The sequence below is a fragment of the Henckelia pumila genome, chromosome 3 (assembly GCF_033568475.1).
Source record: "Henckelia pumila isolate YLH828 chromosome 3, ASM3356847v2, whole genome shotgun sequence".
In the NCBI taxonomy this organism is placed as follows: Eukaryota; Viridiplantae; Streptophyta; class Magnoliopsida; order Lamiales; family Gesneriaceae; genus Henckelia; species Henckelia pumila.
In genome coordinates this window covers 17,622,418-17,694,506 of record NC_133122.1, presented here as the reverse complement: position 1 = coordinate 17,694,506, position 72,089 = coordinate 17,622,418, and the positions used below count along the sequence as shown (strand labels likewise).

The following is a 72,089-nucleotide window of genomic DNA, read 5'->3' as shown; positions in this document are numbered from 1 at the left end:
ATTAGTAATCATGAGCATGTGGATTATTAATTTAATGTTCGAAGAAGATTGAGATTTTTAGTTATGGAATTTAGCAAATTCGTAATGTCTATTAATTTTGAATAAAATAGGAGAAAGTGAATATTAGAGTCGGAAATTAATTAAGTGTGTCTTTATATCGTAGATAGATGATATCTCTAGAAAGATATCTTATCTAAATTAATGTTTCCTTCTCTGGATAGAAGTTATAAACTATATCCATCTTTAAAGAGTCGTGTCTGAAAAAGTAAAATGAAATTATCCTAAATAATTCATAGTTCTAAAATATACCTTCTTGAGACGCAAAATCCTTTCGAAGGAGTGGAAATCTTTGATATCCAGTAAATATTTTAAGCACCTACACAAAGAAAAATCTCTCAAAACCCCAACTTGATCCTACTAGCTCAACACTGCACCAATGGCAGAGATCAGAAACGTCCTTCTATTTGTGCGGGGAAAAATTCTTCTACTCCCTAACGCCGGATCCGTGTACAATATTCAAACATAGTAAAATAGTAAAAGAAAAGGTTTCAAATTTATGATCCATGTACAATATTCAAAAATGGGGGAAAAAAAAGCTTTAAATTTTACGATACTAGAAAATTGTGGACAACTTGATATTAAAGCAATGCCACTTTCACTATGTAATATTTTAAATTTAATTTACCATATAAAACTGTAACTATTTTTCTAATTATTATTTTATTGTTATTATATATAATTTAATATATATTATTGTCACTCAAATAAAATTAATTAAAATACATTCACATTGATAGTAAAATGAAGTCAACCTTTACAAATATTTAAAAATTTTAATCCAATAATTATTAAAACTTCAAAAATAATAATTATGAGAACATTAAAATTAACAAAGGTCGAGTTGTAATAATTTAAGTTAATAAAAAGGTAAATTTGGAATGTTATAGAAATCTTTGACCAAAGATAACTTTTTATTATATTGTTTAATGGAAGGGGCAATTAATGAATTATCATAAACCACAATGGTGATCAACATAATTAACCCTATTAATATAAAAATGCAGTTGGGTGTAATAAAAATAAAAAAAATTAAAATAAAATGGGCTACTTGTATTTTACATGAGCAATATTTCAGATTAGTTAATATATAAAATAAATTGCTCGCCAATATATCATTAAAAAAAATAGTGGGCTAGCCCACTAAATGTTTCGTTAAAAGCAAAAAATAACCTGAACGAATGGAAAAATGCATCATTAGGATTATAATGCCAAATAAATCGATCGATGCTTGACAAAGTTTATATAAATTATTTATTTATTTATGATTCAATATTATAAATTAGATTAATAAAATGTTTTACCCCAAACCATGCATATGGGAGAGATTTTATGTTATGTTGGGAGAAACAAATTTTTTTTTATGAGATGATCACCTGATCATTTTACTTAAAAACAAAAATGTATGGTTTATCGGTATTTTTTTTAAAATGAAATGATGGACTGATCATCTGGTACAAATATACTGAAACTATTTTTCTCGATGTAATATAGAATCTCTAGACATATGAGGATGTTTTGATCATATATATGTCTTGAATTATTTTATGTACAACTAACATCAGTAAGCTAGCATGCCTGAGTATGAAAGAAGGATCGCATTTTCTACCAACTCACACCTCCATTTTATTTATTTATTTTTTATTTTTAAATAGTATTCAATGAGAATAATTTTAAAAAAAAACTTTTCGTATAATAAATTATGACATTTTGTTCCATGAACTATCAAATATACAATTTATTCAGGTAATATATTTTAGAAATTTATTACAGTTCTAAAGTATAATCTCATGATCAAAAAATTATGATCATGAAATCAAGCCATTCATTTAAATCGAAGCATATATCGGACAACATTTTTCGTAGAATCAGAATAATATCAGCATAATTAATATGATAATATCTATTAAAGTTAATTTAGATGTGACTTCACAATAAATTTTATTTAAATGAAAATTGCAATCACGGGATAGTAATAATAATTATCATACTAAAGTAGTGTTTGATAGAGTTTTTAAGAAGCATTTCTCAGTTTTTTCTCAACAAAATTTTGAAATTTTGTGAACTTTTATTAAGAAAAAACTGAAAAATATTTCCTAAAAGCTCTCAAATACTACATAATTACTAAATCATGTGAAATCGTGCAATTGATGATTCGACCGTTGAAGTCGAGCAAATACGATAATTTACATTATATATTGAAATTAATCCTACTACTAATAAAATATGAATGTGTTTTTTTTGAAACGATTTTACAAATTTTTATCCAATAAACTGTAAATCCTGCCAATTTCTCATATAAGTTTTTGTGTAAAATTATATATAAAGAAGTGGAAAAAAATAATTAAAAAAGAAAAAGAAAAAGAAAAAGCACAGGCAACAGAAAGAGCGATTCTCTCTGTTTCTCTCTGCACCTCTCCTCCATTCTTCATGCTCTCATCCCCTCTGTTTATTTTTCTTTCTCCAATGATTTACCACCATTTCCATTAAATCTCCATTGTTATGCACATTAATCAAAAGTGCAGAAAACCTCTGTTTTCTTGCCTCTTTTTGGCGACACAACAATAATTGATCAGCCTGTTTTGTATTGATCCTTGGGTTTTGTGGGTTTTACGTTTAATTCTTATTCCTTTTTCTCGGATTCTCGCATGTGATATTTTTCTGAAAATTGGAGTGCGAGGTTTGAGCCAGAGATTTCTTGCATTCCACCGCTGCCAAATTGAGGAAACATCCCCTGTTTTCCTCTGGTTTTTTCCATCAAAAAACTGGGGGTAAAATTTTCATAAATGGATCCATTTTCGACGACGACCCTTTTGCCGGATTCATTTTCGGTTGCGAAAAACGACATCTTGGACCAATTTGTGATAATCTGGGGACGGATTAGGGAGCCATTGATAGTTCATTCGCTCGAAATCTTAGTCTCTTTGTGCTTGGTGATGTCATTCATGTTGTTTATTGAGAGAGTTTACATGGGGATCGTCATTAGTTTGGTGAAGATATTTGGTAAAAAACCAGAAAAGCTATATAAATGGGAGCCATTAAAGGACGATTTGGAGCTCGGAAACTCGGCTTATCCAATGGTTCTTGTTCAAATTCCAATGTTCAACGAAAAAGAGGTCTCTTTTTTTCTTGTGTTGTCCTTTAAATTCAATTCAAGGTCACATGTTTTGCTGGATTATTTCTGTTTTTTTTCTTCACACATTTTGATTGAATCATACGCAGGTGTATCAGCTCTCAATTGGAGCTGCATGTGGGCTTTCTTGGCCGTCCGATCGTATAATTGTTCAAGTTCTTGATGATTCCACAGACCCCATTGTTAAGGTTTTCCCAAAAAATGAACTATCTTAAAATCAAACTTAAACCTTTGATTACATATTAAACTTAAAATTAACAAACTATCTTAAATGAACTTCTGAAAGAATTTTTTCCATATTAATTAATTTTGTTGGTCTTTTGTGTGTGCCTTGAAATAGAATATGGTGTCAATTGAATGCCAAAGATGGGCAGGCAAAGGTATAAATATCAAGTACGAGATTCGAGACAATAGGAAAGGTTACAAATCTGGAGCATTAAAGGAAGGACTGAGGCACTCCTATGCGAAGCAGTGTGATTTCGTAGCCATCTTCGACGCGGATTTCCAGCCCGAACCCGACTTTCTTTGGCGAACGATCCCTTTTTTCGTCCACAATCCAGAACTTGCCCTCGTTCAAGCCCGCTGGAAGTTTGGTAATATATAATTTATATTGTGATACATACTTTTGCTATAAATAATCATTATTTCTTGCTAAATAAATGTGTGATAGCTCTTTATTGAAGTGGGATTTTTGCAGTGAATGCGAACGAATGCTTGATGACAAGAATGCAAGAAATGTCATTGGACTATCATTTTAGTGTGGAGCAAGAAGTAGGCTCATCCACGTATGCTTTCTTTGGCTTCAATGGTACGTACGTAGTAATTTGTCCTAAAACCATTTTTATTCCTAATGATGATCGTAACGTGTGATTCTTCGTGTGATGCTTAAAAACACAAAAACTAGGAACGGCTGGTGTCTGGAGAATCACAGCCATTGACGAAGCCGGCGGATGGAAAGATCGAACGACGGTGGAGGACATGGACTTAGCTGTTCGAGCCAGTCTTAAGGGATGGAAGTTCTTATATCTTGGCTCCCTAAAGGTAAAAACTATATAATATTATATATATATATATTCTTGTTACGAGATGTTCGTGAACATCTCAGTTTTTTTTTTAAACATCAAGCCGGCGACCATGGTTCACTATATGGGTTTTAAAAAAAATGAATTGCCCAACCAAGAAATATTTGTTTTCTGTATTTTTACTTATTTCAGGTGAAAAATGAACTGCCGAGCACTTTCAAGGCGTATCGTTACCAACAACACCGTTGGTCGTGTGGCCCTGCCAATCTTTTCAAAAAAATGTTCATGGAAATCATTAGAAACAAGGTTATTTTATTAATTGGCATCTCGATTTCATTCAAATGTTTGCATGTTATCTTCGAGAATCTAAAAAAAAATTTAAGTTATTTAAAGCATTTAATAAAATATTTACAAACTTAAAGTACACATACCTGCGTTAATATATATTAATAGTTTTAATATCTTATAATATTTAAAACAAGGTTATTAATTAAGTTCAAAAAGTTTTTCATCAAACCAAGTTACTTTTTAAAATTGTATTTTTTTATTTAAAAATAAGAAAAATGATTTTTTTTTTTTTTTAATCATCTTCTAGTCCATCCACGCAGTACTGTATTTTTTTCTTTCTATAACAACATAATATTATATCCACATATGAAGAATATAATGTCATATTAAATGCAAAATATTCAAAATCACGAGTTTAGCAAATCATCGGTGCTTGTATATTTACCTAGATTTCAATTCAATATATCTAAAAATCAATGCATGCATGCATATTTGTTGCAGAAAGTGAGCTTGTGGAAGAAGGTTCATGTAATATACAGTTTCTTCTTCGTCAGAAAGATCGTAGCACATCTTGTGACCTTCATATTCTACTGCGTCGTCTTACCCGCGACCGTATTAGTACCCGAAGTTCGGATTCCTAGATGGGGGGCCGTTTACATCCCCTTCATTATCACAATCCTCAATGCAGTCGGGACTCCTAGGTTGGTCTTCAATTTTTAAATTTTATTTTCGTACGTTTTCAAATCGTTGGATATTATATATACGATGGACGGATAAGAAGTAGTTGTTAGCGGATGATATATCATGCAGAATCTCGTCCGAAAGCACTCACTGCTTAATCAGAACATTAAATGATGGGATTTAAATTTGTAACATAGATAGGTCACTGCATTTGCTGGTGTTTTGGATCCTTTTCGAGAATGTGTTGTCCCTGCACCGTACAAAAGCAGCGATGATCGGGTTGTTGGAGGCTGGGAGAGTAAACGAATGGATCGTCACCGAGAAACTTGGCGATGCTCACAAGTTAAAATCAGGGATCAAAGCTTCCCGGCGACCAAAATTCAAGATTGATGAAAGGTATACATGGATTAATCTTGATATATATAAATTTGAAGTGGTTTTGTAATTTCAAAAATAACGTGTATAACTTTTCATGGTACACATGCATGCATAACATTTTTTAGATTAAATAGAACTTTGAAGCTAAAGTTATCATTAAGTCCATAATATAATTAATCTCATTTCCTTGACACGTTTTTTTGTTCACAGACTCCATTTTCTAGAGCTGGCCGTGGGGGCATACCTCTTGTTCTGCGGTTGCTACGACTTTGTGTTGGGGGAAAATCGCTACTACATCTACCTGTTCGCGCAATCCTTGGCCTTCTTTATCATTGGATTCGGCTATGTTGGCACCTTCGTCCCCCAAACATTATAAGTATATATAACATGAACATGTTTCATGTTGATCGTGAACCTTGATTTCTTCACAACTCCGACTCCGCCGTTAGGAACTGGCAGTATAATTTCATTTTTTTGTTTATTTATGTGAATTTTTCTTACTTTTAGAAATTAAAGACTGTTAGGTTAAATATATATAAGAAGAGTTCGAGCTTGGGCTTGAATGAAAATTTCAGTGTAGATATTATTATGGAAGAATGTTACAAATTTCTTGTGTCTCGCTATTCGCTAAAGTATTATTAAATTAATGGAGAAAAACTTCCTCAATCGTCTTTGTAATTTATGTTTGCCTCCCCAAAAATTAAAAGTCGAATATTGTTATAGTCAAAATCAAGAATAAGGAAGAAAGATAATTTTTTTTTCACTCTTCAAACCTAGATTGCTGGTTAATAGTATAGAGATTTGAATGATAATTTATTGTTTAAATAATAATAATAATTTATGTGTCCAATTTTTTTGACCAATTTTTATGTGTACAATTTTTAAAAAACTACATAGAGCCTGGTTACGGTTGTGGACTCAATTATATCTTTTTTTTTGTTTTGACACGTGTCATAATATTTGAAAGGCTTCTTCTTTGTCATATTATAGTATTTTTTTTGTATATTCAACAATTTCGACAGAATTGAGATATTTTGATAAAAAAATCGAACTAATATAACTACAATATAAAAGTTAAAGGATCAATATAAAAATTTGACCCGTTAAAGAACTAAAAATAAAAAATAAATATGTAGATTCTGAATAAACATGTCAATTCAGGCCGGCCCGCCCTGCCATCAGGCGGGTGGGGCGGGCCAGCCCAAATTGACGGCGGGTTGGGAATATCCCAGCCTAGCCTAGCCTAGCCCAACCCGTTATGGGTTGTGGGTTGGGGTAGGCGGGCCAACCCGTCAAAAAATATTTTAAAAATAAAAATAATTTAAAAAAATTAAACATAAACAATTATAAATGATATACATATTTAAAAAAATCATTCAAAATAAATAAATCATTATAAATTTTTATAATTAATCAATTAAACATTATAATAAATTATATAAATAATTTAGAACTTATAATCATATATAAAAATTTCAAACAATATAAATTATTCAAAACTTATCAATCATACATAAAATATTTAAAATATTAATTATAATAAAAACTTTAAAAAAATTGATGGGCCGGCCCGCCTCGACCCGTCTTGGCCCGTGGCTCAAACGGGCCACCCATTTCGGTCCGCCCCTAAATGGGCTGCCAATTCTTCAATCCAATCTGCCATTTTTTAATGGTGGGGCGGGTGTGGGGCGGGTGACCCGACGGGCTCAACCCAAATTGACATAATGAATGAGGCGTCTTTAAATTTTCAAAATAATAAATGGAATTACGGAATGTATTAAATCCAAATATTTTTTTCAAATTTGTGGTGTAATTTTAATAAACCCAAACTTAGAGGGCCAAAGGGGAGTTCACCTCATTGTTACGTCCGCCGAAATCCCAAAATCCATCTGTCGAAGCCAACAACCCCCCATTTCCCAACACAACATTTTCTCCTTCCCACCGAAAACCGCCTCAATTCCTCCGCAGCAAATGGCCGCCGCCGCCGCAACGACAGCGTCTTTCGCCGCCGCAAAGCTCTTCACTTCATCCTCATCCAAGTTCAAACAACCCCTTTGCGCCTTCTCCCAGTTGAAGACTCCCACCTCCCTCATTTCCTCACCTTTCGCCGCTCTGCCTCTCCGCCCCCACCGCCGCACCTTCCCTCAGCATTTGAGATTCTCTACTGCTCCTAAGATCTCCGCCACCATCTCCGTCGGGGACAAGCTCCCGGACGCCACACTCTCCTACTTCGACTCCTCCGACGAGCTCCAAACCATCTCCATTTCCGACCTCACCTCCAAAAAGAAAGCCATCCTCATCGCCGTTCCGGGGGCTTTCACCCCCACCTGCTCGCAGAAACATCTTCCGGGATTTGTCGAAAAAGCTGCCGAGTTCAAGGCGAAAGGCGTGGACACAATCGCTTGCATTTCGGTCAACGATGCATTCGTGATGAAGGCGTGGAAGAAGGATTTGAAAGTGGGTGATGAAGTGCTGTTACTGAGCGACGGAAATGGGGATTTCACGAAGGCAATCGGCTGTGAACTGGATTTGAGTGATAAGCCAGTGGGGCTGGGTGTGAGGTCGAGGAGGTATGCTATCTATTTGGAAGATGGGGTCGTGAAAATCTTGAATTTGGAGGAGGGTGGTGCTTTCAACGTGAGCAGTGCAGAGGATTTGCTCAAGGCTCTGTAATTTGATGGTTTAGGCTCCCTTTCTTGACTTTTGAAACTTTGAGTGCTCTTTTGTTCATCACAGTTGTTTCCTGCTGTTAATGGTGAAGTGAAATCTTACTTTCTTTTAGTGTACTAATAAAATGGGAAATTATCATCAAGAGAAATAAATTGTTGTTTTAGGTGTTATCATGAATCATGATGGCTTAGCTTGGTGTGCATGATTCTTTCATGGTTTATTTGGTTATGTGTTTATCTGTTTAAGTTTCTGTAGGCTTGGATTGATTTGTTCTTGTTTCTATCTTTGAATCGAGAAAAGCATGTAGAACGAGAATATGCATTAATTTTTTAAACTTGTTTTTTAGTAATTCTTTTAACAAGCAGAAATAGATTTTGTGTTTAGAATTGTATTTTTTTTAAAAAGGATTCAGCAAAGTGCTTTTGTTGGAATAGCTTGTCTATTTAAATCCACTTTTATATGTAGAATTGGCTTATTCGAAAATGTTTGCTGTAAAATGAGTTTGTTGTGCCCGGAAGCCGGTGCTTTGGAGTGCCCAAAATTTGAGATATTGGTTTTCAAAGGACATGGAAACCTTTCTGCGGCAAATTCTGTATTCATTGGGTTTTCTAATATCTTGCCTGTTTGTTTACAGTGCTATTCTGTGTTTTTTGGGTTTATTATCATAATTTTGGTTACATTTGAAGTTTATGGAAATTGTAAAAAGTTGAAACAATAGCATCAAGCCATCAATAGCTTCTTTGATGTTAGGAAAAATCGTTTTTTGTCTATGCTATCAGAGAATACATTTGTATCCTGTCCTATATGTATTTAAGCACATGTTTGAAAGAGCTGATAATGTACTTGGCACATTCGATCATATATTGTGGTCTTGTGTGTGGCTTGAAACAGATACAAATGACGGTTTAGTACATGCTACCCGCAGGATACTACCCTGCGGGTAACGTGGCGAATCATGATTGGTTAAAATCAATGGGTCCAACGTGGGGTCCACTGATTTTACCCAATCATTATCCGCCACGTTACCCGCATCGACCTTACCACAAATGACATGAGCAGTGATTGTGTGTCTTAAAGATGTTGTAATGGTTTTATTTCATGAAATATGCTAGTGATTTTGTAAATTGGTTGGAACTAATGAAATATGAGTTACTACCTGAAATTTTGAACATGATATTGTTAGCTTCTAGTTCAAATTGCAGATACAGCTGCATTAGTTGATTCCTGGTCTTGAAGTCAGTTTGTTAGCTAATAAGCCACTTCTTAATGGGTGTGGAATGCTCGGATTTGGTGATTCGTCTCATGACCGCCTTTGCGCCATAGGTAGATAGATATTCATGGGAATTTCTTAGCATGACTTGAGATGATTATTGAATCTGTAGTCTAACTTATGTGATATGCAGCAGAACTAAGTTGTTTTTGTCCTCAATTTTTCGAAACTCCGGGTAATTTACGGGTCTGATTGACTAACATTTTGTAGTATGCGTAGAACCTGTGAACTGGTGTCTATGAAACTGAAAATACATGCACAACCTATTCCATGCGCAGACTATGGTTTCATCATTTTGGTACCTTCAAGTTCTTATCAGAAAGTGTATTTTTAATTGTATGGTATTGAATATCTCTACTCTAATTATGTACTAGAGTTGAATATGAAAGAAAGGAATGGAGGTATGGATTAATAGTATTGAGAACATGAATTAATTTATAAAAGTATTAATTAATCGATAAATTAATAAATTTTTATTTAACATAATGTATTTTCGATCTAACTGATATGTAATAATTAATCTGACGTAGCACTGAAAGTTCTGTTTTATTTGCTACAAAAATGGTTCGACATTTATCCAGGTGAAAATGGACGATGCACAAATGCAAATGTTAGAAGAAATAATAGCCAACGCAAATGAAAATCCAATTAACTATGAAGTTGAAGATGATATAATATCTTTGGAATTCGTTACCCGAAAGGAAACGTTCACATAGAAAAATAATTTTTCACAATTTTTTAGCGCAGTTCGAGAATAAAACACCATATCTTTTGGATGTATTGACAAAAATTAGAGATGAAATTCAACTAGAATTACATCTCAATTATATTTGAATTTCAAGAAAAAAAAAAACAATAAAATCACATTTTATTAACTTGTTTTAGTTATATTTTGTAATTTTAGGGGTTTATTAATTTATGATATTGATGGACCATATATCTATATAAAATCTTCCGAAAATTTGTTATCTTATTAATTTATCGGAATTATTGATTTAAGTAACTAACTCAATTCGGAACGAAAATCTATACAATATTCTAATGCAAGAGGGTTAGTGATAGGTTACACCTAAAAGTTCAACTGGGCCTGAGCCCAATCAGGAAGGTTCACTTCAAATATTTTTTAGGCTCAAGCTTATTTAAATATTATATGTATTTAATTCAAGCAGACCCTGAATTCAACAAAAACCCATAGAGGCTCAAGCCCGTGAAACTCTCCGAATATCTATAAATAGCTCAAGTCACCTCATTATTAAGGTACGCACATTCTTTATACTATATTGTTCTACTCTCGATTATTATTCCTTGAGTAATAACTGATTTGAGTGTCGGAGTGTCTTCGCCGGAAACCCTCCCGGCTTCTCTGACTTTGTTTTGTGACGTAGGAACAACCCACTGAAGATCTCCACATGGAACATATAAGGATTTGTTGATACTCCGGACTTTGCGAAAGCAACGTGTCATATACAAGTGATTTTTGGCTACATCAGTTACATAAAAACAGTTTTGGTAATTTTAATGATTGTACAAAAATAATCCCACTGTTTTCACTAAAATTAAAAATACATAAAGAGGAAAATTTAAAAATTACTACCCCACTTTCTCAACTATTTTATCATGTTTTTTTAACCACTCATGTTGCAGCAGTGAAAAACAAATTGTCTTAATTAAAAAAAACTCTATAAATTAATATACTATTTTTGTATTGTATCACACACGCAATGCGTGTGCTTTTCTGCTAGTAGTTATTATTTTAGAGAATAATTTATCGAATATTAATTTAAATGTGTTTTACTATATATTAATAATTAGTAACATATTAAAGTTCATAAGCAGCTATGAGCAAATAATTCGGGCCAGTTTGTCTGATTTTAGGCTGAATTTGATAATTTCCAATATTTTTCAAACCGACTTGGAAGACTATGGAGTCGAACCCATTCGTTTATTCCTCTGAACTTATGATTTGGGTTTTGAAATTGCCAATTTTCTTTGTTTATTATGTATATTTTATTATTCAACTTTGTACACATAAATTGAAATATGAATCTCAAAATATAAAGTTGAAATATGAAAACGTGGTTAATTACATCACATATGACCTAACCTTCCATGCGCAGAGTACCCAATTATTGGAATCACAATATTCTCCAAGTTATTATTATTTTTTTTTTGAAATAAACACAATCACATAATTATACTAAAATGATCAAGACGATTACAAACGATTGAGAGAAAGGCCACCACAGATGTTGGTGATATTGGGTGATATTTTATTTGAATATTTTTATATTGTTTATAGAAATGGGTTTATTTTCGTAACAAAAATTTTAAAAATTAGATTTATATAAAACACTAACCTTGTGTCCTGCCTTTTTCACCACTGCTCAACCACTTTAGCATGTGAAATGAAGGCGACAGACTCATGGTTCATGATGTTTCCTTCATTTGACATTCAATTTTTTTTAAACCTTTATTTTGTGTTAAATAAATATATACTTGAATATTTTTTAAGTTTTACTCATTTTTTAGTGTGGAATATTCTGGAGATATTTCCACTCTTGGACTTGTTTGGAGGCTGCTGTGAGTTGGACTTTTGGAAAATGAATTTGTGAAGTAATCTAACTAATTATACTTTGTTTATTTGAATATTTATATAACAAAATACTATAATATTTAAATATTCCATTAAGATGTTTAAGAGGTTATAAACTAGATTGTCCATTCACCCAACTTGAGACATGATCCCACGTTCGAGACCTTAATGTCAGATGAGTTACATGTTATCGATTGTTATATTTTTTGTTTTGCAGAGAATTTTATTTCAGTTTCGAGATTCAAATTCATGGTTTGATAAGAATCATGATCATATATATCAATAAACTTTGATACAAAATTTTATTTCCCCACTATCGGTTACAAATGGCTAGTTATATGGACTCAATGTTTGTTTTATTACGTTAGCAGCAAAGTAGATGGGTGACGCATCCAAAAGAGTGTTGTTATGAAAATTGAATTCAAGAACATTGATAAACGTTCAACTATTTCATCAACTCTAACATCTTGGTTCGATGCATTTTTTTAAAAATGATAAGAAAAGAGGGTTATCATGTGGTTATTTTTCTTGAAATTTCCCATAAAATAATTCGAAATAATAATAAGAAGAAGACGACAGTGGCCAGGTTAGAATTGGGACAGGGGGTCCGAGGCCAAGTACTCAGAATCACCGGTCTCATGTTAAACAGCACAATCACTTCTTCTTTGATCAGATCAAAACCGACGGCTGTGATTAAGCTTAATCTCTTCTATAAATTAGTGTCCCATCTCACCTAACTTCTTCAATCTTCATACAAAGCCCTTTGTGTTCTCTTCTACCTAGATCCAATCTCTCTCTAATGGCCACCATCAAGTTCGTTAAGGCCCGTCAGATCTTCGACAGCCGTGGTAATCCTACGGTCGAGGTTCGTCCTCCACCCCTCCGCCCAAGTTTTCCTAGTCTAGCCTAACCTTTTGTCCAGTGTTTCATGTTTCATGAGATTGTTTATTTGATGGCGTGGATTTACACATTTCTTGATTGTCAGCAGTTTATGTGGTCCGATTTTGTGCGAAGAAATTGTTGGGTTTGGTGTAATAATGATGTTTAGTGGGTTCTTGCGACTGCAGGTTGATATTCATCTATCGAATGGAACTTATTCTAGAGCAGCTGTCCCCAGTGGTGCATCCACTGGTAAGTTCTATTGGCATGCACTTCATGTTTTTTTTTTTCATTTCTATTATGTTAGCAATTCCTTGTGCGTGATTATATTCGTTTGCATGATGCGTTATTCCTTGATTATTCGTAGTGGCTTAAAGTTACAAAATGTAGGGACCATGAATCCGAGGTGAAACTGACTTGCAAATTTGGTTTAAGTGGTGTTGTTTTCTCATTTATTTAGATTCTATATCATGTTATATGTCTCACTTAATTGATTACTGATGTCTCGAGCTTTTAGTAACCATTGGTGAAGTGGATTTTTGGTGCACGCATCTTAAGGGTCTCGCATTTAAAATTTTAGTTCAGATATTGTGTTTATTATTTTCAACTGTTATAAATAAATAATATACTTGGGAGCATCAACAGTCAACACCAATGATTAATTGATTTTCTTGATATATTTGTTATAATCGAGATCAAAGATGTGTAATCATTAGTCCAATGATTGTTTTTGATTGAGCTTCTGTAAAATTCTTCAGGAATTTATGAGGCTCTTGAACTGAGAGATGGAGGTTCTGATTACCTTGGAAAGGGTGTCTCCAAGGTCAGAATTAGATATCGATTATTTATTACTGGCCTTTTATATTTTGCCCGCAAATTGCTATTGTTTTGATGCTTTGGATATGGTTATGCAGGCTGTTAACAATGTCAATTCAATAATTGGCCCAGCCCTAGTTGGCAAGGTTTGTTTTGTCTAATTTTTACATTATTAATGTTAATTGAATTTGAATATCATCTGTACTTGCTGAAACTGAGCCAATTATGCATTCTTTACAGGATCCAACTGATCAGACTGGCATTGATAATTTCATGGTTCAACAACTCGATGGAACTCAAAATGAATGGGGTTGGTGCAAGCAGAAGGTATTTTTAAGGCATTTACAACAATCCAAGTGAGGTTCTCGTTTTCTGTAATAATATATTAATCAACATTTGTGCTTTCCAATTTTTAAGCTTGGAGCAAACGCCATTCTGGCTGTGTCTCTTGCTGTGTGCAAAGCTGGAGCTGATGTCCTCAAGATCCCCCTGTATAAGGTAGATTGAGGTTTATTCGTTTTCGCAATAATTTGTGATCAATTTCTAATTTGGTATTACAAATTTGTAACACTATTTTATCGATTTTTGGTTGTGTTGTGAAATCAGCACATTGCCAACTTGGCTGGCAACAAGAAGCTGGTGTTGCCTGTTCCTGCATTCAATGTCATCAATGGTGGATCACATGCCGGAAACAAACTTGCCATGCAGGCATGTTTTTCTCACCTATGAGCATTTGTGATGTGTATCAAGAGATTAAATTTGAACTTTGTGAACTTTTTGTTTACAGGAATTCATGATTCTTCCTGTTGGAGCTGCATCATTCAAGGAGGCCATGAAGATGGGAGTGGAAGTATATCATCACTTGAAAGTAAGTGATATCATTTAGACATAATCGAAGCTCATGATGGTTAATTTCTGGCTACATTTCATGTTTTCACTTAAATGTTTATGTTTGTGTTTGGTTTTTAATGGAAATTATGGTTCTCCTGCGGCTGTCTAATTTTAAGGATGTAAATAAACTAAATTTTATGTTCCGATTCGTAGTGACTTTGATGTTCTTCCTATTTTCTCATCTTTTTCGATACCATGTTATGATTTTCTTCCACCCGCCAAATGCTGGGTAATTCATAATTGTATACTCAGATCCGTGCTGTGTTCCTGACGTGAAGCAAGTGGGTGAAATTTGATTATTTTGTCAGTCAACGTGAAGATACCATGTGACTGTGTATCAATCTTGCATATGACAATAGCTCAATGTGTATTCCATGGTTGCTTGACTAGCTTCATTTTCATCAATCTTTGATCTTAGAAAATTTTCTGGAACACGTGGAAAGTGTTTTTCCCTTTTCAGTGTATCCTTAGATAATTTTATCAGTTTAAAACTTTAAATTGTATGCATCATTCAATTTCTAAAATTTTGTTGTGAGTGCACTCCTGGCTACGCCCTTATATTTCAATTTTAAGCTCCGGTGTCCTGATTATGCATTTTTAAAATTTATTTCAGTCTGTTATTAAGAAGAAATACGGCCAAGATGCCACCAATGTTGGTGATGAGGGTGGCTTTGCTCCAAACATTCAGGTAACTCTCTTTAATGGTTAAATTAGACTTCCGTTATGCTTCCATAGTATGATATTTAACGAGTTTCATGATTACTACTTCAGGAAAACGAGGAAGGTCTCGAACTTTTGAAGACAGCTATTGCTAAAGCTGGTTACACAGATAAAGTGGGCCCTTTTTTCTGCGACCATTTTCTCTCATGTAGTTTTCCTTTGTTTGAGTAGCTGATTAAATGTTTATTGAATGTGTAGGTTGTTATTGGGATGGATGTTGCGGCATCTGAATTTTATGGATCAGATCAGACTTATGATCTGAACTTCAAAGAAGAGGCAAGTCCCAAATCTGAATTCTTGAATGATGTGGAATTTGTCATGAGGTGGATGAGCATTTTTGCTCATGCGATTAAACAATTAAAAATTGCTCAAGTTGTAATATTTACATATTTGTTATTTTTCTTGCCAGGGCAACGATGGTTCACAGAAGATCTCGGGTGACCAACTCAAAGACTTATATAAGTCATTTGTAGCCAAATACCCAATTGTATCAATTGAGGATCCATTTGACCAGGATGACTGGGAGACCTATGCAAAACTTACCGGAGAAATTGGTGCTCAAGTACAGATTGTGGGAGATGATCTCCTCGTCACCAATCCTAAGGTGATTTTTTTTTTGCCTTCATGGCTCATACTTCTGCATTTGTGGAAGATATTTGTTACTCATTCATCGTAGTTGGTATGGATTTGTGCTAGTGTTATTTAACCTTTTGGTTGTATTCATGGCTGCAGAGAGTGGAGAAGGCTATCAAGGAGAAGACATGCAATGCTCTTCTTCTCAAGGTATCATTGTAGCTATATGATATTTAATTTTCCTAAAAGTGATCTGTGTATCGTGTTGGATACTCTCGGCCAGGCAGATTCTTGAAAATTATATCTACACATAAAATGGTGTAGATATGCATGTAAAATCGAGGCTGTAACCAACATCATCAATCATGCCAAATATTGGCTATTTTGCTATTTTTAGAACGTTGGAAACAATTGTGAGTGAGAAAAAATAAGAGGTAGGCACTGGGTAATGAGGTCTTGGAAAAAGTGATTTTGGGGTTTTTTTCATACGTGGTATTGGATTGTTTGCTTTCATTTTATCGTATCATATATTGAACTTATAATAGCATAATTGTTACAAATTTTGCTTTAATTATGTGCATGATATTTTCTTGTTATCACACACACCTGTGGTGCACACACATCTACCTTTTCACGTGCAATGAAGTCTTACTTTACTCTCACTTGAAGTAATTTTAAATCTTAGAAAATAACCATATCTAATATCCGCATCCATATTTCTATATCCGTGTCACGTACTCTCAGCACCTGGAAATTTTACTTTGTTTCGACTTGTCTGACTACCAGGTTAATCAAATTGGATCGGTGACTGAAAGTATTGAAGCTGTAAAAATGTCCAAGCACGCTGGTTGGGGTGTGATGGCCAGTCATCGCAGGTACCAGACTTTAAATTATGTATTATGGCAGATCTTTAATATGAGAAGATGATAACACGATCGATATTTGTGGATACAGTGGAGAAACAGAGGACACTTTCATTGCTGATCTCTCTGTTGGTTTGGCTACGGTAAGCTCCATTCCTACGTCTTAGTGCCGTTTATTACGTCCAATGAACACGCTGTTGTAGTCAGCGAACTCCACTGGGTATGCCGAAGCTGTAAGATTGACATCTCCTTCTTGGACAGGGCCAAATCAAGACTGGAGCCCCATGCAGATCAGAACGGCTTGCGAAGTACAACCAGGTAAAGCTTCACACGTCCTCAGTATTTTACACAGAGCGAAACATGGTTGTCTCCTATTTTTTAAATTTCGACGCTGTAGAATAATCTTTTCCTAACATAATAAATGCAGCTGTTGAGAATTGAAGAGGAACTTGGCTCAGAAGCAGTATATGCCGGAGCTAGCTTTCGTGCACCCGTTGAGCCGTACTAGACATGGTGTTGTTGAGTAGTGTCGTAGTGAGACGGAGTTGAATGAATAATGTCTGTGAATGAATCATCCTCATAGATAACCGAGACTTTTTTTTAATATCCAAAAAATTTTGTGACACCTTCATCGAGATTTGGACAGATATTACATCTGAATTTCAACTTTTTATTTCTTTTTCTTCTCTTTTATGTTGTGGCATTTGCTTTGTTAACTTGAGCTTTCCCGGGGGGATAGATGCCAAATATGATGCACTTACGAGAAGAGATCCACACCTTATTTATTGGTACTTTGCAAAAAGTTTAATCGTCAAAGAATAAAAATGCAGATTGCGAAATTGTATAATTATCATATTAACTAGATTTAATGATTAATCAGTCTTATAATATCATGATATTTTGATTAATAACAATAAAATCGAATGTTACCGTAAACTTTCAAGGATTTGAGTTACTTAGGCCTTCTTCAATGCAACACCAAATTGGTGTATTACACCAAATTGGTGTTGCAATATCTACTCCAACCCAGCGCTATTTTCAGCGCCAGGTTGGAGTAGAGGAACAATATGGTGCAACACTGTTCATCTACGCTATTTTTTTTATTTTTTTTATTTTTTTTCTTTTTTTTTTCTTTTTGTTTGTAATTAATTCTTTAAGTATTTAAATAAATAAAATTAAATTCGTAAATTAAATAATAATTTTAAATTTTTTAATAAATAAAATAAAATATTTTAAAATTTTTAACATAACTCTTAAAATATATGTAATTAAAAATTTTAATTCAATAATATTTTTATATATAAATTATTATTTTAGATAATACTGATATTTTAATTATTGTGTTTAAAAATATTTTATGGAATAAATTAATTGTTGTAAATAAAATAATAAAGAATATTTCGAGAATATTCTTTTTAGTGTAGAGTTTAGAGTTAATGGGTTGGAGATAAGTATTGTATTTGGTGTAGAAATTACACTATTTTGAAGTTAGTGTTACACTAAGATAGCGTAATGGGTTGGAGATAGTCTTAGACCTGAAATTCCGTGTTGCCGTTTCTAGTCTTTGTAGTAAAAATAAAGAAATGGCAGCATCCAAATTGTTCGAATTTACTGATATTCATTTATTTATATCATACATATAATAGTAATTTTGTTCTTATTTCTTTATTTCTAGTATCAACTAAATATCAAAAATCATATAATCATTTTTTCTTACCATTTTACCTTTAGTAAATGAGTCGAAAGTCCTTAAATTATTTGAATAAATTAAATTGATAAAATAAAATAAATTACTTTTGCTTGCATTTCCAGTGGTTTCCTAATGTTTTTTAGCGCGTAAAAAAACAAATATACACAATTAAGTAAGATGTGGGAGTATTAAACCATCAAACCAGTGATACAAATTTAGACTTCCCCGGCTTCTTAACTCACAGGCTCAAATATTTTTAACAGAATCATAATGATATAAGGTTATAATCCAAAATCCACCAAATAAAACCAAAAAATATTTCTAGATTGATATCCATACCCACAAAATGATAGAGATAATTTCCGCATTCAAATGACATCACGCATAATAGTTAAAATCTCAAAATGGACACATCCTGCCTTATTTTAATATATTTCTAGGCACCGTGCTTGGCCTTCGAGTGTGATTCCAAAGCTTTATCCGAACCAAATGTCCTGCAGGTGAAATTTTTTGGAGTTTCAGTCCGTAAGCGTTGTTCATGAGATTGTTTTACAATTGAGAGAAAATGTACCTGTTGCAGGTCTTGCAGGAATGTGAGCTACTTCCAGCGCCTTTAGGTGTCTGCTGATTTGGCTTGTTGGCAGGAGTCTTATTAGCCTGCTTTGGGTAAGGAGTGGCTACATGAACACCACCTTTCTTCTCATCTGACCAATAAAAAAAAAAATTATCAAGTCAGTTTATGGGGATTGGAATTTAGACACTCAAAAATTATTCCATAAGTAGAAAATATTCTACAAAATTAGTTTTATATAACAGTGGGTGTCGATAAAATTGGTTATATTATCCAAGTCGCCTAAATGACACCAGATGGAAGCCACCATAACAAGACTGGTAACATAACATGGTAGTGATTAGTGGAGAACGAGAAATCACCAGTTTTCTGTGGAGTCACTTTTGCCCTTTTATCAGAAACAGGGGTCTTGGATTCTGCAGCACGTTTCTTGCTTGGTTCAACCTAAAACATGTATTATCTATTGTCAGTGGCCAAACGTCACATGACACCACCCAAGGATAATTCAAGACAAAGAGTGGACGTGTTGCTCTCTACCTTCTTCGGTGTTTCTTCATCACTCTCATCAGATTCATCACCAGAGTCATCTTCGTCGTCCTCTTCCTAAAAATATACAATAATTAGCTGCTGTTACTCTGATACTCCAGTAGAATCCATAATTCAAAATTTTATGGATCATAAAACTACAGTGTGAGTAAATGCAAACTAATTATAAAATATCAACATTCAAGCTACACTGAGCCACTACCACCACAATAACTCATCGAAATCTATAACGTAGAGTTTATTTTACCATATAATGTCGAAGAAAACTGAGAAATATTTTAGCCACTTCAATGGCACTGACAGACCATAAAACCAGATTTTCAAATACTCTGGGTGTTGTTACAGTTGAAACCTTAGACAGCAGAAAACATTTATATTACACCAAACTAAGGTGGAAAAATTTGAATATTCAGGAACAAGTAGCAGCATTGGTTTCTTTACTCACCATGTCACAGTTTCTACCAATGAAGAATCAGCTTATAGTTTCAACAAAATGAAAATTGTATCGTGAAAACCAGATGAAAAATTATTTGCTAGCAAATGCCTACTTCTGACAAGCACAGTAGTGACAGTTCATGTGAAGGAAGACAAGGAGTGAATGTTTACAGCGGTAAGGCAGCCATTCAACTAACAATAATTTTATTCTCAAACTGAAAATAGCCCCCAATCAGGAGAGTAAACAATTAAAAGAAGTATCAGCAGTCAGTACACTCGAAAGTCAATAAGAATTACCTCAGATTCATCTTCCTCAGACATCATACCATCATCACCACTACTGTCATCATCATCATCTTGGGGTTTGACACCTTTGGGTGGCTCAACAATTTGCACCTTCTGCTTTCCCGAGTTGGAATCCTTACCTTTGGCAGCAACAGCTTTACCAGTTTCTGCTGGTTTCTCTGGCTTAGCTTTCGACAAAGGTTTCCCTGCAGATTTGCAAGCCACGACCGAGACTTAGATAGTATAACAGAAACATTTTAAATAAAAACATAAGCACCCAAAAAAAAAATCAGTACCATTAGTTGCAAGAGTGTTTGGGATATCTTCCTCGGAGTCAGATGATTCATCTGATAACAGTTACAAATTTTACTCAGTAAAAAAATAACATAGAATACAGATACATGAAGGGGTCTACAACTGGAAAATAGCAAAAGAACTGAGTATGAAAGGAAAAACACACACCTAACACTCCCCCTGGCAACTCAGTGGCAACCAAAGAAATCCCAAAGAGTCAAGGAATAAAAAATAAGAAAATTGTCCAACCCATAGGAATGAAAAATAAATAACCAACTTCCACTGGTAATTAATACAAAGGATATTCCTCATCTAAAGGGTTAGTAGCCTTGTAACCAAAGAAATAGACACTTCCACTTTTCCAGTTGTGCGATAGCTCGAAATTGTTGTCAAATACCAAGTCGAACTGTTGTTGAGGTAACTTGTCACTGAAAAGTGTTCCAAGAACGAGTTTCTTCCCCTCGACACTCACAAACAAGCACACTGACTCATTTCCTTTCTCCTTTTTCATCTCACCCAGAGAAGCCTGCCAAGGAATAGCGCTTTACCAAAAGACAGAAACAAAACAACAGAATATGAGGTTCCTAAAACAAAAAATTATCATACCTGAGAAAGATGCAAAACCATGCCATCACCAGGCACAACCTTGAAAGTCTCTCCACTTTTCACCTCAGCACCTAAACAACCGTGTACAGTGAGTGAGAAAGTAATCTCCAAAACCCAAAACATCAAGCAGCGTTGACAAGCAAACATTAAAACAACTAAATAAAAACACAGACAAGGTAGAATAACGCGAGCTCTGCCCTTCACTCAGAATCAGTGGGAACTCGAAGCATGAATTTGCTTATTACACTGTTTCCAGTACCAACACATTTCTAAACTCCACATAAAACGGAGATATCTACATCAAAAGAATCGCAACAAGGGAAATGCAGCTACGAGAGAGATAAAAATCATAAAAATGATAAATAATGAAAAAAATGTAACAGATAACAAATCAACAGGAAAGAACAGCCAACAAACCCCGTAAAACACCTATAAAACCAATAATAAGAACGATCAAACATCGCAGCAAGTAAAAAAATAAAGTAGAAATGAGGAAGAAAGTGATTACTCCAAAACTCCATGGCCGAATGCTTGAATGACTGAAGGGCGGGATACAGAGAAACTAGGGTTTTGGAGAGGAGACTCGAAAATGATAACTGCCACTAGGGTTGAGTGGAGTTTCATTCGAATACATAAAGCCCCGTTGTCTGGGTTTTGGTACTCTGTATCGCGGACCGGGGTAATTTGTTAATCCATGGATTGTTGGGCTTGGGCCGTCATGGAACACGGCCTATTAATTTCAGCAAAGCCCAGACATGAAACCGTTGATGGGCCAATCATGAGCTTTGTGAAAAAACCAAAAGCATTGATTGAAATAAAAGGGAAAAGAATCAACTCAAATTTAGTAAATACCGAAATTGGAGGTTAAAAAATAAATGGTAAAAAGGAGAGGTCGAAAAATAGAAATTTGGTGATAAAAAAGAAAGAAGAAGAGATGCCAGAACAGACGTACCGATTTGGTCGGTTTAGTAGCCCCAAACTTAATATATACTAGAATAATCGTATACGTGTTGCGTGTGTATAAAATCATACAATATATAAAATAATATTAAAAAAATTTAAATTTATTTTTTAACATTTATAAAATAATATAAAAAAAATTTAAATTTTTTTTATCAATTTATCTTATCTACAATGTTTAGTTGAGAAAAATATGAAAATTTGAAATATCAAAATTTCAAAAAAAAAAAACAAATAAAAATAAAATTGTAATATTTATATTACATAAGGGTAATTTCGGCAATTTAAAAGATGGTGTCTAAGGGAGAGATTTTTTATATATAGAGAGACTAGCAACCATAGCATATTTTCCCTTACTAAGAAGTTTAACTATTTGGTAAAAAAAAATGTAAAAAAAATTATACATAGGAAAAACCCGTGAGATTTGTGATAAAATAGAGAGATTTATAAAAAAATATGTTGATAATTTAATAAGAATTGATAAATGAGAAATTTTGAAAAATAAGATAGAGTGAAAATGAAATAAGGATGCTAGAAAAAACTGACAATGATTATTTAAGATCTAACATAAAAAAAAATGTGTTAAATTCAGGGATAAAATAGAAATAGTATTATTTGACACACAAAAAACGGTTAATATAAGAATTGGAACTATACTATAGATAATATATATATATATATATATATATATATATATATAGATTATATATATATATATATAGTTCTTTTATGGTGCCCAACACTATATGTTCATCCCTTTAATAGGAAACTAGTACTGTCATGTACGAATTGCGTATAATCAATTTGATAAAAAAAATTCCTTTTTTTAATAAAAAAAACATAAAATAGATGCCATACCAAAGAGATAAAATGTCGGTCTAAGGCCCTGACCAGAAATATGAAATATATAAATAATAGGAGATTATCGTTCACAAATATCATTGCTCCCGAATTTGAAATTAATATTAGACATTTGTATTATATATAAACTAAAACGAGGTTTATATTAGTCAGTAGAATACATTAAAATTTAAAGTTCTTTGCGCATCTTTACAAAGTCCAATTAATAAGCACAAATCACAATAAATTCAATATAATATTTACCACGATTTTATAAGACTCATCATAAATCATAACCATGCAATATGCATGGTAATATAAAATACTGCGTTACTTATTTCAACACACCGACCCAACAATCGAGGATCTTTTCAGTTTATAATTTAGCAAGAATTAGCGAATAAGCTGTATTTTACCTCTTTTGATATAATACGAATTCAATGTTTAAAAAAAAGATATAATACGAATTCACAACTATCACGGCATATTTTTAACAAGGATAAAAACAATGAAACAATAATCAACCTTTGATTTTTTTTAAATAAAAAATTATTTATTACAACTGGTATTACGTTCTCTTGTATACAATAACATAGACGATATCAATATATATATATATATATATATATATATATAGACACAACTTAAAATAAATTACAATATTCTAATTTACACTCGTAACGTGGAATTAAAAAGAAGATATTACAATTTATTCCACACAAAAAAAGATAAAAAGATGATACTACAAAAGTGTTTAAAGCACCGATTTTTAAGGATTGTCTGCAACCGTTTTTTTGTTTTAAAGAATTCATTATTTACTCGTAAAAATTATTTTGATACATAAAAATTTGATAAAATATCAAATCATTACATGAATTATTGAAAATTATTAAATTGGTATATGATCAACTCAAAAAAAATTTTATAATTTACTTAAATTGCTTTTAAGTTCAATATTGTTATTAAATTTAACTATATACATATTTTACCATTTAAATAATTTTATTAATTAAAATTGTAAAAATAAATTTATATTTACTAATTACTATACTATAAAAATAAAATTGTATTTCATGTATGTGAAAAAATATTCAACGTTGAATCTGTAAATAATAAATGAAAAGACACACACATATATATCATTTTTTTATTTTTTAATATATATTATTTTTGAATATATAATTTATCAATTGTTTATATACACGTGTGTATGTGTATGCTTGTATCAACTAATATTATAATATTTTCGAACAATGAGTACGATTTTTTTTTATAACATAAAATAAAAATAAAAAATTTAAGCTTATAAATCTTTTTTATTTAAGCTTATAATTGTATCAATAAATTAATTTTGAGAAATAAAATGTGTATTCATTTGAATTTTAAAAAAAATGCTGGACTTTAAAATAATTTAACTAAAGGAAAAAATTGACTTTATACCTTTACATGATCGTGTACCATTGTACCAATAAAACTATTTTTAATAATTCATATATCAATTTGATATTTTACCAATTTTATGTACCAAATAAATTTTACTCTGGAATTTATATAATATAAAGAAGTAAGAAAAAAACTTGAGGGAGTGTTTGAAGAAAATTAAACTTAATGATGTTTGATGTGATTTTTTTAATATTATTTTTTTATCATAACAATTTTTACAGAAGCAGAATCAGAGATCACACCAATTTATTGATTTCAACTAAACGAAACAAAAATTAACACATAATCAAGTTTAAAAAACACATCAAACTGATTTTTAAAATAAAAAAACCAATAATAATTTTTTTAGTGATTGCAAATGCTATCTTAATTTTTTTAAAAAAAATTCTTAAGAAATATATATGCCCTTTGACATGAAATTATATATACACTTTTGTCATTTTATGTAAAGTTTTGATAAAAGAAATATAAAATCATATCTCAAAGAATACAATAATGATTCACAAAGACATGATAAAATGGCATAACATTTGGCACATAATTGTATGTGAGGAAATTAAAGCACCTTTGGTTCAAAAAAAAATAAAAATAAAGCACTCACCCGTAAATGCCACTCAACTAATGAATTAAATGAGGATTTTGAGCCAACAGGGGCATAGGCGAGTTGGTAAGGCCTGAGGTGACGTGAGAAGAAATTTCCCAGCGTTGCGGGTTCGATCCTCGTGTGGAGCATATTTGTAACACCCGAAAATTTTTATACGTAAATTCGCATGCATAATTAGGGAAAATAATTATTTAAAATTTATATTTGGGTTAAATGACATTTATGTGTTATTATGTGAATTATATGCATGATTTAAATTTATTTTAGCATTTAACCCGCAATTATTGTATTTTTAGATTTTTGATTAAATAAGTTATTTGATCACGTAGACGGGACCGAGGACGGACGAGATATCAACTTTTGAGCTAAAAATATTTTATGAGATTTTATGAGCCTTAAAAATAATATTTTATGATATTTTGGTCAAGAAAATTTTAGTATTTAATTATATATTTATTTAAGGGTTGATTTTTAGCCAAAATTAGTCCCTTTATTGACTTTTATTAATTTTTAAAATTAGCATATTTATTAATTTCGGGATTTAAGTATTTTATCAACATGGTAATTTTATATTGAGTTTTATTAAGTATTATTTATATATATTATGCAATTATCTCCTAATTAACATATTATCAATCTAAAAATCTATTTTTTTCACTAAACCTAAAACTCCAAACTCATGTTAATCCCCTAGCCGCCTCCCCCACATCATTCATCAGATTTATCATCATCTTCTTCAGCCCCTTAGCCGTGCCCTTCAGGATTTTTGTGGAGTTCTTCGCTGTCTCGTCGTCCCGGAGCCATATACGCGATATTATTCGATAATAATTAGCAAGGCATGTTGAATTCTCTCCTTTCAACATCATATAAGCTATGTATTTCGTTTTTATGTTTGTAATCATCATTTTTTAAGGTTATATATGGATTATGTACAGAATTTTCGTTCATGGCATGAACAGTCCACAAATTTGGTTGCTTTCATGATTCATGCTCACGTTTTTTATGCATGGGATGGTCCAAGCTGATGTCCAACGTCTGGGTGCATGTGTGAGGGTCCTTATGGCCGAGTGGTGTGGTCGGTTTGGGGCTGGAAGGGTCTGAAACGAAGCACTTCTTCTCTGGTGCACCAGATCGCGCATATTTGGGTTCTGAGGGAGAAGGCTTCGGTCTACCTCCTCAGGCCATGGTTTGGGGTGAGGTCTGAAGGGTTTGAACCCCCTAGATGTTGGCTAGTATTGAGAAGTGATTTCACGGAAAAATATGGCCAAAGTAGGGAGAACGATCGGATTTACGGCAGCCGCTCAGGGCTAGACGCGAGCTTGGAGAACAGCATGTTGCAAGGCTTTGTTCTCCTTCCTCAAACCACCGTTTGGGCTGATTTTTAGCTTGATGAAAACGTCTTGATGTTGGCTAAGTTCTAGAAGTGGTTTCATGGTCAAATATTGTCTGATCAGAGAGAACGAAAGGAATTAGTACAGCTGCACAGAGTTGGTTGTGAGCAAAAATATGTTTGGGTTAAGTTTTGAACTTTTGGGTTTTATTTCGGGCTGGGCTTGGGCTGGGTGGTTCGGTCGGGTCTGGGGTGTCATGGATCGGGTCAGTAGGGTCCGGGTCCGGGTCCGGGTTAGGTGGGCCGGGCTCGGTATTTTAATTTTTAAGTATTTAATAGTTTAATTGTATTTTGGGCTTTAATAAATAGTAAAAAAATTATTTGGGCCTCCAAATAATTTTATTTGGACCTTAAATAATTTATTTAAGTTAGCCCAATGATTTTTATGGGCTTGGGAGCCCATGAGAATTTTTGGGCCAGTCAGTGGATTTTTGGGCCAATCTAGAGTTTTATTGGGCTTAATTAAGTTAATGGGCTTAAATATTTTTATTTAGGCTCAGTTAAGTTTAATTAAGTTATTTGGGCTAAAAATATGATTATTGAGTTTTATTTAAGTTTAATGGGCTTAGCGTGAGTGATCAGCAGTCTGGACCAACCCATGAAAAATTAACTAAGTCCGGAATATATATTTAATTATTTTTTTTATGCATAAAGTCTATTTTAAGTATAAGCATATTATATTATGAAAAATTAATTAAATATATATTACGGACATATTTTTCAGTGCATGCATTCATGAAATTTCTTATGTATATAATTATGTAAATGATGAGTAATAAAATATTTTGGTGGAAATTGAAGTATGTGTGACATAGGGGTGGTTTTCCACCATATGATTCGGTAGTATTACTACCATAGGGGTGGTTATCCACCATATGATTCGGTAGTTTACTACCATAGGAGGTGATTTATCACCGCCATCGTACGTTGGTTCAGGAGACTGATCAGTCGACACATGAGCGTCAAACTTATGGATAGGACCATCTTCAGGTTTCAAAAGCATTGCTCAATTATGTTATATATGATGAAGAAATAATATGTTTATGATTATGGTTATGATTCAGTTTATAATTCAGCAGTTTTATTATGTGATGAAAATATTTTCATGCATGCTCATGTACATGTATATGTATTAATAATCATGTGATGCATTATTTTTAACTTTGTTATAAAGGATTAGACATGTTGAGCCCCTAAGCTCACTACGCTTGTATGGTGCAGGTGAGCATGATGACGTTTATGTAGCTCCTACCGGTGGTGAGGACTTATGAGCTCACGGAGCAGTGGACCCCGTGACCGTCGCAGCTATTTAGTTTATTATGTTGAATTTTGAAACATGTTTTATTTTATTATTGTTTCCGCATATGAGATTTTTCAGCAGCATTGTTTATTATTTTAAATTGATGCATGAAACATTTTTAATGATTTATTTATTTAATATTTTTCAGGTTATTTAAGAAAAAGTATGTTATTTTTATATACATATATGCATGGGCATGTATGTATAGTAGTATTATTTTAAAAAAAAAAAAATCCGCATTTATTAGTAGTAGGTGTTTCATTTGGTATCAGAGCGCTATCCTTGGAGGGTGTCTACTGTCACGTGAAGCTCAAAAATCTCACTATCGGTCTGTAAGTTTTAAATGTTTTATTATGATTTATCAGGAGCATATGTTATGACTTAAGACTTTATGTTAGCAAAGTTTTAAAATACTTAGTTATGCATTGCGATTTACGTGAAAAATATGTGGTGATGCAGTATGCCCCAAGACATGTTATACGACTGATTGACCACAAGGAATTTTGAATTTTGGAATTCGATTTTATTTTGTTGAAACTAATTTTGATATTTATGATATATGGGTTGTCATTTGAATTTTTATAGTAACTTATTGATTTTAAGTTAGAATGATTTCATTGGTAAATTATTGGGTTTGTGATGGTAAGAGGTAGCGGACCCTATCTAGGAAATTTTTATGAAGAGCGAAAGACAGAACAATAAAGGTAAATTCCGATAAGAGGTATTAAGTTAATGTGATCGCAATAGAATTATTGCTTGAGGCAAGAGTAGGATTCCTCGCAAGATCGATTAATCGAGGGTTATATCATTTTCTTCTTTGGTGAATTTAAAATGTTACTTTATAGAGGCTAGTATATATTTTTGGGAATTAAGTCCGCTTGTGTCAAATTAGGTTAGTCGGGTTCACATATATCATATTGTCATTCATTTAACTATTAAGGTTTTTCATTTGACGAAGAAGTCATGATTTTCTTGGAGATGACACTTGTACCGTAAGATTATAGTTGGTGGTTTGTGGTTTTAAGTTTGTACTATTAATTATATGAGGTATAAATTGATGATAAGTATGTTTTGTATTAGGTTTTTGAATCTTTGAGAATAAGAATAATTGTGGAGTTAGTTTGATAAAGAATTTGATAATCTTTGATAATACTTAAGGGTTCGCATGGTTGGTGTTACCATGTAAGCTTTATTGGGTTTGACGTTCAAGTCACTACGTTTAAATAAATAGATTTGGGAACTTGTCAGCCTGACTTATAAATATTGTGATGACTGAATGATGAAGACCTAAATTTTTATAGGCTCGTGTAATTGGTCAGGTGTGGCATAACACTTGTTATAAATTTTGGTTTCGATGTCAAGTATAATATAAGCTTTAGATATGGCCTAAGAGTTGACGATATATATATATATATATTTGGAGTGAGTTCTTTTGTTAAGAGTTGAGTCGTTTGAGAATTTGGGTTGTTGGTCCGACAAACGTATGGGTATTTGAAGCACTTGGAATAATCACGAGTCAGCTTAATGACTTGATATTATAACTGTTATCTCGATACTTTCGTTTTACGTTGGGATTATTCAGTTTATTAGGTAATTGACTTAGTATTTTGATTTTGAGGAGTTTAGATTCCATGGACTGTAAGTAGAGGCAACTAGGAAATGATATGGAATTAACTACTGAATGTTATATGATTACGCTATTTAGAGACGATGACATGTAAATACTGTTAGGGGAATTTCAATCCTCCAATAGGAGAATCTGAGTGTCTTAAGCCTAAACTAACCACAAAATTAGAATTCATATATTTTAAGCATATTCCTGACGTTAGGAGAATTTATGTTGTACATGACATTTGACACTAAATTCACTTTTTGGGTTTCATGGATTTATAGCACTCGAGATTTAAGACTTTAAAGTGTTCAATAGTTGGAAGCGTAGTGATAAATGGATAAGTTGAAGAAAATTGCGATGAATGGCAGATGTTAAACTCAAAGATGTTTAACTTGTTATAGAAGGCTAGTGTGTGGATAAGCTTTACAAGTTGAATTTATTGGAGTTGATATTGTAATCCTATGTTTTAATAAATAAATTTGGGAACAAAAGTGCGGCTCACAAATGTTGGGAGATTGATGAGTAGAGTGTATAAGCATATGAAATCAGTCAAGTTTTGGCATAGTGCGATTGTTGTGTTTAGGAAGATGAATATTAGAGTTAATATTTGAGTTTTACGTATAAGTTGAGGTAAGTATGTGAGTGTACTTTCATTATAGTACTAAGATTTGTATAAAATGTCAGATTTTGTTTACAGTGGAATGTAAGTAAATTTTAATGATTCTCTTTACGAGGTGTTTCAGCAGCGGAAGTTTATAAATGTAGGTTTGATGGAGATAAAGAGGACACATAGGAAGGATAAAATATTTTGTTTATCAGAGTGCGCAGCAGAAGCATGACGTTTAGGATACTGAAACTTGGGAACTAGATAGGTAATCGTGGATTTAGTAAATTGGATTTTTGAGAGACTCCGTTATTAGATTTTGATCAGTCGAATTTCGAGGACGAAATTCAATTTAAGGGGGGAGAATTGTAACACCCGAAAATTTTTATACGTAAATTCGCATGCATAATTAGGGAAAATAATTATTTAAAATTTATATTTGGGTTAAATGACATTTATGTGTTATTATGTGAATTATATGCATGATTTAAATTTATTTTAGCATTTAACCCGCAATTATTGTATTTTTAGATTTTTGATTAAATAAGTTATTTGATCGCGTAGACGGGACCGAGGACGGACGAGATATCAACTTTTGAACCAAAAATATTTTATGAGATTTTACGAGCCTTAAAAATAATATTTTATGATATTTTTGTCAAGAAAATTTTAGTATTTAATTATATGTTTATTTAAGGGTTGATTTTTAGCCAAAATTAGTCCCTTTATTGACTTTTATTAATTTTTAAAATTAGCATATTTATTAATTTCGGGATTTAAGTATTTTATCAACATGGTAATTTTATATTGAGTTTTATTAAGTATTATTTATATATATTATGCAATTATCTCCTAATTAACATATTATCAATCTAAAAATCTATTTTTTTCACTAAACCTAAAACTCCAAACTCATGTTAATCCCCTAGCCGCCTCCCCCACATCATTCATCAGATTTATCATCATCTTCTTCAGCCCCTTAGCCGTGCCCTTCAGGATTTTTGTGGAGTTCTTCGCCGTCTCGTCGTTCCGGAGCCATATACGCGATATTATTCGATAATAATTAGCAAGACATGTTGAATTCTCTCCTTTCAACACCATATAAGTTATGTATTTCGTTTTTATGTTTGTAATCATCATTTTTTAAGGTTATATATGGATTATGTACAGAATTTTCGTTCATGGCATGAACAGTCCACAAATTTGGTTGCTTTCATGATTCATGCTCACGTTTTTTATGCATGAGATGGTCCAAGCTGATGTCCAACGTCTGGGTGCATGTGTGAGGGTCCTTATGGCCGAGTGGTGTGGTCGGTTTGGGGCTGGAAGGGTCTGAAACGAAGCACTTCTTCTCTGGTGCACCAGATCGCGCATATTTGGGTTCTGAGGGAGAAGGCTTCGGTCTACCTCCTCAGGCCATGGTTTGGGGTGAGGTCTGAAGGGTTTGAACCCCCTAGATGTTGGCTAGTATTGAGAAGTGATTTCACGGAAAAATATGGCCAAAGTAGGGAGAACGATCGGATTTACGGCAGCCGCTCAGGGCTAGACGCGAGCTTGGAGAACAGCATGTTGCAAGGCTTTGTTCTCCTTCCTCAAACCACCGTTTGGGCTGATTTTTAGCTTGATGAAAACGTCTTGATGTTGGCTAAGTTCTAGAAGTGGTTTCATGGTCAAATATTGTCTGATCAGAGAGAACGAAAGGAATTAGTACAGCTGCACAGAGTTGGTTGTGAGCAAAAATATGTTTGGGTTAAGTTTTGAACTTTTGGGTTTTATTTCGGGCTGGGCTTGGGCTGGGTGGTCCGGGTCGGATCTGGGGTGTCATGGATCGGGTCAGTAGGGTCCGGGTCCGGGTCCGAGTTAGGTGGGCCGGGCTCGGGTATTTTAATTTTTAAGTATTTAATAGTTTAATTGTATTTTGGGCTTTAATAAATAGTAAAAAAATTATTTGGGCCTCCAAATAATTTTATTTGGACCTTAAATAATTTATTTAAGTTAGCCCAATAATTTTTATGGGCTTGAGAGCCCATGAGAATTTTTGGGCTAGTCAGTGGATTTTTGGGTCAATCTAGAGTTTTATTGGGCTTAATTAAGTTAATGAGCTTAAATATTTTTATTTAGGCTCAGTTAAGTTTAATTAAGTTATTTGGGCTAAAAATATGATTATTGAGTTTTATTTAAGTTTAATGGGCTTAGCGTGAGTGATCAGCAGTCTGGACCAACCCATGAAAAATTAACTAAGTCCGGAATATATATTTAATTATTTTTTTATGCATAAAGTCTATTTTAAGTATAAGCATATTATATTATGAAAAATTAATTAAATATATATTACGGACATATTTTTCAGTGCATGCATTCATGAAATTTCTTATGTATATAATTATGTAAATGATGAGTAATAAAATATTTTGGTGGAAATTGAAGTATGTGTGACATATGGGTGGTTTTCCACCATATGATTCGGTAGTATTACTACCATAGGGGTGGTTATCCACCATATGATTCGGTAGTTTACTACCATAGGAGGTGATTTATCACCGCCATCGTACGTTGGTTCAGGAGACTGATCAGTCGACACATGAGCGTCACACTTATGGATAGGACCATCTTCAGGTTTCAAAAGCATTGCTCAATTATGTTATATATGATGAAGAAATAATATGTTTATGATTATGGTTATGATTCAGTTTATAATTCAGCAGTTTTATTATGTGATGAAAATATTTTCATGCATGCTCATGTACATGTATATGTATTAATAATCATGTGATGCATTATTTTTAACCTTGTTATAAAGGATTAGACATGTTGAGCCCCTAAGCTCACTACGCTTGTATGGTGCAGGTGAGCATGATGACGTTTATGTAGCTCCTACCGGTGGTGAGGACTTATGAGCTCACGGAGCAGTGGACCCCGTGACCGTCACAGCTATTTAGTTTATTATGTTGAATTTTGAAACATGTTTTATTTTATTATTGTTTCCGCATATGAGATTTTTCAGCAGCATTGTTTATTATTTTAAATTGATGCATGAAACATTTTTAATGATTTATTTATTTAATATTTTTCAGGTTATTTAAGAAAAAGTATGTTATTTTTATATACATATATGTATGGGCATGTATGTATAGTAGTATTATTTAAAAAAAAAAAATAAAATTTCCGCATTTATTAGTAGTAGGCGTTTCAATATTCCTCATTGAAATATTTGGGAGTATGCTCTGGGGGTTGGACCATGTTGTTTCCTCCCTCAGGTCCCTGTCTACTCGTGCACATCCCTCGATTTAACCCCCGCATGAGCCAATGGACCTCTGACTCATGTGAGATGGGATCCCCTTCGAGGTCAACCATTTTTATTTTTATTTTTTTTAAATGAGGATTTTGAAGCCAACACTCACATTAGAAACGCGTGCATTACATTGTCCTCGAGTGAAGGACCACCAAACGGAGTATGGGCACCGTCTCTCCTCACAAATCGAGGGAATCAAAGACAAAAGTTTTGTTCAACTTGAAAATGTGCATGTATTTACCCCTAAGGTGATGTAAGGTGATGTTTAACCCGTGTTCGATAAGTTGGAATGAGATACGATAATTGTAGAAAGAATTCTAGAGTTCAATAAAATAGGAATGAGATTATATTTCTAATCATGGGCGTTTCAATGTAGGGGCAGCCTGCCCCCTTGAATATTTTTGTGAAAATATACTTGTTTTTTAAAAATTTGTAAACATAAATTATCGGTAATAAAATATTGTTCAAGCTGTTCTATCATTAACAATCCATGTTCGAAGAATGATGATAAATTGTATGTCTTCCTTATTATTTTAATTAATCTCTATTGCTATTTATTTGTATTCGAACTAAAGTTTCCGTCAATTAATCGAGTAAAAATGTCACAACAAAGTTAGTTTTAGTTTTAGACCGATATAATATTTTTTTTATTTAATTTTGATTGTGTGAACTTGTCGGTAATTTTCATATATCTCTAAATTTTTTCCCATTTTTCACAAACTTCTCCATATTTTATCTAAAACCTCTCATGTTTTTCTTCCTCTATCATCGTTTTTTTTAAAAAAATAACAATTTTTTTTAAAATAGTTAAATTATATGAGTATCTAAAAATCATATGGGATGACTACTTGTTTTAGTTATAGCCGTTACTAAATAATCATTATTTTATTTAGTATTATCATTATTATATTTTTCATCAAAAAAGTTTTGATTATAAATTTATTAATATTACATTGTCATTAATATTAATTTTTTAAATATCTATTTATTATTGAAAATTTTAAATTTTAATTAATGTTATTAATTATATTTTTTTTATAAAAAACTACGATAAATATTTATTATCAAAATATTTAAAAACAAAAACCAAAAATTGAGGGAATAAATATAAATATAAATAAATAAAAATGTATGAAGAATGAGAATTAATAAACCTACCAACATGGGGAAAATCATATTCCCATGATATGAGAATGACATTCACATTCCCATTCCGAAAGTAGAACCAAGCAAAAAATGGATCATGATAAAAATGTCAATTATATTTACACATCATTCCATCATATCAAATATATTTTTAAACCGATGAGGTAAAATTCAATGTGTTTAACCAAAAAATATAGTTTATTTTATTTTTGCTTAAATTACATTTTGATAAGTTTAAAAGATTATTCAAGAATATTTTTGCATAGTAAATTTTTTTAATACCTCTTCTTTATTAAACATTCAATTACCTCGTGGTGCTTGTGTTACTAGAACCGGTGGTATGAATAATACAAAGTTTTACTACAATTACCCAAGCTTAGAGAATTACTACGTCAGTGTTTGCAAACAACATCTAAACATCAAATTATTTCAATCAGAGTTAATTTTTCAATATGTAGCTTTTATTTGTGCGAACATGATCCCTTTTCAAAAAATACAAGAGCGTCTAAAAAAACTTTGTATGGGAAGTTCTCATAACTAATAATTTGGTATTGTTTGGGATTACTTTCAAAACGTGTTTATGATTTTTTCTTTAACAAAATTTCATTGTTTCGAAAAGTGATTATAAATTTTTCCATCACAAATTAACAAAATAATAAAAGTCATTTACTTTTTAACACAAACTAACAAAATAATTGGAAGTAATTTCAAAAACTACTTTAAATTCGTTCGCTTTTTAACACAAATTAACAAAATAATTAGAAAAAACAAACTTATCATTTATCTTTATTTAATTTATTTTGAGAATGGTCGTACATTTCAAGATTTAATTGATAAAATATATTAGTTATTAAAAAAGGCTAATAAATATAAAATCGAACTATATATTTAATCAACCAACCAAAAAAAAAAGCCTTATTTTTTCAAAAAAAAAAGCCTTATATAAATAGATTCCATGCTATATCGAAAATAGTACAACATTAATAAATCTAAACACTCAGCTCAAAACAAATAGGAATGATTCTATGATACACCAAGAGTGTTGCTCTCGATATATTTTGTACAAAATATTTATGCAAACATTTTATACAAAACAAAAAATACTAATGAACTCTACATGATTTGTTTTTTATTCAAATATTCGCAAAACATCTTATAAAAAACACCAACCATGTAACATAGAATCAACCTCAAAGATGTTTAACTTATAAATGTTTAACTTGATAAAATATATTTTCGAAACCAGCACTTAATTGGGTTTTCAATGCAGCAATGAGTGACATCGCATATTTATTATTTTATATATTATATTATTATTATTAGTTATCGTGACATCACCAATTTGACGGAACCGTTGTCGTTAAACCATCTTTTCACCGAACCCCAACCTCAACCATCACGCATTTCTCGCAAACCTAATAGTCTTGGCCAAAAATACAAATGAGTGCAGTCCATTAAAACCTCATTCTTTTGCATTGAGACTACCATCTCAACTCGTTCTCCAATCCTATGGTCCACTGTAAATGCTAAATCAGCAGCTTTATTCGGTACATCATAACCTTATGACAATTCTTCTTTTGACCTTTTATGCCATACAAAATCTCCCTTTAATTAATTGTGAATAAAATTGACTAAATCACATAATTCACTTTAATATATAATAAGATTTTAATTTAATTTAATGTAATGAAACAAAAGCAAGTTCCCTCTATATAATATTTTTTTAAAAAGTAAGTGTTAATAAATAACAAAATTAACTTATAATTATTGAAAATAAAATTAGCACCGAAGCTTGTTATTGTATCATGATGTGTGTGTTTTACCGGGAAAGAGTTACCAGCTCAAAGATTCTCTCACTAAATGAATAAAACCAGTGGTCTTTCCATTTGTTTGCTTCCATGCTTTCTCTCACCACTGCTTCAGGAAAAACACAGCCCAACGCTTTGATTAAATTTCCACCGCTTCATGAGATCTTGACCTGAAATCCTACAACTAGGGTGAGTTCAATTCACAAAATGGTTCCCAATTCTCTCTAAATTTCTCATTTTCTTCATCCACACTGGTTTGCTTTCTGTGGGAGAGAAATTTTTATTTATTTTTCAATAAAATTTGTGAAACAGTCTTGTAGCTTGGGTGAAAAGGCTCTGCTGTAGATTGAGGAAATTAAGTTATTATGTTAATTTAACAGCGCCTGTTACAGCCTCTAGCGTGGAGGAAAGCTGAAGATTCCTATGTTCACTTGTTCTGAGAAAGGTCAGTCACCAATTGTGATTAGTTGGTGTGAATTTTAAAAGCCAGGGAAATATAATTTTCATTAAAATGGCGGCTTTCTTCAATTTATTTTCCTTTACCTGTTCCTTGTTCCGATGAAGATTTAATTGTCTTTTTTTTTTTCTCATAGGAAATATGCCATGAAATGCAGTTGACGCAGAAAAAAAACTACTCATAAAAAATAACGGGGAAAACTAGAAGTTTTGCCTGGGTCTGTGCCACACCAGAGGGATGGCTGAAAGAAGAGAGGGAACAACTCCGCATTTAACGGATATCAATGTTGGTTCTTGGATTCCTTCAACCCCAGCGAAGCTGCATTTGACAGGGCAGCAATTGATCTGTGACAATTGGCAAGAAAATCACTTAGTTCATGTGAATAGGCTGATGACAGAAAGATCGATTCGGGCTAACCAAGTTAACGGAACAATTTCCGAATCTGGAAGGCTGTCGGGGGATTATTTGCCAGAAATGCAATGCCATTCAGTACCTGCATGCTCTGAATCTGGTGGGATGAATTTCAAGATCGGAGGTGGTTTCGAGGCTTGGCAAATGAATGAAGCTGCAGCTAATTCCCATGTTCATCGGGACGATTTGTGCAGTTTCACCACTTGGCAAGCAGGTGAAGCCACCATTTCCGGTCCTTGTGTAGATGACGTCTGTGGCTTCAAATTTTGCCAACCGCACAATGCAGTGAATTCCCATTTTTACGAAGTGGATTTACACAGTGGAATTTCGGTTAAAGACGCCGCCAAATGGAACACGCCTTTTGACTATCTCTTGGCTCCAACAAATGTCGCTGACACCAGTATGGCAGACAATGCAGTCTCACATAATGATTTTATGGCGACAAGAAGCCTTTCGGCTTCCAATTCTTACCCTCACATTGAAGGTAAATACTTTAAAATAAGCACGGGAAGTACTTCAGTTGGAGATTTAGGTAGTGTTTGGTAAATATTTTCAAATTTTGTGAAGGAAAAGCTCAAAAGTGTTATCTAGAAACAATCTTAAACACTACCTCAGACAGTTTGCTTGGAGCCAAATTTATGGCTGAATCAAATAGCATGCCGGACACTCTCAAGGGTAGGGAATCCATGTGCAGCTTTGAGTGTTGATAGTAACTATTGCAAAAATGCAATTTTGAATAACATAGCTTGGTTATATAAGTTGAGAACGTAGAGGTCGTAACCTGAAGTCACTTGTTTCTCCTATGCCCTTGGCTACTAATCCTGAAATAAAGTAGATGAATTGAAATGAGAAACTGATGATATATAGGAAATCAAGAATATGAAAAGGTCTGTGAGGGATGCTTGCGTTAGGTATTTTTGTATTTTCCTTGAACTAATATTTGAATCTGTTCTTGTTAACAGCAGATGGAACTTCAAGCCCTTCTCGGATCCTTTTCGACCTAAATTCATCACCAATGACGATTAAAGATACATCATTTATCAACAGCAAGTCGGGCCAGTTTGAACCTATAACACCAGAGAAGACCAATAAAGGGGAGTACATGCAGGAATCTGTCGTGTTGGATTCGAACACAGATGAAGTGCCAGTGGAAAAGGATTCACAAGAGAACAAAATTTCTAGGGATGAAGTAAGGCAACTTCGCAAAAGAGTAAAGAACTCTAAGTTGGATGTTGATTGGTTCTACGACACCACTTCCACTCAACTGCAAGAGAATCACAAGCCTGACAAGGAAGGCAATAAGGAAACTAACTTGACCAAAACACCACAACAAAGGCCAAGGAGAAGAAAGCACCGGCCAAAAGTCGTGATAGAAGGCAAACCTAAACGTACTCCTAAACCAAATAAAGAAAGACCTATTGCTTCCCAAAGAGTCAAGAAGTGTACTCAAAGAAAAAGAGCAAGCATTACTAATGACATTCCATCAGAAGGGGAAAGCAGTGGAACAGATTCAAGTGATGAGGTTCCTAATTCTATGAATACCCCAGGCGGAAGGAGTAAGTGTGGGAGAACACAAGGAATTGACAAACTTGAACCTAAAATGAAGAGTAGTACGCCAAAAATAAGAAGTCTAAAATCCATCGAGCAAACCAGAAGTTCATGCAGAAGATCTCTGAATTTCGACTTGAAAAACCTAGTAAGAGAAGAAAGCTCTCCGTGTAGTTCATCTGCAAACAGTGATATGGAATTGCAAGCAAAGATGGAAGTAGAGATGAAGAAAAATCACATTGATGCTTATGAACTTACAAGTTCTTCTGATCATTTACCGGAAGAATATCTTTCAAGACCTAACAGAGAAACCCCAAACCTATCACCTCATGAGAAGATGGATTCTACGGATGACCACATGGTTACAAACCAGAATATATGTACCAGAGGGAAGTGCCAAATCGTATTCTTAGATGCAACACCTGACAAAGAGGAGATTACTGCAAAGGTAACTCTGAATCCTAGTGGCTGCTGGACACCTAAGAGTCCAAGTGATTCCAACTGTAGCAGCACATGCATGACACGGGAAAAACAAGCTGGAAGCTTAAAAAGACAATACATGAGTATCACTCCTGAAACAGAACTCTGCAACAGTGCATTTTACAATTCCTCGGGGTCATACTTTTCTATATTCTCACAAAATGCAGCTACCAATGAGGGCACTACCATAATGCATTTCCCAGCAATTTACAAGAAAAAGAGAACTGACAAGAGACAGAATAGGCCAACGACCAGTCCGGACTGTACAATGACTACCTCAAACAATCGTGTGAAACTGGGAAATCAGCCTCTTGATGATTCTTGCAGAATGCTGTTCACATCAAAATCTTATCAGGGATCTTTTGTTTCTCAAAATAGAGTCATTTATCCACAAAACCATTACCTTGAAAATGATAGAACTCGGATTAAAGAGCAGACATCTAAATGTCGGCTAGGTTTGGGACCTACAGAGTGGATTAAGAAAAAGAGATCTAAAGGCCCTGCTCGAGTGCGGAAGTTAACTTCCTTAATAGAAGTTTGCAAAGAGCTGCCAGCTTCTTCAAGTATCACCGCACAATTTTCAAGAATAGATCGTAAAATACAAAACCCACTGGAGAAACGGTCATGCATGGAAGCCCTGAGAGCTGACATCTGCCCAACAATGACAAAAAAGAAGAGGTCGAAGCGAAGCGTACTTATCAATTCAACAATAAAAAATATGTCTAATCAACAAAAATTCACCTGCAATCTAGAAGGTAAAACCTATTTTGAATACTTTCTACAAGACAACTTTGGAATGTGGATATCTTTTTTAACTTGTTTGCATCATTGGATGCAGGACCACTCTTTACTATAGCATGGAAACGCATGTCTCTGATTGATTCAGTCATTGAGAAACTTAAACAACTTGATCTAAATGCGACCAGCCTAGCATCAGCTCAGAAACAGAAGGCACTTATGGTTCACAAAGTTCAACATCAAGAGTACTCTGCCCTTGTTCCCTATCAAGGCGGTGGAGCTGTTGTCCCATTTGATAGTTTACTTGATCAACTTAAAAGAAGACAACATCGGCCTAAAGTGGACCTTGATGATGAGACAACCAGAGTGTGGAAACTTTTGTTAGAAAATATAAATAGTGAAGGCATTGATGGAACGGATGAAGAAAATAGAAAATGGTGGGAAGAAGAAAGGAGAGTATTCAATGGAAGAGCAGACTCATTTATCGCCCGGATGCATCTTATACAAGGTATATGCACATTTATCAAGTTTTCCTTATAGATGTGATAAAATTGGCAGGTCACTGGTTCTTCAGTGGTGGAACCCATAGACAAATCTGAATAATATGTAAATGGAATTTGTACAAATAAAAAAAATAGAATTTAGTAGAAATGAATGCCAAACTGATCATCTGAAATAGCCAGTCCTAAAAAGAAACCCAGTATTCTATATTTTTAGCTACTTGGTTTAGCATGTCTACACTCATATGCATAGACTAATAAATACATATAACTTCTTCTTGCATAAAATTACATGTCTAATAGAAGGCTTGTTCGGCCAAAACTTACACAAGACAGACATGTGATTGGCTCTGTACGTGAAAACAGTTGCATATCTAAACTAATCATGAGAAGGCTCATTGCTATCTATTTCTGTTATCAAAATACTTCTCTTATGATGCTCCAGTTGAAACTAAGTTAAGCAAGATATGATAACACACAGAAAAACCTTTCCCTCAACCAGTTCCAGCAAGAAAATCACAGAAGTTGTTACCTAAAAAATGGCTGACTATCAGTGTTCAACTTATAAATAGTGAGTTAGCACAAACCGAACCTGCATCTGAATGTAACGAGAATTAGATGAAACAAGAGCATGCATATGAGTAAATGATAGCTTAAAAATATTGCTGCTTCCCTTCTATTACAAATATTCTGACCCTCAACGAAAGAGATGCATATAAACGTATATTCATGCGTTTTGTAAACCTGCTCCCTGTAGCCTGAGAACTCTAATCTTCTGCTGCATTTAGAAAGTATCTAATATAATGTCAGCGGGTCAATTCTTTCACAATTTTAAAGCAATCTAAAATTGTGAAAAGTTTCATAACAGGAGACAGGCGCTTTTCTCCGTGGAAGGGGTCTGTTGTTGACTCTGTAATTGGTGTTTTTCTCACTCAAAATGTTTCAGACCATCTATCCAGGTAGATCAATATTTTTATTTGTACTTCAGTCAAATGCTTCCAAACATCTAAGCTCCTCAATTTTTAAGTGATGATGTTACTGTACTCATTGAGTTTTTCAGCTCTGCCTTCATGTCTCTAGCTGCACATTTCCCCTTCAAGGCAAAGATAAACCTTGCAGAATTATATGACGAGGAAGTACATATAAAGGTTGAAGAACCTGAGGCATGTGTACTGAATCATGGGGAAACATTTATACCGAACACACCATTGTCAAATAAGCCAGTTTGTGGAGAGGATCCTAAGATACTTCAGGATTTTGACTGTGATGATATCAAAACAGTGACCACTGTTGAGCCCACTGAGAAGAATTTTGACGACATCGTCCCACATGAAGACTCCAGAGGCCTGTTTTCAGAAATCTCCACAAATGGTCCGGTTTTGTCTGATGAATCTATCACAATCAAGTCGACGAGCTTGACAGACGTCCAAAAAGAATTGGATGATGCACTTTATTCTCAAACTTCAGTCATTTCTTCTCAGAACTCCATTGGTTCTCTCATTGTACCAACGAGCCAAAGAACTGAATCTTACTTATTGAGCACCTCGGAAAAAGAGCCCACTGCTGAAAAACTAAATAAGTTCTCCAGCACTACTTCTTTTGTCAAGCTGTTACAGATGGCTGGAACAATGCTCCATGGTGTGTCTGAAAAAGGCAGTCATGGGAAAATGTCAGATGAAAGTGGAGTACAGCCAGAAAGGTTGACCCTCAACTTGCAAAATGAGAATCATTTCACATCCGCTGCAAAACCTCCTATGTCATATAACTATACTTCACGTATGAAGGGACACCACGAACCAGTAACAATCAGTCCACAAAATTTGATGGATGTTGCAGGTGGTAGTAGCAAAATTGACCAATCCAAAATGTCTGACCATAAGGAAGTTAACTCAAATGCATACGATCCTGATTATCAACCTAGCAAGTTATTTAATGGACAAAAAGCGAAAAAAAGAAGAATGGGAAAAGAGAAACGGAACCCAGTTGATTGGGATGTGCTGAGAAAACAAGCACAGGTAGGAGGCAAAATAAGGGAGAAAATGGAAGACAGAATGGACTCAGTGGACTGGGAAGCTGTTAGATGTGCAGATGTTGATGAGATTGCCAAAATTATCAAAGACAGAGGAATGAACAACATGCTAGCACAAAGAATCAAGGTTTGTGGTTGAGCTTTCGACAGAACTTCAGATCTTGCTATTTAACATTATTACACATTAAGTTCCTCGGGCATCCAGAAATCCTTTGCCACCAAATGATGATAATTTGCAATGATTGTCTAGGGATTCCTCAATCGCGTTGTTAAGGACCATGGAAGCACTGATCTGGAATGGCTGAGGGATGTTCCACCAGACAAAGCAAAGTAAGCCTGCGAGACCTCCCAACTAGCATTTATAAGTATCAAGTCTTAGGTATTAACAAATTTTTTCACTTTCTACAGAGAGTATCTGTTGAGCATTCAGGGATTGGGTTTGAAAAGTGTAGAGTGTGTGCGGCTTTTGACACTTCATCAACTTGCCTTTCCGGTAAGATTAACCTTGGTTATAGTTATTTTCCTTGATATGGATTTACCAACATGGGTGCCTCTTCTGCCCTCATAAAGGTTGACACCAACGTCGGGCGTATATCAGTACGACTAGGGTGGGTTCCTCTTCGGCCATTGCCTGAGTCACTTCAGCTGCACCTACTAGAACTGTAAGCGTGCCTGTTGTACCTTCCGATAGCAATGATTAGCCATACCCGTACGGAATTGATATGTTGTTTCGTTGTGTAGGTACCCAGTGCTGGAGTCCATACAAAAATATTTGTGGCCTAGGCTATGTAAACTTGATCAAAGAACACTGTAAATAAAATTTCTGTACATGCGTGCACCAAAAATTTTCTACTTACCAAATATTCCTAGTCATCATCACTTCAATTATCTAATTTTTGTCTTCTCACTACAGATATGAGCTGCACTACCAAATGATTACTTTTGGAAAGGTATGGCATTATTGTTCAGATATGCTTAGATACTCCATTTGGACCAGAAAAACTGTAAATCTGAAGCCAAAACATGTCTTCACAGGTATTCTGCACAAAGAATAAGCCAAATTGCAATGCATGTCCAATGAGGGGAGAATGCAGACATTTTGCTAGTGCATTTGCAAGGTTATCCTTCATTTAATACTTATTGCAGCCGAACCACTATATTTATTTGAGTGTTATAATTGCTCCTCTTGAAGTGATATATTTAGGTAAGGATCACATGCTTAGCATCAAGATTATAAATTTAAATCTCTTTTTAATAGTTAAAAACAGATGACAAAAATAAATTTAGATAAGCAATTGAAACTGCATTGAATTTTCATCAAACACAAGTGTTACTATGTTAGAACCCTTTGAAAGTGAAAGTGCAAGCTCAGATGATCTGGTACAAGCTGAAGTCAATTGTTCAGCTCTAGCCCAATCACAAATATTCAAAAGGTCACAACTCAGATGCACAAGGCCTTAATGATTTATTTTATTTTACTTTTTAAAAAATAATATAATAATATAAAATAAGAGTCATATTTAATATTAAATCAAATGCTTATAAGCAGGTTTATACTTTATTGTATGATAATTAGAATAAGAATGATAATTATTAGTAAACCAAACGCTTATAAGCAGGTTTTATACTTTATAGTATGATAATATAGAATAAGAATAATAATTATTAGTAAAACAAACGCTTATAAGCATCTTAAATTCTTAATAGTATTCAACATAAAATTTAAAACCAATGTACATATATTTTGCAGCATGTGTTCGATAATTATAATTCAAAACAATGTATTCTTTAAAAAAGAAAACAGAAAGATTATATATGAGTTTGCACCATCCAACAAAAACTCTTGTTAGGAAACTTTAAGAGCTTGGTCCCAACTAAACTAGTTTGCATCTATACTTGTAAGTAGGTATAACATGATGATGGTTTTGACATATAACGTCAATTGGTGGAATCTGATGAATGATGCAGTGCAAGACTTGGATTACCAGCACCAGAAGAGAAAAGCATTGTGAGTGCAGCAAAGAACAAAGGAGCAGATCAAAAGTCAACTGGAGGAATGAATACCTTGCAATTGCCTTCACCTCAAGTTAATCAGACAGATGTTGAATTGGAAGTAAGCAACACTCAACCCATTATTGAAGAGCCAACTACACCAGAGCCTATAATTGAAGTGCCAGTAACTCCAGAAACAGAACTTGTGCAAGTTCCAGAATTTGACATCGAGAACCCTTTCCATGAAGATCTTGGTGAAATTCCTACAATCCAACTCAATATGGAAGAGTTCAATCATAATTTGCATAAAATAATGCAGCAAAATGCAGAACTTCAGGAGCAAGATATGTCAAAAGCCTTGGTAGCTTTGAATTTGCAAGATGCTTCCATCCCCTTTCCCAAACTTAAAAACGTGAGCCAACTAAGAACAGAGCATCAAGTGTAAGTAAGACTCTTGTTGTTGTAAAATGATTAACATGCCGCACCACATTAGACCACCATAAAATTTACGAATCAGTCGTGTGAGATTTTTTAAAGAATTATTGCCGCTTTTGAGTGACTGACCCATTTAGTCTCAATACAGCTATGAGATTCCAGATTCACACCCTCTACTGGAAGGGGTTAGTAATATTATCAGCTTGTTTCAATACTAAAAATGTGTAATCAGTACTACACCTTCCTTCCTTGACCAATTATAATATCTGAATATACAGGTGGACAAACGAGAACAAGATGATCCTTCCCCTTACTTATTTGCAATATGGACACCAGGTATGAAAACACAATAAATAGATTAAAAATTTCCTGCTTGCGGTGTAAGAAATATGATCACATATCTTGTCTAATGAGAAACTTCCGAGAAAAAGGTAAAATGATTTTGAGGTCATCAAGAGTTGCATTATAAACTGACTAGTTCTACCAATATTTCATATTAGGTGAAACTCTAAACTCTATTGAACCACCAAAGAGGCGATGTAGCTTCCGAGATTCCAAGAAACTATGCACTGAAGAAACTTGTTCATCGTGCAATAGTATACGTGAAGCAGACTCTCAAACTGTTAGGGGAACTCTTCTGGTATGAACAATACTACGATAACACAATATCTATGGTATAACCGTATAATAAATTTGATAAACAAAATTCCCTAGCCAAATTAGCAAGTCTAACATTAAAAAGCATAACAGATACCATGCAGAACCGCCATGAGAGGAAGTTTTCCACTTAATGGCACATACTTCCAAGTGAACGAGGTAAGGAAGAACCACGTTTTTCGTTCATTAATGATTCATGAAGCCATGTCCAAACCAATATAAACTTCAAATTTGTTTGTCTGCAGGTGTTTTCTGACCATGAAAGTAGCCTTAATCCGATGGATGTTCCAAGAGAGTGGCTATGGAACATGCCGAGGAGAACTGTGTACTTTGGGACATCGATACCAACAATTTTTAAAGGTAGAGTGCAAAACACTGAGTAACTGGAGACAGTACATTTTTTTCAGAAGATTTACATCATGATATCTCTTTCTGTTTATTAGGCCTGTCGACAGAAGGCATCCAACATTGCTTTTGGAAAGGTATGTTCAGATATTTGACTATTCTTGTTTTAGCCGTTCCACTAACACATTATATTTTAAGATGCAAACATGGGATACAGTTTAAGTAGTCAGCATAATGTCTGAATAGGATTATTGTTGCAGCCATGCTAAACTTTTCGGCTATCCTATGTGATGATTATTAATGAAGAAAACCATAATATAATTAAGTGAATCTCAAAATAAAAGCAAACTTTTTTTTATACCCAAAATTAAAATATAAACCACATCTTTAAGGAAAATAGAAAGGGTAGAAGCTTGGGGATATCACCTTTATCTCTTTCCAGCGAGCGCCGGTGTTCTATTGAATACCTTCAGATGCCACGGTGGGATGAATTTTTTCCATGCCTGTGTCATGTAAGTTAAAATGTAACTACACATTACAAGATCCCGTATTTGATATTTGAAGACAATGTAGATCAATTCAACAGGGTCAAAAAACACTAGAATGTTTTGAGAATCCAGAGGTGTTTAGATTGTCATTCTTTCCTGAATTGTTTATCATGCCCAGATCTTTCCTCCCTTGAGAAACTGCATAGATTCTTAATATACTTCATGTACATACCGTCAATTCTTTTCTTTAACATGGGTGTGCATCCAAATTTCATAATAAACCGCTATTAAAGTCTTATGTTTTTCCCCTCCCCTCTTCTATTTGGTGGACCAAAAATATCACAGTTTTACAAGTGGCCACAAAAATAACTCTCTCTCCATCTCAATTTAATACTTCATTTTCATTTCCGGATGTCCCTTGATGACTTTTCACCTTCTATAAACAATAAATTATTTCAGGAAAATATCATCCTCAACTTTGTTGTATTGTGACCCCATTGATCTATGAATGTTCACGTCTCAACTTCAACCTAAATTTTTGTACGCATTCAAAAGGCATTTTAATCCAAGACAACTGGATTACCTCATTATTCATCATCTCTATCTTTTTTCTTGCTTCTTTTTTTAGCCCCGACATCTCCAGTGCCTCTCATTTCTGAACTCTGCCAAATAAATTTTAGCCAGAGGAGTCTGTTAAGCAATTCTTACACAAAGAAGCTCATAACGGACACAATCTGACACAAAACAAGAAAAGAAACCGTACAAAAGAGGTATTTAGCCGATTTCAAATGTGAAAAGCCACGGGATGGCATAAATTTATCTCAAAATAATACCCTTTCACTAAAGCAAAATTTATACTCTCTGATATTTATTGTGTATCATACTACCTCATACAACTTGTTTACCTACTTCACATCGTCATCATAAATTTCCGTCATTTTTTTCAGGGTTTGTCTGTGTAAGGGGATTTGACAGGAGAACAAGAGCTCCCCGCCCACTTATCGCCAGATTGCATTTTCCAGCCAGTAAGTTGGTCAGGAGGAAGGGAAAGATGGATGAGAACTACACCTAGACTCGACTACTATAACATGCGTAGGATTGAGTTTACAGCAGGGGCAATAACATCAAAATGACTCACAAGCTGGTTTAACGGAGCAACTGCACAATTTTAACCCATTCTATCAACTTCAACTTGAATAGAGACAGATTTAGTGAGATGATGACATTTCATCATAAAAGATAAAATCCATGTTGTCCAGGAGGGGTTTGAAACAGGCCTCTCTTTTAATTGTTTATCTAATGATGAGATTAGTTCATTTTCCAGAAGGCTGAATGCTTGTAGTTCTTGGTTGACAATGAGAATGAGGAACGATGGTAATACCGGATTTATGATCAAAGTAACTTTTAACATGCCTAAAATGTACTCCACTTTATTTCTTGGTGAATTCTAAGGGAAGGACAAATTATTCATGGGAAGAGATTCACGATAGATATAATCCAGTGAACCACGGAGTTCTTTGGGAAATCCTACGAAGTATATACTGTGTTAGCTCAGGCCAAGATAATCTTATTATTATGAAACATCAACAAGTTAGTCGCTGCATTAATGTTACAACATTCAGATTATACTTAGCTTAAATCAATTTGAATCATGTGCTAACACATTGCATCATAATAAAGACGGTGTGATAATAGAAATAGGACAAATGATGTTTGGTATAAAGAACTTGGAGCCGATGCTCAATGCAGACGAGAAAAACAAAGATAGTGAGAAGAATTCAGCATTGGAATTATAACAAAAAGGGATTAAATATTTCTGTATTTTTTCCTTAAATATTAGTTCGTATCCATACATGTATCAACCCACCCTTGTCTTCTGGTCCCATCTCCATGGCCCCATCCCACCTGAATCCTGGATTCAACCTGACCCAATCTATAAACTAGTGCAGCAACCAAGCTATAAACTAGTAATTTAGACAGTTAAACCTGCAAATAAATGCCTTTGTTTTGTTTTGCTAAACAAGTTTGGACAATGTAAATGCTGAGCTCGGGCGATGCAATACGCCTGAACCTAAAAAAAAAACCGAAAAGAAAAATGAGCCATGATAGTAGCACTGTATTGGTGGCTCGAGTTTCAAATCGCTATCCAAAGCTAAAGTAAGAGCCATTCAATGATAACAATGTAATAATTTTGTGATCGACTTCCAATATTTACATCTCAATTCATTTACATCCTCGGGGATATTTGTGGTCCGTACTTCTCATGCATGTTCCCAAATCCTGGAAAACCCCCTAATCCTACAAATGTTGGCACAATATAAACCACTATTTTTTTCAGATCTAAAGGTTTGCTTCAATATAAAGAGTTTTGAGTCCAGGTAATATGCCAAAAGACAAAAGGGAAAAAAAAAAAAACAAACAAACAAACAGAAAGAAAAAAATAAACATTTTTCAATCAAATAAGCCATCATGCACGCAGCAAATAAACCTCCTAGTATAAAGTTCCCTCGGTCCATCAAATATATGAAATCCAACGAGATTGAAACGTAAAAAGCATAATTACGATCATTTTTTTAAAAAAAAAAGTCTGAATCAATAACATGAAACGGTTTTTTACATACGTGAAGCTGTGTGCGAAAAAGTACGACGAATGTGCAGAAAAAAACGTGTATGAATGTTCAGGTACCGTTCGAGTGCAATGCGACTGAAGATTTCGGTGAAGCGTTGAGGAAGCGGAGCAGGAGCACTTGGGGCGAAGGGCAAATTTTGCCGCCTTCGAGCTTACTCGTTCCCTCCCCTCTATTTTGGTTATGTTTGAGTGCAGCCGCGTTTTTTCCCTTATTAGTATTTTATAATTAAAATCGCATTTTATATGTATATATATATTTTATTTATTTGTAAACTTTTTCCAAGTATACTTGATTAATAATATCATTATATTTTCACTAAAAAAATTTATTACATTCATAGTTTCATAGTTTCGAGCTTTATACGAGTTTTTCTTATTTTATTATTTAATATTCGTTTGAAGATATTATTATTTCAAATCCGGTAGATTGATTTTTGATCGAAGAACTATTTTATCCTACTTGGTAAGTGGTAATAAACTAGAGTCATGGGCCACAAATAATTATCATTGTAAGGAGGTATTTAGTTTGATCCCGAATTCCCGATGAAAAAAGATAATTATAACATGTTTTAGAGTTTAGATACATTTTAATGTGAAGTAAAAATAAACTATCGAGTTAATTGTATTTCAATGTAGTTTGGTTATATGTCGGATTTATGTCATATCGTGTATTTAGTAAGTAATGTAATTAAATATTTACGAAAAATATAAGTGTTTTGCATCATAATGGAAAAAAATAAGTAAGGTAAACAAATAAAATAGTTACTTAACTTAAAGAAATTTAGTGGAGCATGGGAGTCTCGGTCTTGTGTATGTAGATGTCGTTCTTACAAATTTTAAAAATAAAGTAGTGGATCATCACTTGCATCACGAATGGAATATTGGAGGCGTCACTCATCGACAAACAAAAAACTTCACTGGAGTCAACGTTATTCAAAGCCAAAGAAACATGGAAAAGTTTTTAAATGAAGGCTTACAATTGTAGAGGGACGAAAAACGTGACCCCTTGCAAATGAGAAACGTTACATATTTACAGGCTATTAGAGGGTGGGCTTTGTGGGCTCGGCAGCTCCAGAGATTTGTTTTGGACTAAGAGTTAAATGGGTTTTTTATTGGGCTTCGTTTAATTTTGGGTCATTATCCATCAAAGCTCCAATGATGACGCAAGATAACCACAATCAAAAATATGTGTAGACTGTAACTCAGTCTCAAGTGGTTGAATATATAATTTAGATAGTACGAATTGATTAGTCGATAATCACATTCACAAGGTAAATGGGTTTCGAGATCAAGTCATTGATTGTGAGTTGTGACATGTAACTTTAACTGGTATGCCAATTGCCGACAATTAAGATGATGTTTGGGAGAGCTTTTAAACTCTTAAAAATAGCTTTTAAATTGTTTTAGAGCTTAAAAGCTTTCCGGATTTGTTTGGTAAATTTTTTTAGAAACAGCCTATAAGCTGTCAAAATAAGCTGTATGACAATTTATAAGCTGTTTTTAAAAAAATAAGGGGGAGGTACTTTTTTCAAAAAGATCTTATTTTAACATTATTTCTCTCTAAAATATCCTTATATATTTTAATAAATCTCCACCATATCCTCCATCCATTAAATATTAAATATTATTTTTTTAAAAAAATTCCAAATCACGTAAATTTTTCTAAATTAAAATATTATAACAATTTTATTTTTTAAAATATATGTTTATTCTAAAACTATTTTCATATATGTATAACTCAAAATATTATTTTCATATAATTATACCATTTTTGGTAATTTCGACGATAAAAAGATCTTATAATACCAAACACATCAACATCTTTAAGTTATTTAAAATAAGTTTATCCAAACACTTTAACAGCTTATTTTTAAAATAAGTTCTAACAACTTATAAGCTCATAAAACAGCTTTTAAGATCTAGGAGCTTATAAGCTCTTTTTAATAAGCTTATTTAGAGGGTGTTTGGCAAGCTTATAAGATGTTTTAGAGCTTTTAAACTCTGAAAATGTGTTTGGTAAAATTTTTTAAAAGCATCTTATAAGCTGTCAAAATAAGTTGTTTGACAGCTTATAAGCTGTTTTTAAAAAAGTAAAGGGGGATGTCTTTTTTAAAAAAGATCTTATTTTAATATTCCATATCTCTAAAATATCCTTGAATATTTTAATAAATCTCTATCTTATCATCCACTTATTAAATATTATGAAACAATCCTATCTCTATAATTAATAAATAAATATGCGGAAATTTTTTTTTTATTTACTTACTAAATAAAGTATGTACATATATGCCCATACATATATGCACAGAATAAAAATATTTAAAATAAATAAATAACTAAATAAATAAACAATTAAATACTTAAATAAAATGCATTCTTTAAAATAAATAAATATCTGAGTCGACCCTATAATTAAAAATATACTGCATAAATAAATTAAATAAAAAGTGTGCATGCACTGAAAATATTTAGTAAAATATTCGAAACTCCCAACCGCTGTAAAATAATATAAACTGTATCATGCTGACAAAAATAACAACATGCAGAGAGACTCAGAATCTATCACGGTCACGGGGCCACTGCATGCCTGCTCATACGTCCTCGCCTCCGGTGGGTACAATAACATCCTCAACGTACTCACCTGCACCATACCAGTGTAGTGAGCCTAGAGGCCCAACATGCTAACATAGCAAAGTTTAAAATAATTTAAATCAATTTAATACTAATACATACATATACATGAATGAACATGCTTAAAAATTACATAACATAACTTACTTAATTAAACATAAATAACATAATACATAACATTATTGAGCAATTCATTTTTCTAACATAGCATGGTTGTATCCGTAGTGTAACCTTAAATCATACATTAAATACTGATCAGCGTGGAAACCTACGTACGTGGCCGGTGACGAATCACCTCATTAAATTGACAGTAAACTGCCCTTCAATCATATGGGGACAAGTCCCCCTTAAATTGTCACACTACTTCAACTTCCAACATAAAATATTTTTATTGCTCAACTTAAACATTAAATCATGCATAAAATATTATTTCATGAATGCGTGTAATTGAATAAAATGTGCGTCCTTCATATATATTAAATTTAATTTCTTACTATCATATAAATATTAAAATAACTTAAATGCATAAAAATAATTAAATATATATTCAGGACACATGCAAATTTTCTCATGGATGGTTCTGGACTGCTGGCCCTAACACTCAAGCACATTAACTTAAATTTGGCCCATTAACATACTTAAGCCCAATATCTTAAACTTTAAGCCCAAATAATTATTCTAAGCCCAATTAAATTAATAAAGCCCATTAAAATACACTAAGCCCAATAACCACTTAAACTGGCCCAATGGGCCCAAAAACCCAGAGACTGACCCAATAACTTTTATGGGCCCAAAAGCCCATAAAATTAATGGACTAACTTAATTAAAATTTTAAAAGTTCAAATAAAATTATTTGGGAGTCCAAATAATTTTATTTCAATTTAATTTACTCAAAAACCCATTAATTCATAAAATATTTTAAAAATAAAAAGACTCGAGCCCGGCCCACCTAACCCGGACCCGGACTCACTTAACCCGACCCACTAACTTACTGACCCGACCCGGACCCCTGACCCGACCCGGACCATGCCTCAAACCCTAGAACACGAACCCTTACCTATTCTTACCCTCTCGGCCGCCGAGGGCTCGGGCAGCAGGCCTTCATCGCCTGCTGCCGCCCTGCTCCGGCCACGACCGGCTGGAGCGCCGCCGGCAGGACCTCCCCAGGGTCCTGCCGGTTCGAACCATGCCATGGTTCGAGCCCCATGCACTCCCATAACCGAGCCCGAAGCCTCCAATCCCCAAACCCTAAACTGCTTCGGCCAAGCACTCGGCTGAACATGGTGACAACCTGGGCTCGTTTGGCTCGAACCACTCGAGCCACCCGAGCCCAGACCACGTACACACACCCCTGGAACCCTAGCCATCAGCCGAACCAAGCATGGAGAGGAAAAACGTGAGCATGCTTATGAAATACATGAACAATGCGCAAACCATGAACAACCGAATGGATTTTCTGAAAAATTACTAAAGGAATTTCGATGCCTACATTAACCTACATAATACATACTGATATGATGTTAAAAACAAGAAGAAAATCATGCCTTTCACCGAAGTAGTAGAGAAAACTAGAAGGCGACGAGTCCGGGACGACGGGGCGATGACAACCGACTTGAACCTTCAAAAACCGAGGCTATGGTGTTCTTGGAGCTTGCTCGGTGGAGAAGATGAAGATTTATGAGGGTGGCGGCTGATGGAGGGGTTGAGGGATCGGCTAAAGGGGTTTGGGGTAGATTAGGTTTAGGTTTTGATTTAAAATAGGTTTTAAGATAATTAAAAAGGTTTAAATATAAAATATAAAATTAAAAAAAAACTCTAATTGAAAGTTGAAATCTGAAATATTAAGTTAATCATATGAAAATCCCGAAATATTGAATTAAAGGAATTTTAAAAATACTAAAAAGTCAATATTTTGGCTAATTTTGAATAAAAATGGACTCCTAAAATTATATAAAATTAAATACTTAAAATTTTGAGATAATAAAACTCAAAATAATATTTTAAGGCTCTAAAAAGGCTCATAAAATAATTTGGGTGGAAAGTCGTCATCTCGTCCGTCCATGGTCCCGTCTACGCAATCAAATAATTAAAATACTAAAAATCATAAAAATCACTAATTATGGGTTAAATGCTTAAAAAATAAATTAAATCATGCACAAATAATTCACATAATTATTTAACCCATAAATCATAAATTTAAATAATTAAATATCCTAATTATGCATGCGAATTTACGTATTTAAAAATACCGGGTGTTACAATTCTCCCCCCCTTAAATTGAATTTCGTCCTCGAAATTAAAGTACTTACCCGAACAACTCCGGGTAGCGAGTCCTCATGTCTGCCTCGGTCTCCCAAGTAGCTTCCTCCTCTGAGTGATTCAGCCACTGGACTCTGACCATCGGTATGACCCGCGTCCTAAGCCTCCGCTCCTCCCTAGCCAAGATCCGTACTGGTCTCTCCTCATACACTAGATCCGGTGGCAACTGTAAGGGCTCGAAATCCAACACATGCGACGGGTTGGAGACATATCTCCGAAGCATGGATACATGGAAAACGTTGTGCACTGCCGCTAGCCCCGGTGGTAGAGCTAAACGGTAGGCCAACGTGCCAACTCTCTCCAAGATCTCGAATGGCCCTATATATCTCGGATTAAGCTTGCCTCTCCGTCCAAAACGCACTACTCCCTTCATCGGTGACACCTTCAGGAATACGTGATCACCTACAGCGAACTCCAAATCTCGTCGTCTGGCATCTGCATAACTCTTCTGCCGACTCTGAGCAGTCCTCATCCGATCTCGAATCTGAGTCACTATGTCAGCTGTTTGCTGCACAATCTCAGGACCCAGCAAAATCCGCTCACCAACCTCATCCCAATGCACAGGAGATCTACATCTCCTCCCATAAAGTGCTGCATAAGGAGCCATACCTATAGACGACTGAACTGTTGTTATAGGTGAACTCCACTAATGGCAGTCTAGTCTCCCAAGAGCCCCGAAAATCAATGACACAAGCTCTCAGAAGATCCTCGAGAACCTGGATCACCCTCTCAGACTGACCATCTGTCTGGGGATGAAATGCTGTACTGAACAAAAGCCTCGTCCCCAAAGCTGTGTGCAGACTCTTCCAAAACGCTGATGTGAATCTCGGATCTCTGTCTGACACAATAGACACTGGTATGCCATGCAGTCTAACAATCTCTCTGATGTAAAGCTCTGCATACTGTGTCAAAGTATAAGTAGTCCTCACCGGCAAGAAATGAGCTGACTTGGTGAGTCTATCCACAATCACCCAAATTGCTGTGCACCCTCTGGCACTCCTCGGTAAGCCAACCACAAAGTCCATCGTAATATTCTCCCATTTCCATTCCGGAATAGGAAGAGGTCTAAGAAGTCCTGCTGGACGCTGATGCTCTGCCTTGACTTGCTGACAAGTCAAGCACTCTGACACCACTCTCCCGATGTCACTCTTCATCCCGGGCCACCAATACAATAGCTGCAAGTCTTTGTACATCTTCGTACTTCCGGGGTGAATGGAGTACGGAGATGTGTGAGCCTCTGCTAAAATCTCAGCTCTCAACTGATCGACGTTCGGTACCCACATCCTCCCACGGTACTGAACGATATCATCCTCCACTGTATACAAGAGATTACCTCTAGCCTCATCTCTCTGTCTCCATCGCTGTAACTCCTCATCAGTAGACTGTCTCTCTCTAATCCGATCTCGCAGAACTGGCTGCACCGTCAACACTGACAAGCTCGGTGCATGGCCACACGGATAACACTCCAAGCCAAATCTCTGAATCTCGCCCTGTAGTGGTAACTGTAAGGTCAAACATGATACCACTGACGACTTCCGACTCAAAGCATCGGCCACTACATTAGCTTTACCCGGATGGTAGCTAATGTCACAGTCATAGTCCTTCACCAACTCCAACCATCTGCGCTGTCTCATGTTCAACTCCTTCTGTGTGAAGAAGTACTTGAGACTCTTGTGGTCTGTGAAAATCTTGCACTTCTCGCCATACAGATAGTGCCTCCAGATTTTCAAAGCGAATACCACTGCTGCTAACTCCAAGTCATGCGTCGGATAATTCTGCTCATGAATCTTCAGCTGTCTCGACGCATACGCAATAACCTTACCACACTGCATAAGCACTGCGCCTAAACCTAGTTTAGACGCGTCGGTGTACACCACTAACTCCTCGTGTGGTACTGTCATCGCTAACACTGGTGCAGTAGTGAGTGCTTCCTTCAGCTGATCGAAGCTCCTCTGACAGTCTGAACTCCAGATAAACTTCGCATTCTTCTTGGTCAAGGAAGTCAAGGGTACTGCAATAGAGGAAAAACCCTTGATGAACTTCCTATAATATCCTGCCAAACCCAAGAAACTGCGAATCTCTGAAGCATTCTTCGGAATACCCCAATTCTGCACTGCCTCAACCTTCGACTGATCCACTGCAATCCCATCTCTCGAAATAATGTGGCCAAGAAATGCCACCTGCTCAAGCCAAAACTCGCACTTGCTGAACTTGGCATACAACCGATGCTCCCTCAAAGTCTGCAAGGCTGTCTGAAGATGCTGTCTATGCTCCTCGATGCTCCTAGAATAGATCAAGATATCATCAATAAAGACTATGATGAACTGATCTAAATACGGCTGAAAGACTCGGTTCATGAGATCCATGAAAATCGCTGGAGCATTGGTCATCCCAAATGGCATCACTAAGAACTCGTAATGCCCATATCGTGTCCTGAAAGCAGTCTTGGACACATCGGTATCTCTGACACGCAACAGATGATAACCAGATCGCAGATCGATCTTGGAGAACACTGAAGCTCCCTGCAACTGGTCAAATAAATCCTCTATCCTTGGCAGTGGATACTTATTCTTCACTGTGACCCTGTTGAGCTCTCGGTAATCAATGCACAGTCTCATACTGCCATCCTTCTTCTTCACAAATAACACCGGAGCTCCCCACGGAGAAAAGCTAGGACGAACAAAGCCTTTCTCTAACAACTCCTGAATCTGCTCCTTCAACTCTTTCATCTCGGTAGGAGCAAGTCTGTACGGTGCCTTAGAGATAGGCACGGTGTCTGGCACTAAGTCGATGCTGAACTCCACTTCTCTCACTGGTGGAATTCCGGCCACATCCTCCGGAAAGACATCCGGAAAGTCACGAACCACCTCTATCTCTGATAATGATCTGCTAGATGGCTCTGAAGTCGTGACAATACTCGCTAGAAACCCCTGGCAACCCCGTCTCAACAACTTCATCGCCTGAATATGAGATATCACCTGAGGAATATCACTGCTCTGAGATGCATGAAAAGTGAACGGGTCGCCTACTGTAGGTCTCACTGACACTGATCTCCGACGAAAATCAATCGAAGCTCCATTGACCGTCAACCAGTCCATACCCAAAATAAGATCAAAACCACTCAAAGGCAAAACTACTACATCTGCTCGAATGGAGTGTCCCTGCAGCTCTAACTCCAGTCCTCGAATAACCTTCGAGGTAGAAATAATCTGCCCTGACGGCATAGTAACATCATACCCATTGTCACTACTCACAGGTGTGATGCCTACCCGCCTGATAAACTCCAGGGAGATAAACGAATGCGTAGCCCCTGAATCTAGCAACGCAAACGTGGAGTTGCCTCCAACTAGAATTCTCCCTGCACGCAGAAAATTTCCAACAGTTTCATACCACTACTAAATTTTCCCCAACGAGTCACTACAAATTCTTAATTCTAATCACAAGTAAAACATGCTTCCTATTCTAACATGCAGTTAAATAACCCAAATAACAACAAATTCCATAATAAAGACGAAATTTTAACCAAAGGAAAAATTATTAAAAGTTAGGGATAAGATATACCGGTGATCAAGGAGGTGTCTGGATCTACCTCCTCAGCCTGCATCACAAACACCCTACCGGTGTTCTTCTTCCTGGGGCAGTTAGCTATCTGATGCCCTGGCTCCCTACAGTGGTAGCAAACTCCTGCTCCCAATAGGCAAGGTCCCGAATGCATCTTCTGGCACTTCGGGCAAGTAGGATAAGCTATGGCATTAGGGGCCCCGCCCCTCTGCTGCTTTGGCCTCTGCTGCTGATTCGGGCCCTTAGCCGACCCTGTATACTGCTTCTTCGCAGGAGGCTGCGAAGATGGTCGCTGGTACCCAGCCTGAAACTGCCTCTTCCCCTGCTGCTCTCTCTGGATCTCTCTCCGACCCTCCTCGGAACGCAAGGCTCTACTGACTGCAGACTCATAAGTAAGGACGTCTGCCATACGAACATCATGCCTGATATCAGCCTTCAGGCCCTCCACAAACTGTCTCATCTTCTCCTGCGGACTATCAGCAATCAAGGGCACAAAGTGACAGCCCCTCTCGAACAGCCTCACATACTCAACCACGGCCTTGTCCCCCTGACGGAGACTCATAAACTCACGGATCATGCGACTGCGCACATCCTCAGTAAAGTACTTGGCGTAGAAGATACGCCTAAACTCTGCCCAGGTCAGTGTAGGAAGGTGAACTCCCCTGGCTGCACCCTCCCACCAGAGCGCTGCATCACCCCGCAGCATGTACGTCGCACAGTTCACCCTGTCGGCGTCTGTGATCCCCATATAAGCAAAGATGGACTCCAGAGAGCGAATCCATCCCTCCGCCACCAAAGGATCGGTGGTCCCCACAAACTCCTTGGGTCCCTTCTTCTGGAACCTCTCAGCAACGTCCTCCTCGTGGGACAACCTGGGACGAGTAGCCTGCTGCTCTAACAGAGCAGTAATCCCTGCCATCATATTTGCATTGGCCTGCTCCAATGCCGCAATAGGGTTCTGCGGAGGTGGAGGTGGAGGTGGAGGTCCCCCGCGTCTGTTAACTGGTCTCGGAGGCATTCTGCACCACCACATATTTATTTACGTAAATCGCCATGCATAACTAAGTTGTTTAAAAATTAATGCTAACTTAAATTCTAAAAATTAAATCATGTTATAAACACTTAAAACTTACAGACCGGTAGCGTGGATTTCTGAGCTCGCATAGCAGTAATGACCCCTCCGAGGACCGTGCTCTGATACCAACTGAAACGACCCTATCTCTATAATTAATAAATAAATATGCGGAAATTTTTTTTTTATTTACTTACTAAATAAAGTATGTACATATATGCCCATACATATATGCACAGAATAAAAATATTTAAAATAAATAAATAACTAAATAAATAAACAATTAAATACTTAAATAAAATGCATTCTTTAAAATAAATAAATTTCTGAGTCGACCCTATAATTAAAAATATACTGCATAAATAAATTAAATAAAAAGTGTGCATGCACTGAAAATATTTAGTAAAATATTCGAAACTCCCAACCGCTGTAAAATAATATAAACTGTATCATGCTGACAAAAATAACAACATGCAGAGAGACTCAGAATCTATCACGGTCACGGGGCCACTGCATGCCTGCTCATACGTCCTCGCCTCCGGTGGGTACAATAACATCCTCAACGTACTCACCTGCACCATACCAGTGTAGTGAGCCTAGAGGCCCAACATGCTAACATAGCAAGGTTTAAAATAATTTAAATCAATTTAATACTAATACATACATATACATGAATGAGCATGCTTAAAAATTACATAACATAACTTACTTAATTAAACATAAATAACATAATACATAACATTATTGAGCAATTCATTTTTCTAACATAGCATGGTTGTATCCGTAGTGTAACCTTAAATCATACATTAAATACTGATCAGCGTGGAAACCTACGTACGTGGCCGGTGACAAATCACCTCATTAAATTGACAGTAAACTGCCCTTCAATCATATGGGGACAAGTCCCCCTTAAATTGTCACACTACTTCAACTTCCAACATAAAATATTTTTATTGCTCAACTTAAACATTAAATCATGCATAAAATATTATTTCATGAATGCGTGTAATTGAATAAAATGTGCGTCCTTCATATATTAAATTTAATTTCTTACTATCATATAAATATTAAAATAACTTAAATGCATAAAAATAATTAAATATATATTCAGGACACATGCAAATTTTCTCATGGATGGTTCTGGACTGCTGGCCCTAACACTCAAGCACATTAACTTAAATTTGGCCCATTAACATACTTAAGCCCAATATCTTAAACTTTAAGCCCAAATAATTATTCTAAGCCCAATTAAATTAATAAAGCCCATTAAAATACACTAAGCCCAATAACCACTTAAACTGGCCCAATGGGCCCAAAAACCCAGAGACTGGCCCAATAACTTTTATGGGCCCAAAAGCCCATAAAATTAATGGACTAACTTAATTAAAATTTTAAAAGTTCAAATAAAATTATTTGGGAGTCCAAATAATTTTATTTCAATTTAATTTACTCAAAAACTCATTAATTCATAAAATATTTTAAAAATAAAAAGACTCGAGCCCGGCCCACCTAACCCGGACCCGGACTCACTTAACCCGACCCACTAACTTACTGACCCGACCCGGACCCCTGACCCGACCCGGACCATGCCTCAAACCCTAGAACCCGAACCCTTACCTATTCTTACCCTCTCGGCCGCCGAGGGCTCGGGCAGCAGGCCTTCATCGCCTGCTGCCGCCCTGCTCCGGCCACGACCGGCCGGAGCGCCGCCGGCAGGACCTCCCCAGGGTCCTGCCGGTTCGAACCATGCCATGGTTCGAGCCCCATGCACTCCCATAACCGAGCCCGAAGCCTCCAATCCACAAACCCTAAACTGCTTCGGCCAAGCACTCGGCTGAACATGGTGACAACCTGGGCTCGTTTGGCTCGAACCACTCGAGCCACCCGAGCCCAGACCACGTACACACACCCCTGGAACCCTAGCCATCAGCCGAACCAAGCATGTAGAGGAAAAACGTGAGCATGCTTATGAAATACATGAACAATGCGCAAACCATGAACAACCGAATGGATTTTCTGAAAAATTACTAAAGGAATTTCGATGCCTACATTAACCTACATAATACATACTGATATGATGTTAAAAACAAGAAGAAAATCATGCCTTTCACCGAAGTAGTAGAGAAAACTAGAAGGCGACGAGTCCGAGACGACGGGGCGATGACAACCGACTTGAACCTTCAAAAACCGAGGCTATGGTGTTCTTGGAGCTTGCTCGGTGGAGAAGATGAAGATTTATGAGGGTGGCGGCTGATGGAGGGGTTGAGGGATCGGCTAAAGGGGTTTGGGGTAGATTAGGTTTAGGTTTTGATTTAAAATAGGTTTTTAAGATAATTAAAAAGGTTTAAATATAAAATATCAAATTAAAAAAAAACTCTAATTGAAAGTTGAAATCTGAAATATTAAGTTAATCATATGAAAATCCCGAAATATTGAATTAAAGGAATTTTAAAAATACTAAAAAGTCAATATTTTGGCTAATTTTGAATAAAAATGGACTCCTAAAATTATATAAAATTAAATACTTAAAATTTTGAGATAATAAAACTCAAAATAATATTTTAAGGCTCTAAAAAGGCTCATAAAATAATTTGGGTGGAAAGTCGTCATCTCGTCCGTCCATGGTCCCGTCTACGCGATCAAATAATTAAAATACTAAAAATCATAAAAATCACTAATTATGGGTTAAATGCTTAAAAAATAAATTAAATCATGCACAAATAATTCACATAATTATTTAACCCATAAATCATAAATTTAAATAATTAAATATCCTAATTATGCATGCGAATTTACGTATTTAAAAATACCGGGTGTTACATATTAAATATTATTTTAAAAAAATTACAAATCACATAAATTTTTCTAAAAATAAAATATTAAAACATTTTATTTTTTTAATATAGGTTTATTCTAAAACTATTTTCGTATGTGTATAACTCAAAATATTATTTTCATAGAATTATACTCTTTTTGGTTATTTTAACAATAAAAAGATATTATAATGCCAAACATATCAACATCTTTAAGTTATTTAAAATAAGTTTACCCAAACACTTTAACAGCTTATTTTTAAAATAAGTTCTAACAGCTTATAAGCTTGTAAAACAGCTTTTAAACTCTAAGAGCTTATAAGCTTTTTTTAATAAGTTTAGCCAAACACCCTCTAAGTAAGTAATAGAGTCTCGGAACATCCGTTGTGTGATCACATATATAATCATAATTTTGTTTTTAATTTATTTTTATTTCATATATTTTGTAATTAAATTATAAGACAAGAAGATGGGTTAAAAAACAAAAAAAAAAAAGGTAAATAAATGTACATGGGTTTCGAGATCAAGTCATTTATTTTTTGTAATCATTTTTTTTCTTCATATTTTGCTATAAATATCACACTTATACGCTATATTTTTTTAAAAAGGAGTTAGCATTTTACGCCAACCAACTTTGATGAATTTTACAATTTTATTTTATCTTTTCTGCCAAAATAAATCGTTTTTTTTTTTTTTGTTAAATCAAAGCACCACGAGCCACAAGTTCATTTACATAAGTTGGCGGAGTCGACCAAATTCAAGTATTAGCGTAAGAATAAAATTATTTTATTAAAGTATGAACAACTTTATTTGCTAATCGACTAACCAAAAAATCAATGAAAAAAATAAGATCTCTGCAATCTGCTATAAGAAAAATGACAATTCTCCACTATGAAACCAAATTAAGACGACCTAGTTATTTGAAGAATCTAGGACCCGTGACTAACTTTTTTTTTTTTTATGGCTTAAATTTTATGATGACGAGTATTTTTTCTATTATAACATACAAAATAGAAAATAAAACATATAAATAAATTGGATAAACGTGCCATTTTAGATACTCGTAACGTAAGGAAAAAAAAAAAAAATTCTCTTATCCACTCATTTAAATTCAGCAATTTATCCCGAAGAGGAAAATAGAAAGAAAGTAAAGAAAATTTGTTTTTCCATCCAAATTTTCAAGCATCGACTCCACCCTTCAAGCGCATTTTTTCCCCACTTATGTGTTAATTTTTTCAAACTCACTCAAATTCAATTTTTTAACATCAAGACCAAGGAAAACAATAATAAAAAAAAACACTAACAGACATAAATAATAATCATGTTCTTTTTATTTACTTTAACACAAAAATATTCCAAGAAAAATTCAAGATTTCAAAAAAATATTTAACGAGAAACCACCAATGCTTATGTTAATATGAAACTTCCAACAATATTTAGGTAGTGTTTTTTAGAGTTTCTAGGAAGTACTTATCAGCTTTTCCTTAACCAAAATTTCAAAATTTTGTTAAAAAAATTGAAAAATATTTTCTAAAAGCTCTACAAAACACTACCTAAGAACTCTGTAATAGTTTACAAAAATCAATAAAAATTCGTCGAACTCTATAAAGTCTATCAATTTTAAAAAATTCAGTAAATCTGTGAACGAACATACCATCTAAGACTATATAACGAATAATTTAGGTAGTATTTGAGAAAGTTTCTAATAAACACTTTTTAGTTTTTTCTCAACAAAAATTCAAAATTGTGTAAATAAAAAACTGATAAATGTTTCTTAGAAACTCTCCCGAATATTACCTTAAACTCTTTTGGGTCATATATATATATTAAATAACATAACAAATAGTATATACATATATATCAAGGATATTTTTTTTTACCTCATATTATATGTGACCTTGAAACAACGACTTATTTGAGTTATGCTCAAGTCCGGCCTGTCCAAAGACTTCCCCTTCCTTGATATCACACGTGAAAAGTTTGTTGCCTGCCGTTACATTTCCTTATTTAACAAAACATACACGATTCATCTCGATTAATATTAAATATGGAAAACAACTCTATCATCGTAAGTCCACCAACACAGAAAACTATCCCAGTTCGACCCAAATTGTGGGGCCTCGGGTTGTTAATCTCAAATCTTAAGGGGCAATTAATAAATAAGCATCATTCATATAATAAGGAAATAATAAGGATCAAGAAATTTTTTTTTTTCAAAAAAGGGTGCGCGCGGGCGGTTAAAAACTGCCGCGCGGGCGCCCCTGTTTTTTTTTTTTCAAAACAGTAGGCTGCGCACTGGCGGTAGTTTTATGCCGCGCGGGCGCATCCTGGGCAGAAAGCCTGCTCTGTTCTTTTGTCAGCAACTTTGATCATTTCAATCAATTCCAATCCCTCAAATTCAAGTCTAGAACATGTAGATTAACATATAACCAGATCTAAACATGTTCATAAGGAAATCGATACATCAACTAGAAGATTAAAGTCTAGCAAAAGTTACAATTTACATATGTTGTTCACTCACAACTCAACACCAACTACTTCAAGTTTTTCCAACATTCATGCTGGAACTTAACCACCTCAATCTCAGTATAACCAACATATAGAAAGTGTTAAATAAAACATATCGACTCTATTTAAACTCGACTCAATAAATAGAGTAAATTAACGCTTCGCATAAGAACTGATTCATATAACTTCGAGGCCATCAAGATTCATAAATGATCTTGACATGAATATCCATCTATCGTAGTCATTCTGAGCTAGAAAATAAGGATAACCGCAACCTTGGCATAGAATCAATTCAATATACTATCATATCGACTCAAACTTAAAGATCCTCTACCTGAGATGGATCGACAACATCAAACATAAATCAAAACATATCAAGTATGTGGTTTTTGCGGGCCAACTCAAGAATAGTCGTTCTTTGAGTTTCAAAGTCCCTAACTTGCGATGTCGTCATTATACCTTCGAATATCTCGGTTCTGAATTCTTCAATCTGAAATATAACAATCAAAATACTCATATCAAACTTCATTCAAGCTTATTATATCAGAAACGAATCAAAACCATCAATAGATCGTCAACCAATCTCATTTCAAACCTCAACTTCTTCTTATTCGATTCAACTCGGCGTCTTGTATCATTAGCCTTCAAACTCAACTGAAACTGAAGAATAAAAATGTTATAACATTCATAACATCTAGATAAAGACTTCAGCTCAGGTAGAGGCTATCAAAACAGTCTAAAAACTCGATTCAACAGCGTAGCGATTGAAAATCGATAATCGACGAAATATCTCGAAATCAAATCTAACTTCAACTCAACTGATACTTATATTCAATTCAATAACCAGCATCTAAATATTCATACCAACCATTTAACATATCAAATACAAGCTGGAATCATGCTTCAACATAAATAACATAAGTTCATCAATCGATTTCGATATATAATCGCGTATACGTTGAAGAATAAGATCATAACATCAAAATCTGATCTCTGCCATCTACTGATTTCGAAATTAATCAAAAATATCATAATACTTACACGAGATCGAATCCCTTGTCGCAAGGATTCCAGAACAATTTACGGAATCGAAATCGGATAACCGGAGTAAAAGTTACGGCAATTCGAAAATCAAGAATTCAAAGGAAATAGAAAAAGGCTTCGGCTTCTGCTCTCAAAAGTCTGAATAAAAGCTGAAGCAAACACGTTGAAAAGCTGATAATCTGATTAAAAATCGGATATGTGTTGCATAATTGCAATTTAGTCCCTCAAGTCTTCATTAATTGCAATTCAGTCCTCAGCCTTTATTTTAATTCAATTTCAATCCAAAATAATTTAAGAATATTAGAATTTAAATCGAAACTCTAAATATTCTCAAATTACATATACTCGGATTAAAATTAAATAAATTTAGATTAATTAAATAATCCCGGCCTTTTGCATTTTAGCCCTTCAAACTTTGATATTTGCAAATCAGTCTCTGATCGGGTTGTATCTTCAACATTAATCTTATTTAATTCCCGAAACATGGAATTTAATCTTAAATTCAATAAATATTCAAATCGAATATTTATTCTTTTAATTTAAGAATTCTCGGAATTTAATTCTCAAAATCAGTAAATTCTCAAATTAAATATTTTCGGCTCGTAAATTAAATCTATCATTTCCATAACTTCTCAAATCAATATTAGCCCATAATATGGAATTTAATTCTCAAATCCCATAATTAATAATTTAATATTTTTGGGCCTTACAATTCCTCCCCTCTAAGAAATGATTTCGTCCTCGAAATCACATTCAATCGAACTATTCAATCTGATAGACTGAATGATTATTTGAAGTTATTCTCACTTCAATCATATAGCTTTGAACTTTGTATCTCATCTCTTCATCTCTTATCAGATTCTTTCTTCGAATCTGCTTCTATTCTCTTGTATTTGGTATCTATTCAGTTGTACTTTAAGTCATTGCAAAGAATTCGTTCTGAGTTGTTTCTTTCTTCAATCAAGGATTTGTCGACTAATCGACTTAACTCATAATCTTTTTGATATCTATCTCATCTAATTAAAGTACATAGGAAGAATCTTCTGATACTTCCTTCACTTATATACGTGGAACAAATCGGATCCATTGTATCAAGCTGAAAAGAATTAATCTTTTACTAAAATCATCAATTCTGTTTGACATCTCATTCAGTGAAGATCAGTATTTGTGTCGACTTGTTTCTTTCTCTATATCATTCGATGTTTTGTATATAACATATATCAAGTCTACACTGTCATTCAGTTCATTGCTTCAAAATCAGTATTCAACTTCATATTTTGAATCTGTAAAACAACTCTGCTCTTTCTCAATTCTGAATTGAATAATGTTTCAAAAATAACTCTTTCGCTTAACGAATCAGTTTCAGCTTTTAAAAGTTATATCTATCATTCAATTACTAATTCTGTTTCTTCTTCTCTGTTTTCATTTCGTACAGATTCATCTTCAAAATCTTTGTGTGTCTCAAATAAAATCTGATATGATATCGACAAATCATGTCTGATCTGATGTCATATACTTCGGTAGTATCATTTCAACACAAAGAAATTGGATTTCTTTTCATCATATCATCATAGCATTATCTCAAAATCGACTCAATAGCTGTTACAGGAATTATAATCATCAAGTGGCAACACATCAAGTCAAGTAATATCGAATCAGGTATTAAAGTTCTGATAATATTCTCAACATCTGGAAAATCAACTCAGATAATCCATCAATCGAAGAATGATATAATGTAATCACATATAACCAACTCTCAGAACATCAGTCAATCAATCGATGCCACATTCTATCGAATAAATCTAAAGTCTTAATCCTGACAATAAATTTTAATCATTCTTGTAATCTCATCATATCTCTATCTTTTTCACAGCTATCTAGTCATATCTATATCAAATCTTATACAGCGTATTCTAAAATTCTGATTAGTCTATTCGGACTATCTATTAATCAGAGTATAATATGATGTATTCACAGATTTCAAAGTATTCAGAGCTGTTGATAATCGATATCATGTCAGGTAAAGTTCATTCTCGAAATTCGATTCATCTTCTCTGACTATTTGATCATACAGACAGATCATCGTATACAGTAATTTCAATCAATCTGTTCATAACTACCACATGTTTACATCATATAAACTGCTTCATCTTGGTAGTTTCACAAAATACTCTTTCAAATCATGAGTTCATAACACTTCTAGAGTTTCTAAACTGTCACTGAACTAATCTAGTCAATGACTTTCAACTTCATCAGAAACTCTCTGTACGTTTAACTTCAAAAACGTACTACTTTTGTTACCTCTATTTGCTTTATCTTCTGATAAAACAATTATTGAATGAATCTTAAATTTATTGTTGTGCATTTTCTTCAAAATCTGATATTTTTTTTTTGAAAATATCAAGCACAATCAAATAATCAATCATAATAGAATTCATTCATTCTGATCCGAGGCTTCAATTCATATCTCAATCTGGCATTCTTTACTGAATTCTCATCGCTTCAGTTTATTTTTTGTGTTTCTTTAATCTGCTGAACAGGTCTGGCTTACTTCCAATCGAAAATCATTCTGATTGGTGATATATTCGTCTGAATATTCAAACCAGAATACACAGAAATCTGGAATCAATTCATCGGATGCCTATTTCATTCCTTATTTCTATCTCCAAATACCAACAATTCATATCATCTAACCCAAAAATCATGGATCATATTCAAATTCTTCTATCAGTTACGAGCCAACAATCTTAGAATACGCTGAAATATCATCAAAGGATCAATAATTCTCAAAATCAAAAGAAATAAATCAAGATTGAGAAAATCTCTCAATCAAAGTCATCCAAAAATCAAATCTTCTGGATAACAAACTCTGCAAAGTGAAAACAACTCACTTGCATCACACAACTCAGAATGAGTGAATCAACACAGGCTCTATACGAAAGCAATGTGCCATGAGAGCCAATCAATATTCAATAATTCAAGAATTATATCTCCAATCTGATGTAATCGATTCAGCATAATCAAAGAAAAGACTCATCTGTAACTGATTTTCATATCATCATCTATATTCTAAACCTCAAGATCAATATTCAATTCATAATCTCATCAAGTCGGTAATTCATAAATTCATAAATTCATCAATTCGCTATTGAATTCCAGTTCAAAACTTAAACTAAAGTCAAAAATCTTACTGGAACATATCTGTAATCTCTATTCATTGGCATACCTATCAATGCTGATTTAGCTTGAACATATCTAGTGCATCGAATATACTGATTTCGGAATATTTCTGTAATCAAACATCATATTTCAAACCGAAATCACAGAATCTTAATTCGAGATTCTATATCATATCATCAAATTCATATGCACATTATGTTCTTGCTGATCTAATTTTATCGCTTCTTATCATTAATTCTTCTGCTAATCTCTATCCGATTATTGCATCATCATCTATCATGCAACATAAACAGATATTTCAATATGAACAAAATCATGTTCAGTTTCAGTTCTTCAAAGCAATAGTTTCATTCTTCAGTTCAATACACAAAGTCTCTTTTCTGATACAGAGGTGATCATATAATAATCTTTCAGCTATCATGTATCTATTGCACCAATAATAAACAGGTCAAAACAAAATAAATCTGTTACCTGAAATTTCATTCTCAGGTGCAATTTCATTTTGATCCTCTGTATACTTCTGGCATTTGTTCTTTATTCGAATCTTTTCTCTGAATCGGATTTGCTTCTAACCTATTCTAGCACCTCAGCTTGAAATGTCTTTACACTGCTTGTTCAAATATCCCCCTCTAAAATGAGTGTAGTAATCTCTAACATATTCTGCATTTAGACCCAAACACTTCTGTCTCGGTCCGCTAGAGTTAAAGAATTACTTTCATATCATTCACTTCATATTTGTTCTGGAATAAAAATTGTAGATAAAGTTGTGAGTATCTCACATACTCTTGCATGTCTATGATTTCATTCTCCTAACTTATCATTCAACTTCAATTCTCTTAGCCCTGCCTATGTCTTTCATAAAATGTTTCAGTCTTCAACATTTATTCAGACATAATATTCGAATTCAAGCCATAATTAAACAACTCAATCTTGAGCTTCATTATTATCATCTACAATTCAGAGAATCATAGTAGGCTTGAAATCTAGCAATGCATTCTTCAATATTCAAATTACTCTGCTTCTGATTGGTATATTCTTCTTTTTCTCATCATTTATATCTGTTTTGGCAAAGAATTGTTAATTAAAACCCTATTCTGAGCACTTACCAACAATGAATATACCTCTGTTATGTTAGAATTTCTTCATCAGAATCTATCAGCTGGTTGTTAGGTTTCGAAGTTGGTATACAGTCAATCTGATATGATATTCATATGTATCTTTCAGGTATTTGAACAACTGATCAAGTTCTTCAAGCCAACTTCTACCTGCAATATCATCTATTCATTCGTTGATATTCTGTTCTGTTCAATTGGAAATACTTCGTTCAGCTGAGCCATACAGTTTTGTTTAGTCTGACCATACCATTCTATTTAGTCTGGGGTGCTTACATCAACCAAAGAACATTGTTCTCTTCGATTCTGGGTGCTTACATCACCCGGGGAAAATCTTCTAACAAAATCAGTAAGAAATTCAAAAATTTACAAATCAGTAAATCAGGTAGTTGAATTTCAAAGATAGATCACGCTCACATGCAATTTATCAAATCATCGAATCGAGTAATGCATAATCATGCAATACTATAAATGCATGTGACTCAATCTATCCCGCTCAGCTTCTATCTATTGGAAAACGTATTCAGATCAATTAAGAATTGATACCTGGTGCAGCGGAAGTTTAAAAATTTTATTTTATTATATGGAACGATTCCATATATGGGTATCAAAACTTTTACGATTAAATTTGTTCAAGTAAAAATAAAACACGGTTAAATTTTTACCTCGTCAAGCAAAGGCTTGATTGTGGACTCCAACATAATTTAATCTGCTCTTCTTGTAAATCCCGGGAACCGATGACAGTCACGATCTAACTCCGGAATTAGGTCCACTAATGAAAAATAGAAACCCTCTGATTGACTGCACTAGAAATCAATCAGAAGTTTTACGTAGAGAATAAACAGATATGATCTGTTAATTCGATTTGTAATTTTTCACAAAAATCACAAGTCGAATTTTCTCCAAAAGGGACAGAGGAATTTTCGAAAATCCTCTTGAAAATTATATGTAGTGTTCGAAATTTCTAGACTGAATTCTTTCATGAATTTCGAACACTGCTTACATATTTATAGATAATTTTTAGACTAGATTAAGTTATAATTATATTAGGACTCTAACTCCTTAGGGCCCACAATCCATAACTTAGTCCAACAAGCCAAGCCCGTTATTCTAGAAATTAATATAAAATTTATCGTGACTCCGATTGATAAACTGATTTCACCAATGTGCACAGAAACCATTTCTGCATCTTTTAAAGTTAAGATAATTTTTCTGAATCCGAATTCAGTGATTTCCAAAAATGCCCATCCCTATGTCATTTTAGGAAATCACACTCCCTTTAGTTAAGAAGTCCAACTTCTCTTTCATTAAATTTAGCTCTTTAAATTTAACTATCTCTACGGGGTTTTAGTAATCCATTACTTGTGTAACCCTCAATGGTTCAGGAATACAGCTAGCCGTGGGCTCACAACTCCTTGTGACTCGGAACAACAATTTCCAACTTACCCATCGAATCATGGTAAGAGCGCCTAGCAACATCGCCCCATGATTCCCTAGGTATTACTGATAGTGCCTGCAAAAACCAGTAGATTTTGGTTAGCGTACAGTACGGTCCCTTCATCCATATATCCCGATCGAATCAACAACCATTGGTATATCGAGAGTCGTTCGAGATTCGATAACTATGCATTACATCTTGGATATCAAATAGTGACATCGCATGTGTTACTAGGAAAACCGAGTAACCTAAAACACATCATGTACTCTGGCCAGAGATTCGTCACACTAATATCTCCTCAGATCGCATAGGATATCCACACTCGCAAGTATGTGGTGAATCCTTGACAACAAAGCATCGACTCCTATATGTGTCGTAACTGTACCCAATCCCGACACCTGATGACCCCAATAGAGTCGGTAAACGAGTCAAAGTACAGCACTAGCATATAGAGTCTCAATGATGTTTCAAGTAATAAGGACTAATGGTGTACAACCAAAACCGCGGACTTTATCCACTCGATAAGTGATAACCACTTGGAAAGTCCGAATAGGGTAGTTCGATCATTCATCATATGAATATCCATTTGAATGCTTTGAACATCTCTATGTTCCATACCAATGAAACGTGGTACTCGGCATCGCAAATGCTAGTCTCAATCTCGAGCGATCCTTATCCTTATTAGCGGACGGCTCAATTGACTAGGAACTGTTTAGAATATACAGTGACTATAAGATGTGTTTCATGATAGTCATCCCCATGTGCTACCACATCTTACATACATTATAGTATATTCAAGGTCTTTATCAAAACAACAATAGTATATCATAATATAACATTATGAAGAAAGATAAAGTCAATGCCATTATAAAAGTGTAAATTATATTATACAAAAGATTGTTTATACATAGAGTCACAAAAGCCCTTAGCCACAAGTTGGCTAACCGGGCACCCACTCTTTCAATCTTTCACTTGCCCTAAAGCCAACTAGTCACACTACGCAATCCCATTGCTTCGCGATGTTTGTCAAACAATGGTCCTGGCAAGGGCTTAGTAAGCGGATCAGCGATATTGTCTGTAGAGGCTACTCTCTCGACACTGATGTCTTCTCTTTCCACGATCTCCCGGATGATGTGGTATTTCCTCAGTACGTGTTTGGACTTCTGATGAGACCTTGGTTCCTTTGCCTGAGCAACGGCACCCATGTTGTCACAGTACACCGGGACTGGACCAACAGCTTCAGGAATTACACCCAACTCTTGGATGAATTTCCTTATCCAAACCGCCTCTTTAGCAGCAGTTGATGCTGCAATGTATTCTGCCTCAGTGGTGGAATCCGCTGTGGTGTCCTGCTTGGAACTCTTCCAAGAGACAGCACCGCCATTGAGCACAAATACAAATCTAGAGGTTGATTTCGAGTCATCCACGTCACATTGGAAACT

The 72,089-nt window shown here is 34.5% G+C and overlaps 5 protein-coding genes and 1 long non-coding RNA gene across 13 annotated transcripts; 4 read left to right on the top strand and 2 right to left on the bottom strand.

The window, feature by feature from the left end:
• Positions 1-2,548: 2,548 nt before the first annotated feature.
• LOC140887313 (glucomannan 4-beta-mannosyltransferase 9-like) lies at positions 2,549-6,069 on the top strand. Its single transcript, XM_073294479.1, has 9 exons — positions 2,549-3,173; positions 3,280-3,378; positions 3,531-3,783; positions 3,888-3,998; positions 4,095-4,231; positions 4,405-4,518; positions 5,002-5,201; positions 5,383-5,577; positions 5,770-6,069. Exons 1-9 carry the CDS (start codon positions 2,844-2,846, stop codon positions 5,933-5,935), a joined length of 1,605 nt encoding a protein of 534 aa, XP_073150580.1. The 5' UTR covers positions 2,549-2,843; the 3' UTR covers positions 5,936-6,069.
• A 1,365-nt stretch (positions 6,070-7,434) lies between these two features.
• Positions 7,435-9,792, top strand: LOC140891395 (peroxiredoxin-2B-like). The gene has a single exon (XM_073299859.1). It carries the CDS (start codon positions 7,531-7,533, stop codon positions 8,230-8,232), a length of 702 nt encoding a protein of 233 aa, XP_073155960.1. The 5' UTR covers positions 7,435-7,530; the 3' UTR covers positions 8,233-9,792.
• A 2,982-nt stretch (positions 9,793-12,774) lies between these two features.
• On the top strand, positions 12,775-17,516 carry LOC140892287 (enolase). The gene is made up of 17 exons (XM_073301130.1): positions 12,775-12,957; positions 13,160-13,223; positions 13,730-13,794; positions 13,886-13,933; positions 14,028-14,114; positions 14,205-14,285; positions 14,394-14,495; positions 14,575-14,655; positions 15,292-15,366; positions 15,450-15,512; positions 15,597-15,674; positions 15,808-16,002; positions 16,131-16,181; positions 16,758-16,846; positions 16,926-16,977; positions 17,096-17,152; positions 17,262-17,516. Exons 1-17 carry the CDS (start codon positions 12,892-12,894, stop codon positions 17,340-17,342), a joined length of 1,335 nt encoding a protein of 444 aa, XP_073157231.1. The 5' UTR covers positions 12,775-12,891; the 3' UTR covers positions 17,343-17,516.
• Positions 17,517-18,775: 1,259 nt separating this feature from the next.
• LOC140890819 (histone deacetylase HDT1-like) lies at positions 18,776-21,904 on the bottom strand. The gene is made up of 10 exons (XM_073298919.1): positions 21,770-21,904; positions 21,262-21,332; positions 20,961-21,181; positions 20,824-20,846; positions 20,658-20,708; positions 20,374-20,567; positions 19,633-19,698; positions 19,458-19,539; positions 19,096-19,228; positions 18,776-19,018 (listed from the first exon to the last, which is right to left on the bottom strand). The coding sequence occupies exons 1-10, from the start codon at positions 21,780-21,782 to the stop codon at positions 18,961-18,963; spliced, it is 912 nt and encodes a 303-aa protein (XP_073155020.1). The 5' UTR covers positions 21,783-21,904; the 3' UTR covers positions 18,776-18,960.
• A 14,343-nt stretch (positions 21,905-36,247) lies between these two features.
• On the top strand, positions 36,248-47,754 carry LOC140892390 (DNA glycosylase/AP lyase ROS1). Of its 8 annotated transcripts, none has more exons than XM_073301259.1 (21): positions 36,248-36,449; positions 36,653-36,705; positions 36,875-37,612; positions 38,091-39,911; positions 39,995-40,402; positions 41,263-41,353; positions 41,455-42,550; positions 42,674-42,753; positions 42,832-42,916; positions 42,994-43,085; positions 43,165-43,233; positions 43,337-43,373; positions 43,459-43,541; positions 44,392-44,856; positions 44,999-45,035; positions 45,129-45,186; positions 45,351-45,490; positions 45,601-45,666; positions 45,753-45,867; positions 45,951-45,989; positions 47,288-47,754. In XM_073301259.1, the coding sequence occupies exons 3-21, from the start codon at positions 36,955-36,957 to the stop codon at positions 47,410-47,412; spliced, it is 5,565 nt and encodes a 1,854-aa protein (XP_073157360.1). In that variant the 5' UTR covers positions 36,248-36,449; positions 36,653-36,705; positions 36,875-36,954; the 3' UTR covers positions 47,413-47,754. The 8 variants fall into 8 exon arrangements, with proteins under 8 accessions (XP_073157360.1, XP_073157357.1, XP_073157359.1 ...); XM_073301256.1 differs by having other exon boundaries at positions 36,854-37,612; XM_073301258.1 differs by having other exon boundaries at positions 36,641-36,705.
• Positions 44,560-49,138, bottom strand: LOC140892391 (uncharacterized). The gene is made up of 4 exons (XR_012152816.1): positions 49,027-49,138; positions 46,924-47,002; positions 46,279-46,355; positions 44,560-44,678 (listed from the first exon to the last, which is right to left on the bottom strand). It is a non-coding gene; the product is annotated as an uncharacterized lncRNA (long non-coding RNA).
• Between the last annotated feature and the right edge of the window lie 22,951 nt (positions 49,139-72,089).

Bases quoted from the DNA above. Each gene is read 5' to 3' on its own strand.
- LOC140891395 (XM_073299859.1), top strand. From the start codon at position 7,531: ATGGCCGCCGCCGCCGCAACGACAGCGTCTTTCGCCGCCGCAAAGCTC.
- LOC140892287 (XM_073301130.1), top strand. From the start codon at position 12,892: ATGGCCACCATCAAGTTCGTTAAGGCCCGTCAGATCTTCGACAGCCGT. The intron at 13,224-13,729 runs GTAAGTTCTATT...AAAATTCTTCAG, and splicing joins CCCCAGTGGTGCATCCACTG to GAATTTATGAGGCTCTTGAA. The intron at 15,367-15,449 runs GTAACTCTCTTT...TTACTACTTCAG, and splicing joins GCTTTGCTCCAAACATTCAG to GAAAACGAGGAAGGTCTCGA.
- LOC140892390 (XM_073301259.1), top strand. From the start codon at position 36,955: ATGGCTGAAAGAAGAGAGGGAACAACTCCGCATTTAACGGATATCAAT. The intron at 42,917-42,993 runs GTAAGATTAACC...GCCCTCATAAAG, and splicing joins TTCATCAACTTGCCTTTCCG to GTTGACACCAACGTCGGGCG. The intron at 45,491-45,600 runs GTATGAACAATA...AAAGCATAACAG, and splicing joins CTGTTAGGGGAACTCTTCTG to ATACCATGCAGAACCGCCAT.
- LOC140890819 (XM_073298919.1), bottom strand. The intron at 21,182-21,261 runs GTATGATAATTT...ATTCCTTGGCAG, and splicing joins TGGTTTTGCATCTTTCTCAG to GCTTCTCTGGGTGAGATGAA. The intron at 19,229-19,457 runs GTGATTTCTCGT...TTTATTGGTCAG, and splicing joins AGTGACTCCACAGAAAACTG to ATGAGAAGAAAGGTGGTGTT.
- LOC140887313 (XM_073294479.1), top strand. From the start codon at position 2,844: ATGGATCCATTTTCGACGACGACCCTTTTGCCGGATTCATTTTCGGTT. The intron at 3,174-3,279 runs GTCTCTTTTTTT...AATCATACGCAG, and splicing joins CAATGTTCAACGAAAAAGAG to GTGTATCAGCTCTCAATTGG. The intron at 3,999-4,094 runs GTACGTACGTAG...CACAAAAACTAG, and splicing joins TGCTTTCTTTGGCTTCAATG to GAACGGCTGGTGTCTGGAGA.